Raw genomic sequence first — 72,089 nt, 5'->3', positions numbered from 1 at the left:
ATTTGTGAAACTAACCATGTAGAGGAAATCAAGAAAAATGAGGCATGCTTGGTTGATGAAGAACCCTCTTCTCCAAAAGAATCATCATCAACCCCTTGTGTTCACATGTGCCTCATGGCAAGAGGTAATGACGAGGTATCATCTTCTCTTAGTGACAATGATGATAGTTGTAATGAGGAAGATGATGAAGTCTTGACCCAAAATCTCTATGAGATTGGGAAAACTCTTCGTAGAGCTAAAAATAACACTTATAAAAGGTTCCAAGATGTTCTTGCTTGCTTTCAAAAACGTAATGACTTATTTCTTTACGAGCAAGCAAAAAGTGAATAACTTGAACATGAACTTGCTATGGCTCATCAATGTCTTAGTGACTTGAGGTCTTTAAAAGAAGAGATTGAAGTTACGCATTGTAAACTTAAAGAGGATTTTGAGCCCCTTGACCTTGACTACAAGAAGGTCAAAGGAGAGCTCATCAAACTCTCTAAGTCTCATGAGGAACTTCAAGCTACTCATGCGGAGTCCCTAGCTTCTACATGCTCCTCTCATATTGATAATGATGCTTGTGCTACTAACTCTATCTTGTGTGAAGCATCGATATTAAAAGAAAATGTTGACCTAAGGACTCAACTTGATTTGCTAACTAGCAACTATGGGAAATTGGAAGAAAGTTATGAAAAGCTCTCGGGCACTCATGAGGATCTTATAATCTCTCATGATGGGCTAAAGTTAGCTCATGAGGCTATGTGGACCAAGGTAAAATCGTGTGAGTCTCATGTGGATATTAGCACATCTTCTACTCGAAATGCCTTATTGCCATGTGCTAGTCCTTGCAATTCCTCTCTACATGATATTGGTACATCTTGTGATGAATTGCTCACCATGCCTTGTTGCTCTAACAATGAAGTTTCTACTTCCTCTAGTTCTTTTGTTAATACTAACCTTGTAGAGGAAAATAAAGAGCTCAAGGCCCAAGTCACCAGTTTGAAGAAAGACTTGGAAAAATATTGTGATAATATCTTGAGTGTGCAAAAGGACCCTCAAGACAAAATTGGACTTGATTTCATCTCCAACAAGAAGAAGTCCAAGAACAAGAAGAAGGGACGAGATCAAGTCAAGAATTTGGCCAACATTATTTGCTTCAAGTGCAAGAATGTTGGACACCATGTGAGATCTTGTCCATTGAAGAAGAAGGCTTCAAGTGTGAAGCATCAAGGGAAGTGGCCTCAAGTTCAATATCAAGATAATGAAAGGCCTCTTCCCATGCCTAACCAAGATAATGCTCTCCAAGTTGAAAAGGTAAAGAAGAAGAGAAAGGGGAGCACATGTTGCTATATTTGCCGTAAGAAGGGACACATAGCTTCATCTTGTTCCAACGGTAACATATCTAAGCCTCCTATAGTCAATAATCATTATTTGCTAAAGAAGGATATTGTTGGCAATGTGTTTGCCAAGTTTGTGGGTTCCCAAAGAAGTTTGAAAGTGGACAAGACCATTTGGGTTGCCAAGCCTATTGTTACTAACTTCTTAGGACCCAACTTGGTTGGGGACCATCAAGCACAAACTTGATCAATAGGTGTGTGGAGGGCATTGGAGACTTGGCTACTTCATGAAGAAAAACTATTTTCACCATATGTTATGGTTAATGCCAAGTCAAGTGGATTATCATCATATCTATCAATCCAATGCTCCTCTTTGCGGTAACTTGTACTTGCATTGTTTACATTGAAAGTTACTGTGTCCCTTGCATGTTTAGGTTTTGTACCTAGCATGTGCTTTTAGAGTTGTGCTTCCTAGTATGCTTGATTTGTGTTATCTAGCATGTGTAGGTCACAATGCACTTCATATATTTGTGCGTGTGTGGTTTCAAGCCTTTATTGCTTCATTAGTTGAATCTTCATTGGTGTTTTTGAGATATTAATGGATCATCACATTATGGGGGAGTGCTATGATTTACGCATATCACAAACCTTAAATATGTATATATGTAGGATACCACCTAGTATTGTTAGTGCAATATTATCTAGTTACTATGTGGTATGTAAAGTTCATTTGAAACTCAAATCCTCATCCATTAATTATCCTTAGTTGGGTTTCATTTGCCTCTTATGGATAATACATGGATTATCACATTATGGGGGAGTGATATACTTTGTACATATCACTTCTCGTGTGAACATTAACAATAGAGGTTTGCCAGTTTGCCACTTAGAATTTATATTTGAGATTATCTTATATCTCTGTGGCATGCAATGTTTTGTTTGAGTATGGTATTCTTGTGCGGTTTTGCCCATGGTTATCTTAAAAAAATCGTATTTGGAAAATCATTTGAATAGATCCATTCTAATTGTTGCTTTGCATGATGATCTATCTAATTGGAATGTTAATAATATGCTATCCAAGCATTGTGTTTATTTCTAAACTCTCATGTTATGCTTGTGTTAGTATAGATGATCATGTACTTATTTGGTTTCTACACCAAATGTCAAATTGAAACACCATTTTGTTCGAGTTCATCTTATTAGTTTGTATGGAGTTATGGTAGTTTGTTATCTCATTGTTTATAGTGTCCTATATCTACTTGAGTGAGATATTCCCATGAGTATGTGTGCAATTCATATCTTATATGCTCATTGTTTTTTCCTTGGTTCATATGTTGAACTTTGTGTGCTATCATATGTTGATTTGTCACTTTGAGCCATTTTGGACAACATGAATGACTAGTGATGTTATTGGAAGTATTAACGGTTATGTGTTCATTTGTCCAATTTGTATCTCCCTGGATTTTGGGAGGCTTGTGCATGTGTATTTACTATGTGTAAATTCGCATGCCTTGTTTGCTTTATTTGATCCAATATATATATGGTAAATCCATCAAATTCTTAATAGCTAAGATGTGCATGATATTCAAATTCATATCGATATGCACATATTTAAGTGATGATACCCTATGTTTTGTAGTTATGCTAACTACTTTGGACCCAATAAGTTTGGGGACCATATTGTACTTAAATTGTTTTAGGTACATTTGAGAAGCATTGGGTGCTTGGCTTATTCATGAAAGTGGTGGCACTATGAGGAAATTAGAGCCAAGCTCGAACCATTACCTACTACATCATTCCAATGCTATCACGGTAACAAGTATCTACTTCATGCATACACTTCTTGCATTCAACCTTGTGTAGGTTGCATCATGGCATGAATTTCTTGACTCGTTCTTGTCATACTTGTTTCCTTTCTCAAAGAATCGCAACAATGATCTCTTGTTGCTAGTTGTGATGTCTTTGATGATTGTGTGTTTAGAGTTCATTAATATACGATAAGATTACATTAAGCCATGTGCTATACTTTCAAGCAAAGATCTCATTGTTATATTTTCTGTCTCCCGTTTGGATATCTTATTCTTTCCTTTTGTAACTATTTCATGTGTCCATCCTTCTTTGTGGATGTATATCATCATGATTGTCATCTACCTAGAATCTTATACACGTGAGCCAAGTTACATCCCTAGTTGATATCCCTATTCTTTCATGTCCACCATTTCATTCTCTTTTATATCTTTGGTGGCTCCGTGGAAGCATTTGTTGTATGAGTGTGTGTCTTACCTCTTTGCATCTTAGTGCACTCATGTTTGGTGAAGATTGTTGTCCTCGTGCTTGTCTTGACAAGCCTATTATTTCCTATCTTCATCATGGGTTGTCACAAGCTTTGATTTTTAATTTTCTACTAGTGAGCTTGTGAATCCATTTGCTTGATGTGTGTGTGACCTTCTTAATTTCGTGTGTGTGGGAAGGACATGTCTTGCACCTTGTATCTCATTTACTCAAGACTATGTTGATGCTTAATTCTCATCCTTATACTGGTCTTCTCAAGTGCTTTGATGTGACTCACACATATCATTTTGGTTGTGCCTATTCTTAGGTTGCCTCATTTATATGTTGCTCAACCATATGTTTGTTGCAAATGCTAGGCTTCTTTTCTTATCTATGCTTGCTTGCAATTGTTTTGTGTTCCTATTGATTTTGGGGGAGTGATGATCCTATTTTGTGCACTTGTATCCAAATACAAAAATTCTAAATAGTGCCCAAATCATGGGGAGCTTCTCTATTTTCCTTAGAACACTCCTCTTCCCAAATCGTAGTATTCATTTATCCTTTTGGCTCATTGGATCTTTTGATTGCTTGCTTCACTTTGTGTTATGCAAATGAGATCAATTTGTGCCATGTGCTTTGTGCCATGTGCCTTGCTATTATGACTAGGCTCAAGTTGTATAATAGTGGATTCACTTATGGATATCATGTTCTTATCAATTGCAACCTTTCTTTTTGTGTATACGAGTTTCTTTGTGGATACATATCATGATTATTGTAGGCCACTTAGAAATTTTTATACATGAAAAAGTTCATATCTTCGTATCTGATTGCATTCTATAGATTTTGAGCTCCTTTAATTGTTCATCACTGAACATGTGCATTTGTTTTCACTCACATTTTGTTATATGCACACATCAAGGAGGAACTCATACTATATTGGTCTGCTAGATGTTTTGTCTTCCATTTTGGCATTTGTTGCCAATGGGGGAGAAGTTTAGAGGGTTTAAGATAAATATATTTTCTAGTTCTTGTTGTCACTCATGCATATCTACCCTTGTTATATATTCTTATTGCATGGATGAGTCTTGTATATAGAGAAATCTTCTCCTAGTTTATGTCAACCAATATATGCAATGACATTCAAAGTTCATTCACAAATTCATATATTATGGGGGAGTTTACTCTATATACTATGGGTGTACTATCATCAAATGCTTGTGTAGTGTATTGATGATACTACAACCATCCCAAGTATACAATTTATCTTTGGATAAATTTCATGCTTGTCAAAAAATTCATTATATAAATCCTCTTGTTGAGATTGTCATCAATTACCAAAATGGGGGAGATTGAAAGTACATGTAGTCCCCATGTGTGGTTTTGGTAATTAAATGACAATCCTAATGGACTAATGCTTGCACTGAGATATACATTTGAAGGAAAGATCCATTTGCAATGCATGAAGAATATTGGATGAATTGGTGGATGAAATCCATCAACATCTATATATGCATTGAGATTTGATAATGAATGACAATTCCTATGAAGAAACAATGACATCAAGTTATATAGGAAGGTTTGTTCCATGGGTGATGCAAGAAGGATATTGAATGGATTCGGAATGAATGCCATATACATGTAGTTGTGCATCAAGATTAATCATGGAGCAAAGATTAAGGTTGACCAAGATGAAGATCTAAGATTGAATTCAAAGATGGTCAACACACAAGCGCAAATCATGTGCCACGTGAGATCTTGTGGTATGGTAAGAATTTGTCAATTGCGCTTTGTGTACTAACCCATACTATGTGTTGCCTATGTTTTTGAGAGGAGATTCTCATGGGCTCGCATCGAGAGAGAGATTTCAAGTGTCTATGAGAGGATGACATCAAGTGTTGATGATCATGGTTGACAAGGGCAAGTTCAAGATAACTATCCCGAAGGATTACATGCTTGAAGCTTGTGGATGATCACATGATGGACACATGAAGATAAATACAAAGCAAAGCTTCCCACATTGTGTATGGGGGAGATACTTGAAGACTTCACCAATGTCTTGCCATTCAACTTGATCCAAGAAGAAACTTCAACTTCAAGCTCAAGTGAAAGGCTCGAGTCAAAGGTATTAGTTCCTTCGACGTTAGTGTTGTGGAGTGATGAACACCGAAGGAACACATACACTCAAGAATGGATTCTTGATAGCTATGTAGTGTAGACCTTTTATGATTCTTGAGTTATAGGGATCCCGCACTATTAAGAGGGGATCAAAGGGGTTCGTGATAGATTTGCTCAAGTCAACATCTTCTCTACACAATTCCACTCATATCCTATATACCAAAGAAAATCCAAAGCCAAATAGGTTACCCAAATACATGATAAAACCTTTGCATATTTTGCATCCTCCATTTTGGTTCATCTTGGGTGGTTCTCTATGTGAGGACCTGGTTTTTTTCATAGCTTCAAAACGAGCCCAAGATCATCAAAATCGGAGTCCGGATGTAAAAGTTGTGCCTGTTTCAGTTTCTAGGCTGCAGCAGTTTGGTTTGGCCGGATCATCCGGGTCCTCTCCCATATCATCCGGGTTCCTGCCCGGATCATCCCGGTTATTCGTAAAATTCATCACAGAAGCTTATTTCGCTAGCCGGATCATCCGGCTACCCACCCGGATCATCCGGGAATTGCCCGGATCATCCGGCTATGTCCCCGGACATCCGGGTATCTACTTCACCACATTGTATATTGACCTTCCCGGATCATCCGGGCATTGCCCGGATCATTCGGGTATGCGTCCAGATCATCCGGGCAGGTCAACAACTGCGGGAAACGGCTCTATTTTCTTTGGGGGTATAAATATCCCTCTCCCACTCCGGGGGAGGGTTGAGCACTTCATCCCAAATCGTCCCAAGAACACAAGTGGCTCCCTCTCACTTCTCCTACACCAAATCTTAGATCCCGGAGAGATTAGTGAGTGTTCTTGAGAGTTGTTTCAATCAAAAGATAGATCCTCTCCCTCTCCCTCTTGTGACCAAAGCAATTCGTGATTTGAGCAAGTCTTGAGCATTTCCCCCTTGATCTTGTTACTCTTGGAGGTTGGAGACTCCTAGGCGGTAGGAGTGCTCCGGTGAGGAATCAACTTGTGATTTGTCCCCCGGAAAGTTTGTGAAGGTTTGGAGGCCGCCTCAAGGTCTACCACTAGTGGTTGAGAATCGCCTTCGTGGTGATATCTCAAGGAGAATAGGGTGAGCCTTCGTGCCGTTGGTGTGCCTTCGTGGTAACATCCACCTCTCTAACGGTGACTAGCTTCCCTCCAAGGAAGTGAACATCGGGATACATCCTCGTCTCCGTGTCTTCGGTTAATTCTAACCCTAGCCACTACTTGTGGTTTACTTTGGTCTCTTGACCTTGCATTCACTATATCTTGTTGTCCTCATTATATTGTGTTGGTTACCATATCATAGAGATTATCTAGGCCAACACTTTATAGTTCGCAATTCATACTTGCTACTATTGTTCTATCGTGTGCTTAGTGTGAATTGCTAGCTTGTAACATTCATTTCCATATCTTGTGACATAACTTGTGTAAGCCTGTATTGCTTACTTGTGGTTGTGTGTATTATTCATTTATATATCTTGTGATATACATTGAGTAAGTTTGTGTAACTTACTTGTGCTTACTCATATCCTCGTTGTTCTCATCTTGTTTATCCTAAGTTGTTGGTGCACTTAGTTAGCCTGGTATATTTAGGATTTGTGCTTGAAAAGTATCCTCTTAGTTTATTTCTGCATTAGGATATAGCCAAATCCGTTTATGATTTTAAAACGCCTATTCACCCCCCCCCCTCTAGGCGACATCGTGGTCCTTTCAACCACCGCAACTGCCTCCGCAGTAAGCGGCTTCGCTATCGGTGCGACAGCCACCGAAGTCGAGGCAACCGCATTGTCCTCCGCCGACTTTGTATTCTCAGTAAGCTGGGTCATGTCACGGCGAGGTGGTGGGTCTCGACGCGGAGCACGGGGTCCGTTCTGTCCAAATCTACCCGTACCACCACGCCCGCCTGTGAAGAAACCTCCCCGGCGAGGCACATATTGTTGAGTACCCGCCGGCCCTTGGACGAAACCTCCAGTCGGGGCGTGGAAAGCACGTCCACCGGCATCGCCACGCCCGGCGCCGGCCGATGCTCCTCGACCCTCCCCATCGAACTGGTGCACCGGCGCCCTGAAGCCTCCTTCGCCCGCCACTCCGCGACCATCGCCAGTCCCGGAGTTGCCATAGCCGCCGCGACCATAGTGCGTTCCACCGCCACCTCCGGCGGCCCAACCGTAGCCAGCCCCGCCATCTCTCCCCGCAAAACCTCCACGAGCAGTAGCTCCGCTGCGGTCGCTGCTGCTGTTCGACCCAAGGGCCCCGCCACGCCCTCCATTGACGGCCGAAGCAGACCGGCCCAGTCCCGATCCCAAAGAACCAGCAGCCGCAGCCTGATCCGATCTCCTCCCCGCCATGAGCACCGCGGCAAAGGAGGTTCTATCGATGGGTGGCGCGTCCGCTCGCACCCGCAATGCCCTTCTAATCCCGCAGGAACGAAAGCCAGGCTTTGCCCTCGACGGTCGAACCCTAAACTTGGCCATGCTGGGTTGGGTCGCGTTCAGCAACTCGCACAACCCATCCACCACCACCTGAGCTGCATGCTCAGAAGAAAAAGGCTGGGCCGCATGCCCTGAGCCCACCTGGATCTCCCCCGAAATCGGCCCACAACAGCCCAGGAGCAAATTCAAATGTTCCTGCCTCGCCTCCCGAATCGAGATCTGGCTCACCTCCGTCACTGGTGCCACCGCCGGCCGCCGCCCCTTCTTCCGCCGCCGGTGAACCTGCAGCCAAGCCCCTGGGGTTAGAAAATCACCAAATGTCAACTCTGGCAATCTTACCTTGGGCATCGGACCCTTCCAAGGCCGCTACGAAAGCCGGCGAAGCACTATCCGCTGGATCACCTCCTTGTGATTAGCTGCTGCCAGGCCATCCCTCGCCGGATCGAAAGCTGGCACCAAGGACTCAACAACCTGTTGCAAATCATCTTCGTCGTACCCCTGATTCAATAGATCGCAAATCAACGATAATGGCGTTCCATCCAACTCCAGTGAACTCGGCGGAACCGCCATGGACGGGGTCGACGGCAATGCATCTTCCTCCTCACTGCCTTCCCCCTCGTCTCCCTCACCGGCCAACGCCCAGAACCGGCCTCCCACCCGCCGATCAAGGGACCGGCAGGCCGCCGGCGACATCCCAGGGATCGCCTAGGGAGTCGCCTAGGGTTGCCTAACATATAACTAAACTAAACTAAATAGTGAGCGGTGACCTTATAGGCATAACTTTCTAGACCAATGAAAGCATCGTCGTCGTTGCGCTAGTTGCGGAAGCTGGAATGAAAGCATCATCGCCGTCGCGCTAGTTGCGGAAGCCGCCCAAGCCGCAATGTCGCACTCGCTCCACCTCCACCGCCTTGCGCGCACGGCCGCGACGTGTCTCCGCGCCACGATGGATTGTAGCCTGAGCTCCCTCTGCCACCGGATCCGTCATCGTGGTGGCGCTACAATACCGTTGAGTGGTACAACATCATGCGGTTGCGGGCGAGCTCTTCCGGCGTCATCTTCTTGCCCATCGCGACGGGGCAATGACCAAAAGCAGCGCGACGCGGCTAGGGTTTCAAGAGAGGCGGAGAGTAGAGTGAGAGTGAGAGGTGAGATCCGGCTAAAGAGCAAGTGGGGCCGGGTTGTCAGACCAACGTGGCAGAATGTCCGGAATCCCCTACTCCACCCCTTAATTTGGGGTCGAACACGGCGATTTCGAACGTCGGTACATATCCGACCCAATATATGTGGCCGTGCTCAAGGCCTAAAGGTGTCTGAACTGTTCTGTCCAGACATACAAAGGCGGGGTAGGAATCCACCATTGGAGATGCCCTCACAGCAATGGAACTCGGGCCTAACTTTGAAGCTTTTCTTTCTGAAAAAACAACAATATGTGGTCTTGAGAGAACATCATGCATGGCCCAGCTTTGTTTTACTCTACATGGTAGCGTTGCATGGAATGGAAGGTCTGCCCCGCGTGTCACCGGGCTGTCATCCCCTTGTTCTCCCCTGTACGCATTCCCCATGCTGCTGCGTGGTGAGGTTCAAGTCTCGGTACTGATAATTGATGATGTGTGTGGTAGACCGATAGTTCCATTTCCATTCCATCGCTGTTCGCTGCCCCTCCTCCTCACGGCATCGGATTCGGGTCGGACAATTGCTTCCCTAAAGTCTATGCGTCACGAGCGTGCGTGCCTATAGCCTAGTCGATCTCTCTACGCGCATTTTCGGCGGGCGACGTGCACCAATTTCAGTCCACCACGCCGCTCCTTCCTTCGGGATCGCCGGAAACTCATGCAACAATCTGCACTTACTAGCACTTGTTTCCAGAGCTTCCGGTATTACTCCGCAGTGCAGTGCGGTGCAGGATTCTGAATGCATTCATGATGCGTGCATGTGATGCAGGTTGCCATGCATGCAGCCACGAGATGGAAAACATCCGCTTCATCGACATGGGCAATGTGACTGATTTATTCCCGTGCGTGTACGCACGGGGTGGGTTCTGGAAGCAGGCGAGCACAAGAAGCGCTGGCAGTACGCGTCGTCGCTCGATCTACTACTACTCCCTTCCTTCGAAATTATTTGTCAAAGAAATAAATGTATCTAGATGTATTTTAGTTTTAGATACATCCATTTTCGCAACAAATAATTTTAAACGGAGGAAATAGTAAACTAGCATCAGTAAGGCCTCGTTTGGTTCCGAGGGACCCTCCCGGGATCCCCGTCATTTCCCTGGGTGGGAATACCACGAGAAAATATCGGCCCGGTTTTATGGGAGGCCCATTTGGTGCTAAGCTGGGGAGGCATTTTCTTCCTGCGTACGAAACCATCGCCTCGACAGGTCAGGAGAATTCTCCCCGTCCTTCTCACGAAGAGTCTTAGAACTCCGCCTTGCGACCTCCTCTGCTAAAATGCGATGGCGCCTACCTCCTGGCTCCTGCGCTGATCTCCTCAGCCTTCCCAAGCACACACCAAAGGGCCGCATGAATTTCCCACAGGTATTTTGTTTTGCCAAGATTATTCCACCCAGGGCGTCTTTTTTCTGGAGATTTCTCCCTCCGTGTCCAAACAAGGCCTAACTGTTGCCCATTCCCTTCCATATCTACGTACTCGACCTGTGGATCTGCTGCGTTGCGTCCTGGACTGGCCTGGACTGCCCATGGAAGGAATCGTCATGTGACCCTTGGAGCGTTATGCCATGCAAAGTGTACTACTCCTACTAATCAAAAGTCATTCTGGCCTTTTCTCGCCGCTGGGAGGAGCTCGTGATGCAGGGCCATTTTGCGTGTAAGCGCATGCAGGGTATGAGAAAATGCTGCCAGGCTGTCCTTTTTTTTCCTCCTCGTGAAATGTACTCCCGCCGTCTGGAATTACTTGTCGGAGGAGAAATGGATGTATCTAAACGTATTTTAGTTCTAGATACGTTTATTTTTATTCATTTCCGCGACAGACGGATGGACTACTAACGTTGTATGACTTTTATCAAAAGTGACTTTCAAGTGTGGATTATTTCAGACTCATTGACAGTGCTGACGACAATGGGATATCATGCCTAAACGGGCACACGATGCTTTGTTTTTTTTCTCTCTTATAAAATGTGTTAGGATGTTTTATGCTGAATGTTTTGAGAAAAACGAAGTAAGGCGTGCATATGGTTCGGGCAAATGATCACCTTGGTGGGCGAGGGAGGGACAGGGAGATCTGCCATAGGAGGATGGAACCTTTGGCGAGAGGGGGAGGGAAGTCGTTTGGCCATTGAGGATGCGAAAGTCCTCTCATCTCGAGCTCATGCGAGCTTGGGTGAACAGTAAAAATCCACAAGAATATGATTTTGTTTAAATAATTTTACAACAAACATTGATGTGTTTTAACATGCATGTAAATTTTTGCGATGAAATCACATTTGTGTAGGTGTGAGAAAAAACAAAATCAATGCTTCAAAATGCTACTAATATTTGTCTTTTTGGAGCATCAATTTTTCTTTGCTCAGACATCCACGAATGAGGTTTCACTGTAAAAATTACACGCATGTGAAACACATATCAATGTGTATTTTTTTTACAAAAAAATACATATTTAAAAATATTTTTCTATTTTTTCTTGTTTTACTGTTCACCTAAGCTCACATGAACTTGAGGTAAGGAACTCCATGTCCTTGAAGAAGATGATGATCCAATTCCTCCACATAATCCAGCAGCGTGAATGTGGAGGTGGTTCTAGGGTGGAGAGAATAGAGACTAGCGTGCCGCACGGATATATAGGGCATGCACATGTGGATGAAGGACGAGAAGAACATCCCTATTAAGTTTACTAAGATTTCTGATGGTCCAAAAAAACTTTCTGAACAAAATCGTTGTTTGTTTGGGTCGGCGCGTTGGAGTTGCTCTTAATATCGATGTTTGTTTTTTGGCACGCAAGAGGAAAACCCAATAGCCCACTACAACGGCAATATAACGGCAATATAGAATGAGCCGAAGTTTGTTGTTTTGGAAGATCTCGGCAAAGTGGGTGTGCCGTGTGTGCGTGCGTACGAACACCATGCATGTCCAGATTGTTGTTGGGGTTAGCAAACCTTTTTCCAGACGTTTTGTACGTCGCAAAAGGAGCAGCCCAATAATTCCATGCGTGGTTTGTTCGAGCCCCCTTTTGGATGCGGCCAAGATCGGGGCCAACATGTCGATCCAGCTTGTGACGAGGCGCCTTTTAGTTTCTTTCGCCTCGTAGGCCAGCTGGCACGTAGGATAAGATCACACCACAAGCAAAGTGGGTTTGTACAAGTGTCCTTGGGTGTGTGGGTGTGATTCATGTCGTTCATTCCACGCTGGTTATTTAACAACCGCAAAACACCTAGAGCAACCCGAGTCATATATTGCACTAGTAAAAGGAAGGTGAAGATTGTTTTCATCGAATTGTTCATGTTAATAATACTAAACCTTAGTTCAAAACTGCGACATTTATTTTGGATTGGATGGAGTACAAATTTTCCTTTTTCATCAGCTACAAGTAGGTACGTCTAAAACACTCACTTGTCAAAATTACAGAAGAATCCATCTGCTGAAAGAATATGGTTTGCACAAGAAAAACTCCTCTCCTCCCGTCGGCACCGCCGCAGGTCCGTCCCATCTCCGATGGCCTGGTGCGAAGGATCTCGGCCCCCCACCGGCGGGAGGGACACCATTCTCGTTCTTGTTAGAGTCATCGTCTTCGTTGGGGCTGTGTGGCGGCGGCGATGTCCCTTAGTAAGAATAATGTCTCCCACGTTCTATCCCCGTCCCGGCGTCTAGCATCGTCGGAGGGCGTGTGGAGGTTTGTCTCCGTCGGATCTTGCGGGATTCGATCGGTACTGGTCTTCGGTGGATCTATTTGGATCCGGTCTCCGTTCGTCTTCGTTTAGGTGTTTACATGCTTGATCCTTCTGATCTATGACTTTCTTCATCGGCGATAGTTACTACTCTGGTGCGCTGGTCCTTTGGAGTCTTAGCACGACGACTTGCCGACTGTCTACTACAACAAGGTTTGCCCAGCTCCGGTGAGGGAGGGGCGATGATAGCGGCATGCTTTCGGCTCACTCCAGTGCTTGTAGTCGTCACTAGGTGGTCCACGGACATGGTTGTAATTTTTATTATCTTTATTATTCTTTGTACTGCCATGATTGAAGATGAATAGATTGAAAGTTTTCCGGCGAACCAACATGTGGTTGGATGGTTAGAGAGACTGTGGTATCCCCAGCCCATCAGGATCCCAGCCCATCAGGGTTCAAATCCTGATGCTCGCATTTATTCCTGGAATTATTTCAGGATTTCCGGCGATGCGCATTCAGTGGGAGGAGACGTTCTCGTCGACGACGAGGTGACTACGGTGACTCCGTAAACTTCAAGATGATATGCAGACACAGTCTTTCGGAGGTGCTCCTAGGGATAGGGTGTGTGTGTGTGCGTTCATAGGGATGAGTGTGTGCGTGTGTATATGAGCGCTTGCGTCTGTACTGTGTTCAAAAAAAAGATTGGAAGTTTTCCGAAAAAAGAATATGGTTTTCTTTCACCCGAAAAAGAAGATGATAATAAATAAATATAAATGAATAAAAGAACAATACTGTTCCAAGAATGCATGCATGCACGGGTCTTCTCCCGTTCACCGCGGATCCGATGATTGCAGCGGCACATCGTGCACCCACACGCCGTGCATGTGTGCCGTGAGAATAGAATGTACGGTCATTAATTCAACCACTAGTGTATAACCTTACAAATTACAGCATCGATTCCTACTACTAGACAAGATTCTGACAAGGCAAGGAGTCGGTCACTCTTACAGCTCTGTGGTAAAGATCTGTCTTGAGCTGTAGAGAAATGTCTCACCTCTCGTGACTTGTCCGAGGATAAGGAGTGTATGCTTTGACACGAATCGTACTGTAGTACTCCCTTCGTTCCGATTTACTCATCGTGGTTTTCAGAACGTAGGGAGTACTAGACAACAAGTATAGCACAGTACATAATTATGTAGAGTCATCGCCCACCAGATCAGTGTGTGCACTTCAGTAAGAACATTTTTCAGGCCCACGAAGAGAAATTGTGCCGTTAAATCTGCCATGGAAGAATAGTCTCGCAGTAAAAAAAGTAACAAGTGCTCATATACATGTTCATACATGGATTAACGGCCGCATGTGATCATTGAAGACTGCAAAATCCAAGGCAACCAGGCGAAATGTGGAATACTGGATCTAGTCGACTTCCGGCCGTCCTAGAGACCATGTGACAACCAAGGGGCACGGCAGAGTTGACGTGCAAGTGTAACTGGTATGTGTTGTCGCTTTGTCGTGCCACATCTGCCCTACATGCTGTTAGCTACGCCGTGTTTTGCGTCGATCTCGTCTGTTTCGCCACGACCGTTCAAAATGATGCTCAAAAGCGAGGACATGAGTAGCATGTATGGTTTTGCTCGTGATCGGTTTTAACTAACTAATGAGATCTCCCTTTCGATGCCCCTCATCAGGTGTACATATTTTGATAAGTATGGACCATCACTGCTAATTAGCGGAAGCGCCTTGTGAGTTGTGACAATCACACTCCAAGCTGTATGGCAGAGCTCTGCCCACTCAAGTATGAGTTGGATTCACTCCTTCCGAGTTGAGCTTTCAGAACATTCAGAAGGCACCTGGGAAGTAGGTCAGCGTGATTCATATACTTAGGACGTGTTTGGTTGCCTGCAAGAGGCACAGCCTTACTCGTGCGGGACGTAAACAGGCCGATTGATTGTCTGCTTTTACTGTTCGGCCTGCGTGACAGAACCTTAAAGCAGCTCCGAGCCAGACCCGCTGGAAACTGCAGTTTCTCTCGAACCAGGCGAGCGGAAGCGCAACGAGCGGCCCCTGCACGAGGAGAAACATAAGGGATGCGAGGTGATTACGTGGTGTCTTCTTCAACCTCGAGTAACCTCCTCTCTAATCTGCTCTCTCCCTTGTCCCTCTAATGTACACAACGGTGCTTCGATTCTAAGCTCTACACGAAAAAGATGCACAACGATGCTACAGTTCCATTCAGGCGATCGGTTTGTAGTTTCGTTGACCGTACATGCTCAATTTCTTGTTCCCGTTTGTAGCTGTTTTGGACGAATTTTATCAGATTCGTCGCGCACGATCCATTGTTTGAACTTTCCTTTGACCAGCAACCTAATCTCGCAGTTCTACACAACATTCGTGTTGCAAGTTTTCTGTTTCGACGATAGTAGACGAGAAGATCTACATATTTCTCATGGTTGTACATATGGATATGTGTGTTGTGATTTAAAACAGTGCTTAATTATTCCTCTAGCCGACATGGTTTCTCTCGATCTCCTCTCTCGCGTCTTGTTGTGGTAGCATCATCATCACTGTTGTTCATCTCTCCATGATCATACTGTAGTTAAGCCGCCATGACGCGCACACTGACGGGGTTCTTCTCCTCTGTTCTCTGCCACCAACAGGGTCGATCATCTTGGTCTCCTCCCGGCCTCCTCTTTCTCATCCTACTACACTGCAGTCATTTCCGGTGTCGATCATCTCAGCTCCTCTCTCTCGTCCTACTACACTGACGATGCCATGGCGTGAGCACTGCATTTCTCCTCCTCTATCCACTGTCTTTGCGCGAGCACTCCAACTAGTTCGCCGATAGGGTCGCTCGCCCATGACTTCGTGCTCGTCATGTCAGACACGGCGCCACGGTCACTGTCCACCGCAGTTGCCATGGTCCGGCGTGCACTGCATTTCTTCTCCCCCTTCCTCTGCTAGCTCTTAACCCTGTGTGCTAAGTGCAAGTGCTAGCTCTTAATCATACCCCATGCGGGTAACCAAAAAGCATGTAGTTGTATGCGTCAAGACAATGCAGGCAACCAAACAATGTGCCAAAGTTGATCCCCTAATGCAGGAAGTCCATATGCAGGCAACCAAACAAATTGCAGATGTCGCATATGAGGTTGTTTTCCCAGAGCCAGACTGGATTGAGATGTGTATGCAATGCAGCTACTGTTCACTACTGCAACCAAACACACCCTTAGCGGTTTCCCATTTAGTAGATGGTTTTCATGTTATTAGTTGTGTGCATTCGCTACAGATGCAGATTACAGGAGCTTTGATTGGACTCAATCAGGGAAGACTTGTATGAGATCTCACATTTAGGTGAGATCGTGAGATCAACCCAAATAATAATAATAATCAGACATTTCAAAAAATTCTGAAATTATTTGACAACATCCATGTGGGGTATGTCCATAGCTTGGGGAAAAACCTGCTCAAAACTCGATGTAAATTTGGGGTATGTTCACATGCCCTCTCTTCCATTGTTACTTTCATCTTTAGGGTTTTGGTGGCCCTGCTTGGATACGTGAATATAATTCTTGGTTGCATGACCTTGACAACGAATGGACCACGGTATCCCATTCTTCTCCACGTCGCATTATCTCCGGGGCCAATACCATCTCGATCGGCCGCCGTCTTACTCCGACCACTACCACAACAAACCACCCTACGTCATCCTCGGATCAGGAGTTGATTCCTCGCCATTCAGCTACCACCCTTCAAATTTCAAACTCGCTCTCCATCACCATGGCCCAACCCGCCTCTACCTCTGCTCAGCTCAACAACCAGCCAGCCACCACCGAGCCCTCTAGCCCACCTAGCCCATGTCGTCCACCCTCTTCAACCCAACCAAACACCATATTGGCCCCGCCCAGCCCTGCCCCAACCCACGGCCCGGTCACCTCTCCATTTTGTGGCAAATGCTTATCTTATGGTCATCCGCGTTTATCTTGCCCCAATCAATTCCGCTGCCGCAACTGTTTTTGTTACGGTCACATATCTCGTTTTTGCCTCTATCTCCGGAACAAACTCCAAGTGTATCGGGTCAAATCTCAACCACCTACCAAGTCGCCACCCGAAACCAATAGCCCGGCCGATGACTCGTCTCCCCCAAACCCCTCCACCACCCCATTGCACATCACCTCGCCCTGCCAAACCCTCTGCTCGCCCTCATTGCCCTGCTCTGCCCCCTCCTCTTTCTCGCTGGCACCGCCCAACTCCTCCTCCGCCATGGCCACGTACCCATGCGACCCGCTGCCGCTCCTCCTGAAGGAAATATGCCCTAGAGGCAATAATAAAGTTATTATTTATTTCCTTATTTCATGATAAATGTTTATTATTCATGCTAGAATTGTATTAACCGGAAACATAATACATGTGTGAATACATAGACAATCATAGTGTCACTAGTATGGCTCTACTTGACTAGCTCGTTAATCAAAGATGGTTAAGTTTCCTAACCATAGACATGAGTTGTCATTTGATAAACGGGATCACATCATTAGGAGAATGATGTGATTGACTTGACCCATTCCGTTAGCTTAGCACTTGATCATTTAGTATGTTGCTATTGCTTTCTTCATGACTTATACATGTTCCTATAACTATGAGATTATGCAACTCCCGTTTACCGGAGGAACACTTTGTATGCTACCAAACGTCACAACGTAACTGGGTGATTATAAAGGAGCTCTACAGGTGTCTCCAAAGGTACATGTTGAGTTGGCATATTTCGAGATTAGGTTTTGTCACTCCGATTGTCGGAGAGGTATCTCTGGGCCCTCTCGGTAATGCACATCACTATAAGCCTTGCAAGCAATGTAACTAATGAGTTAGTTATGGAATGATGCATTACATAACGAGTAAAGAGACTTGCCGGTAACGAGATTGAACTAGGTATTGAGATACCGACGATCGAATCTCGGGCAAGTAACATACCGATGACAAAGGGAACAATGTATGTTGTTATGCGGTTTGACCGATAAAAATCTTCGTAGAATATGTAGGAGCCAATATGAGCATCCAGGTTCCACTATTGGTTATTGACCGGAAACGTGTCTCGGTCATGTCTACTTAGTTCTCGAACTCGTAGGGTCCGCATGCTTAAGGTTTCGATGACAGTTATATTATGAGTTTATGAGTTTTGATGTACCGAACGTTGTTCGGAGTCCCGGATGTGATTACGGACATGACGAGGAGTCTCGAAATGGCCGAGACATGAAGATTGATATATTGGAAGCCTATATTTGGATGTCGGAAGTGTTCCGGCTGAAATTGGGATTTTACCAGAGTACCGTGGGGTTCCCCCCGGGGGCTTAATGGGCCTACATGGGCCTTAGTGGAAATAGAGGGCAGAAAGGGGAGTGTGCCCCCCCCAAGGCCCAAACCGAATTGGTTTAGGGCAAGGGGGGCCGACCCTCCCCCCCTTTCCTTCTCCTCCTCTCCCTTTCCTCCCCCCCCCCTCCCTCCTCCTAGTCCAACAAGGAAGGAGGGAGTCCTACTCCCGGTGAGAGTAGGACTCCCCATGGCACGCCCCCTCCTAGGCCGGCCGCCCCCTCCCCCTTGGCTCCTTTATATACGGGGGCAGGGGGCACCTCTAGACACAACAATTAATCTCTTGATCTCTTAGCCGTGTGTGGTGCCCCCCCTCCACCATAGTCCTCCTCGATAATATTGTAGTGGTGCTTAGGTGAAGCCCTGCGACGGTAGAACATCAAGATCGTCACCATGCCGTCGTGCTGATAGAACTCTCCCTCGACACTCGGCTGGATTGGAGTTCGAGGGACGTCATCGAGCTGAACGTGTGCTAGAACTCGGAGGTGCCGTAGTTTCGGTGCTTGATCAGTCGGGCCGTGAAGATGTACAACTACATCAACCGCGTTGTTCTAACGCTTCCGCTTTCGGTCTACGAGGGTACGTGGACACACTCTCCCCTTCGTTGCTATGCATCACCATGATCTTGCGTGTGCGTAGGAATTTTTTTGAAATTACTACGTTCCCCAACACCTCCCGCCTGGCACCACCGTCATGGAGGCTGACGGGAATCGACGTCGACGCACTTACCACTACCTTGGTGCTAAGCCTCTGGTTCAATCGGGCGACTGGGCCATTATCTCCCTTGCTCCATCGTCGGACCCTGCCCAGTTTGAGACGGATGACGTGCTCATCCGACACTACTTGACCATGAGCGCGGTTTTCCGCATTGCAGAGATCTCCCGCTGCGGCATGGGTGCTGCATTCGCCCGCTTCGCCCACGCGTGCGACATCGACACTGCCATCGCCAACATCCCTATTTCTCCGGCGACTCCGTCCTTCGTGCCATTCGCCATGACAAGGTATTAATCACTGAGACTGCACCTTTACCCATGATGCCTGGATTATGATGGTCAACTTCCCCCTTGAGGCGTGACGTCCTGATAAAGTTAGAGAGTCAGTTGATGGATTTGGTAAATTTATTGTTTGGAACAGAGACCTGTCAAACCGTGCTCGTATTCTGATCAAAGTGTGTGTACCTGATCTCCTTGAGATTCCTGTGAGCCATGTTATCTGCGAGAGCCTTGATGACTTTGGTCATGGTCATTCCTGGACTTGTGCCGTCTATATCCTACATGTTGGTCTCCTTGGGGCCATGGGAGGCGATGAGGACCCCATCCCCCCTAATGGTGTTATGCACTCTATGCCACATGCTCCCTTTGGTGGTATATGGCATGATGCAGACTTTCTGGACAAAACCATCATGCTACCCCTACTGCTCACCATGCTCCTGAAGAGGAAGATGCTCCTATGGTGCATAAACCACCACTCAGCCCTGAACACCATGAATCACCCTTGCAGCCTGTTATTGAGGCCACTGATTGCTTTGTTGCTCTTCAAGACATGGTGTCAAAAATCATGGCCACTGCTCCTGCCTGTTGGAAATATGCCCTAGAGGCAATAATAAAAGTATTATTATTGTATTTCCTTGTTCATGATAATTGTCTTTTATTCATGCTATAACTGTATTATCCGGAAATCGTAATACACGTGTGAATACATAGACCACAATATGTCCCTAGTGAGCCTCTAGTTGACTAGCTCGTTGTGATCAACAGATAGTCATGGTTTCCTGGCTATGGACATTGGATGTCGTTGATAACGGGATCACATCATTAGGAGAATGATGTGATGGACAAGACCCAATCCTAAGCCTAGCACAAAGATCATGTAGTTCATTTGCTAGAGCTTTGCCAATGTCAAGTATCTCTTCCTTCGACCATGAGAGTGTGTAACTCCTGGATACCGTAGGAGTGCTTTGGGTGTATCAAACGTCACAACGTAACTGGGTGACTATAAAGGTGCACTACAGGTATCTCCGAAAGTATCTATTGTTTTATGCGGATCGAGACTGGGATTTGTCACTCCGTGTAAACGGAGAGGTATCTCTGGGCCCACTCGGTAGGACATCATCATATGCGCAATGTGACCAAGGAGTTGATCACGGGATGATGTGTTACGGAATGAGTAAAGTGACTTGCCGGTAACGAGATTGAACAAGGTACTGGATACCGACGATCGAATCTCGGGCAAGTAACATACCAATAGACAAAGGGAATTGAATACGGGATTGATTAAGTCCTTGACATCGTGGTTCATCCGATGAGATCATCGTGGAACATGTGGGATCCATCATGGGTATCCAGATCCCGCTGTTGGTTATTGACCAGAGAACGTCTCGGTCATGTCTACATGTCTCCCGAACCCGTAGGGTCTACACACTTAAGGTTCGATGACGCTAGGGTTATAAAGGAAGTTTGTATGTGGTTACTGAATGTTGTTCGGAGTCCCGTATGAGATCCCGGACGTCACGAGGAGTTCCGGAATGGTCCGGAGGTAAAGATTTATATATGGGAAGTCCTATTTTGGCCACCGGAAAATGTTCGGGATTTTTCGGTATTGTACCGGGAAGGTTCTAGAAGGTTCCGGAGTGGGGCCCACCTGCATGGGGGGACCCACATGGACGTGGGTAGTGGGGGCAAGGCCCCACACCCCTGGTCAAGGCGCACCAAGATCCCCCCTTAGAAGGAATAAGATCATATCCCGAAGGGATAAGATCAAGATCCCTAAAAAGGGGGGATAACAATCGGTGGGGAAGGAAATAATGAGATTTCTTTCTCCCACCTTGGCCAACGCCCCAATGGACTTGGAGGGCAAGAAACCAGCCCCTCCACCCCTATATATAGTGGGGAGGCGCATGGGAGCTATACACGAAGTTCTGGCACAGCCCTACCTCTCTCCCTACTCCTCCTCTCCCTTGGTGCTTGGCGAAGCCCTGCTGGATTGCCACGCTCCTCCACCACCACCACGCCGTTGTGCTGCTGTTGGATGGAGTCTTCCTCAACCTCTCCCTCTCTCCTTGCTGGATCAAGGCGTGGGAGACGTCACCGGGCTGTACGTGTGTTGAACGCGGAGGTGCCGTCCGTTCGGCACTAGGATCATCGGTGATTTGAATCACGACGAGTACGACTCCATCAACCCCGTTCACTTGAACGCTTCCGCTTAGCGATCTACAAGGGTATGTAGATGCACTCTCTTCCTTCCCTCGTTGCTAGTTTCTCCATAGATAGATCTTGGTGACACGTAGAAAAATTTTGAATTTCTGCTACGTTCCCCAACAGTGACATCATGAGCTAGGTCTATTGCGTAGATTCTTTGCACGAGTAGAACACAAAGTAGTTGTGGGCGTTGATGTTGTTCAATATGCTTACCGTTACTAGTCCAATCTTGTTTCGACGGTATTGTGGGATGAAGCGGCCCGGACCGACCTTACACGTACTCTTACGTGAGACAGGTTCCACCGATTGACATGCACTTGGTGCATAAGGTGGCTAGCGGGTGCCAGTCTCTCCCACTTTAGTCGGAACGGATTCGATGAAAAGGGTCCTTATGAAGGGTAAATAGCAATTGGCATATCACGTTGTGGTCTTGCATAGGTAAGAAACGTTCTTGCTAGAAACCCATAGCAGCCACGTAAAACATGCAACAACAATTAGAGGACGTCTAACTTGTTTTTGCAGGGTATGCTATGTGATGTGATATGGCCAAGAAGAATGTGATGAATGATATGTGATGTATGAGATCGATCATGTTCTTGTAATAGGATTCACGACTTGCATGTCGATGAGTATGACAACCGGCAGGAGCCATAGGAGTTGTCTTTATTTATTGTATGACCTGCGTGTCATTGAAGAACGCCATGTAAACTACTTTACTTTATTGCTAAACGCGTTAGTCATAGAAGTAGAAGTAGTCGTTGGCGTGACAACTTCATGAAGACACGATGATGGAGATCATGATGATGGAGATCATGGTGTCGTGCCGGTGACGATGATGATCATGGAGCCCCGAAGATGAAGATCAAAAGGAGCAAAATGATATTGGCCATATCATGTCACTATTTGATTGCATGTGATGTTTATCATGTTTATGCATCTTGTTTGCTTAGGACGACGGTAGTAAATAAGATGATCCCTTACAAAATTTCAAGAAGTGTTCTCCCCTAACTGTCCACCGTTGCTACAGTTCGTCGCTTCTAAGCACCACGTGATGATCGGGTGTGATGGATTCTTACGTTCACATACAACGGGTGTAAGACAGTTTTACACAGCGAAAACACTTAGGGTTAACTTGACGAGCCTAGCATGTGCAGACATGGCCTCGGAACACGGAGACCGAAAGGTCGAGCATGAGTCGTATGGTAGATACGATCAACATGAAGATGTTCACCGATGATGACTAGTCCGTCTCACGTGATGATCGGACACGGCCTAGTTGACTCGGATCATGTGATCACTTAGATGACCAGAGGGATGTCTATCTAAGTGGGAGTTCATAAGATGAACTTAATTATCCTGAACATAGTCAAAAGACCTTTTGCAAATTATGTCGTAAGCTCGCGCTTTAGTTCCACTGTTTAGATATGTTCCTAGAGAAAATATAGTTGAAAGTTGATAGTAGCAATTATGCGATCAGTAGAAAGCTTATGTCCTTAATGCACCGCTCAGTGTGCTGAACCCCAACGTCGTTTGTCGATGTTGCGAACATCGAACATACACGTTTTGATAACTACGTGATAGTTCAATTAAATGGTTTAAGTAGAGGCACCAAAGACGTTTTCGAAACGTCGCGGAACATATGAGATGTTTCGAGGGCTGAAATTGGGATTTCAGGCTCGTGCCCACGTCAAGAGGTATAAGACCTCCGACGATTTTCTTAGCCTGCAAACTAAGGGAGAAAAGCTCAATCGTTGAGCTTGTGCTCAGATTGTCTGAGCACAACAATCACTTGAATCGAGTGGGAGTTGATCCTCCGGATGAGATAGTGATGTTTCCCCAAAGTCATTGCCACCAAGCTGCTAGAGCTTCGTGATTAACTATAACATATCAGGGATAGATATGATGATCCTTGAAATATTCATGATGTTTGACACCGCGAAAGTAGAAATCAAGAAGGAGCATCAATTGTTGATGGTTGGTGAAACCACTAGTTTCAAGAAGGGCAAGGGAACAAAGGGATACTTCATGAAACGGCAATTCAGCTGCTGCTCTAGTGAAGAAACCCAAGGTTGAACCCAAACCCGAGACTAAGTGCTTCTGTAATAAGGGGAACAACCACTGGAGCAGCATTACCCTAGATACTTGGTAGATGAGAAGGCTGGCAAGGTCGATAGAAGTATATTGGATATACATTATGTTAATGTGTACTTTACTAGTACTCCTAGTAGCACCAGGGTATTGGATACCGGTTCGGTTGCTAAGTGTTAGTAACTCGAAATAAAAGCTATAGAATAAACGGAGACTAGCTAAAGGTGAGCTGACGATATATGTTGGAAGTGTTTCCAAGGTTGATATGATCAAGCATCGCACGCTCCCTCTACCACCGAGATTGGTGTTTGCGTTGAGCATAGACATGATTGGATTATGTCTATCGCAATACGGTTATTCATTTAAGGAGAATAATGGTTACTCTATTTTTGAATAATACCTTCAATGGTCTTGCACCTAAAGGAATGGTTTATTGAATCTCGGTCGTAGTGATACACATTTTCATGCCAAAAGATATAAGATAGTAATGATAGTACCACTTACTTGTGGCACTGCCATGTAAGTCATAATGGTATAAAACGCATGAAGAAGCTCCATGTTGATGGATCTTTGGACTCACTTGTTTTTGAAAAGTTTGAGACATGCGAACCATGTCTATTGGTGTATATGCATGAAGAAACTCCATGCAAATGGATCGTTCAGACTCACTTGATTTTGAATCACTTGAGATATGCAAATCATACCACATGGGCAAGATGACTGAAAAGCCTCATTTTCAGTAAGATGGAACAAGATAGCAACTTGTTGGAAGTAACACATTTTGATGTGTGCAGTCGAATGAGTGCTGAGGCATGCAGTGAATATCATTATGTTCTTACTTCACAGATGATTCGAGTAAATGTTGAGTATATTTACTTGATGAAACACAAGTCTGAATTATTGAATGGTTCAAGTAATTTCAGAGTGAAGTAGCAGATCATTGTGACAAGAGGATAAAATGTCTATGGTATGATCATAGAGATGAATATCTGAGTTACGAGTTTTGGCACACAATTAAGACATTGTGGAAATTGTTTCGCAATTAATACCGCCTGGAACACCATAATGTGATGGTGTGTCCGAACATCATAGTTGCACCCTGTTGGATATGGTGCGTACCATGATGTCTCTTATCGAATTACCACTATCGTTCATGGGTTAGGCACTAGAGACAACCACATTCACTTTAAATAGGGCACCACGTAATTCCGATGAGATGACACCGTATGAATTATGGTTTAGAGAAACCTAAGTTGTCGTTTCTTAAAAGTTTGGGGCTGCGACGCTTATATGAAAAAGTTTCAGGTTGATAAGCTCGAACCCAAAGCGGATAAAATGCATCTTCATAGGAAACCCAAAACAGTTGGGTATACCTCCTAATTCAGATCCGAAAGCAATATGGATTGTTTCTAGAATCGGGTCCTTTCTCGAGGAAAAGTTTCTCTCGAAAGAATTGAGTGGGAGGATGGTGGAGACTTGATGAGGTTATTGAACCGTCTCTTCAACTAGTGTGTGACAGGGCACAGGGAGTTGTTCCTGTGGCACCTACACCAATTGAAGTGGAAGCTTATGATATTGATCATGAAACTTCGGATCAAGTCACTCCCAAACCTCGTACGATGACAAGGATGCGTACTACTTCAGAGTGGTACGTAATCCTGTCTTGAAGGTCATGTTGCTAGACAACAATGAACCTACGAGCTATGGAGAAGCGATGGTGGGCCCGGATTCCGATAAATGGCTTGAGGCCATAAAATCCGAGAGAGGATCCATGTATGAAAACAAAGTGTAGACTTTGGCAGAACGGCTCGATGGTCGTAAGGCTAATGAGTACAGATGGATTTCAAAAGGAAGACGGACAATGATGGTAAATGTCACCATTAAGAAAGCTCGACTTGTCGTTAAGATGTTTTCCGACAAGTTCAAGGAGTTGACTACGATGAGATTTTCTCACTCGTAGCGATGCTAAGAGTCTGTTGGAATTATATTAGCGATTACTGCATTATTTATGAAATCTTGCAGATAGGATGTCAAAACATTGTTTCCTCGATGATTTTAATGAGGAAAGGTTGTATGTGATACAACCGGAAGGTTTTGTCAATCCTGAAAGATGCTAATAAGTATGCAAAGCTCCAGCAATCCTTCTAAGGACTGGAGTGAGCATCTCGGAGTTGGAATGTATGCTTTGATGATGATCAAAAATTTTGGGTTTGTACAAAGTTTATGAGAAACTTGTATTTCCAAAGAAGTGAGTGGGAGCACTATAGAATTTCTGATGAGTATATGTTGTTGACATATTGTTGATCAAAAATGACGTAGAATTTCTGGAAAGCATATAGGGTTATTTTGAAAGTGTTTTTCAATGGAAAGCCTGGATTAAGCTACTTGAACATTGAGCATCAAGATCTATAAGGATAGATCAAAATGCTTAATAATACTTTCAAATGAGCACATACCTTGACATGATCTTGAAGGTGTTCAAGATGGACCAGTCAAAGAAGGAGTTCTTGCCTGAGTTGTAAGGTACGAAGTTAAGACTTAAAGCTCGACCTCGGCAGAATAGAGAGAAAGGACGAAGGTCGTCCCCTATGCTTAAGACATAGGCTCTACAGTATGCCATGCTGAGTACCGCACCTGAAGTGTGCCTTGCCATGAGTCAGTCAAGGGGTACAAGAGTGATCCATGAATGGATCACAGACAGCGGTCAAAGTTATCCTTGGTAACTAGTGTACTAAGGAATTTTCTCGATTATGGAGGTGGTAAAAGAGTTCGTCGAAAAGGTTACGTCGATGCAAGCTTAACACCTATCCGGATAGCTCTAAGAAGAGATACCGGATACGTATTATGGGGCAACAATTTAGAATAGCTCCAAGTAGAACAGTTATTTGGAATAGCTCCAAATAGAGCGTGGTAGCTACATCTAGGAGATGACATAGAGATTTGTAAAGCACACACGGATCTGAAAGGTTCGGACCCGTTGACTAAAACCTCTCTCACAAGCAACATGATCAAACCTAAAACTCTTGGGTATTAGTCACATGGCGATGTGACCTGTGAGTGTTAATCACATGGCGATGTGAACATTATTGATTCTAGTGCAAGTGGGAGACTGTTGGAAATATGCCCTAGAGGCAACAATAAAAGTGTTATTATTATATTTCCTTGTTCATGATAATTGTCTTTTATTCATGCTATAACTGTATTATCCGGAAATCGTAATACACGTGTGAATACATAGACCACAATATGTCCCTAGTGAGCCTCTAGTTGACTAGCTCGTTGTAATCAACAGATAGTCATGGTTTCCTGGCTATGGACATTGGATGTCGTTGATAACGGGATCACATCATTAGGAGAATGATGTGATGGACAAGACCCAATCCTAAGCCTAGCACAAAGATCGTGTAGTTCGTTTGCTAGAGCTTTGCCAATGTCAAGTATCTCTTCCTTTGACCATGAGAGCGTGTAACTCCTGGATACCATAGGAGTGCTTTGGGTGTATCAAACGTCACAACGTAACTGGGTGACTATAAAGGTGCACTACAGGTATCTCCGAAAGTATCTATTGTTTTATGCGGATCGAGACTGGGATTTGTCACTCCGTGTAAACGGAGAGGTATCTCTGGGCCCACTCGGTAGGACATCATCATATGCGCAATGTGACCAAGGAGTTGATCACGGGATGATGTGTTACGGAACGAGTAAAGTGACTTGCCGGTAACGAGATTGAACAAGGTATTGGATACCGACGATCGAATCTCGGGCAAGTAACATACCGATAGACAAAGGGAATTGAATACAGGATTGATTAAGTCCTTGACATCGTGGTTCATCCGATGAGATCATCATGGAACATGTGGGAGCCATCATGGGTATCCAGATCCCGCTGTTGGTTATTGACCGGAGAACGTCTCGGTCATGTCTACATGTCTCCCGAACCCGTAGGGTCTACACACTTAAGGTTCGATGACGCTAGGGTTATAAAGGAAGTTTGTATGTGGTTACCGAATGTTGTTCGGAGTCCCGGATGAGATCCCGGACGTCACGAGGAGTTCCAGAATGGTCCGGAGGTAAAGATTTATATATGGGAAGTCCTATTTTGGCCACCGGAAAATGTTCGGGATTTTTCGGTATTGTACCGGGAAGGTTCTAGAAGGTTCCGGAGTGGGGCCCACCTGCATGGGGGGACCCACATGGACGTGGGTAGTGGGGGCAAGGCCCCACACCCCTGGTCAAGGCGCACCAAGATCCCCCCTTAGAAGGAATAAGATCATATCCCGAAGGGATAAGATCAAGATCCCTAAAAAGGGGGGATAACAATCGGTGGGGAAGGAAATAATGAGATTTCTTTCCTCCCACCTTGGCCAACGCCCCAATGGACTTGGAGGGCAAGAAACCAGCCCCTCCACCCCTATATATAGTGGGGAGGCGCATGGGAGCTATACACGAAGTTCTGGCACAACCCTACCTCTCTCTCTACTCCTCCTCTCCCATGGTGCTTGGCGAAGCCCTGCTGGATTGCCATGCTCCTCCACCACCACCACGCCGTTGTGCTGCTGTTGGATGGAGTCTTCCTCAACCTCTCCCTCTCTCCTTGCTGGATCAAGGCATGGGAGACGTCACCGGGCTGTACGTGTGTTGAACGCGGAGGTGCCGTCCGTTCGGCACTAGGATCATCGGTGATTTGAATCACGACGAGTACGACTCCATCAACCCCGTTCACTTGAACGCTTCCGCTTAGCGATCTACAAGGGTATGTAGATGCACTCTCTTCCTTCCCTCGTTGCTAGTTTCTCCATAGATAGATCTTGGTGACACGTAGGAAAAATTTGAATTTCTGCTACGTTCCCCAACACTGCCATCATGGACCAACTTGCAGATGCCACAGTTATTAGCACTAGATGCTAGCTTATCAATGTTGAGGAGGAACATGGCGCTGTTAAGAAGTGCTTGTTCACTGTTACCACTGAATATCTCCCTGCACCTCCTGCATCCTCTGTTGTTATTTCTGATATATATCTGAAGATGTGCAACCTGCAATTCAAGAGCCTCTGGAACTTCCCACAGTCCAGAACCCACAAGAGATTGATCATGTTGATGCTCCAAGCTCTGCTAGGATGGTATCTCCTGTTGTCAACAAATGCAAGAAGGTCAATGCTCCACTGGATGTCCATGATCTTTGTCGTAGCCGTCGTATAGCTGGACTCAGTGTTGGCTTCAAGGACCAGACAGCTGCTAATAAAGCCAAAAGCATGCCAAACTGCAAGAAGAACTTATCTACTGATTTTGAATATGAACTCCGTGACCCACAAGCTGCTCCTCCTCCAGAGCTTCCACTTGCAACCACCAGGCCGTTGCCACTAGGAAGTGTCAGATTCCTCCTGAGGAGGTCTCTAGAAAGTTCCTGAGCTCTGCTGATGATCGTGCATAAGTTAGTTTATGTTGGTAGCTGGTCTTGTAGTGCCAAGACCTTTTATGGCCTTAGGCCTTTAGTCATCCACGACAGTTCATTTTGCTTATGTCACTATGTTGCACTTTTATATCTGGTTTGTAAGGAGCTATGCTCCATAATAAGGCACTATGGTTTGAAGACTTCTATTTGTTTTATATCTCTCTTTATATGGTGTCTGAATAGTTATGATATGATGGATATCTTGCCCTGCTATTTGTTGAAATGGAAGTATGATTGTGGAAGATGTTTGCTATACCAGTACCATGAACTGCCAGCGCATACCGAGATGATTAACTCATTCTCTGATCATGACAATCAATATAAACAGTTTTATTATGAATAAAAATGGAATGTTCTTAATTGAAATGTAAGAGGAATAAACTCCCAAACTAGATGGGATGATTTGCTTACAAGAATTGATGAAAGCATTTGTGGCATTGTCTGCATTCAGGAGACAAAAAGAGACAATTTTGATCTGCCATACCTCAGATTTTTTTCCCGAGGAGATACAACCATTTTGCATACAATCCATCTATTGGCCTATCTGGTGGCATCATTACAATTTGGAATGGCAGTCTTTTTTCTGGGACAGTGATTGATCAATCAACTTTTCAAATTATAGTCAAGTTAGTCTGCAATCTATCTGGTCATGTTTTCCATATTACTAATGTTTATGGACCATGTAACAATGAGAACAAAGCTGTTTTTCCCACTGGTTGGATATATTGATGCCTCCAATATGGATCATTGGATGTTGGTGGGGGATTTTAATCTGATCAGAAGCCCACTAGACAGGAACAGACCTGGTGGTGATTCCAATAACATGTTGATGTTCAATAGTTTGATTCAGCAATTGGACCTAGTTGAAATTCCACTTAAAGGTAGAAATTTTACCTGGACCAATATGCAAGAATTACCACTTAAAAAAGATTGATTGGATTTTTACATCGGCAAAGTGGACTATATCCTTCCCCAATACCCTGGCTCATCCACTTTCCAGAGTTACATCTGATCATGTACCCATCCACATAAAAATTGGTAGTGACATCCCCAGAGCTTCCATATTTAGATTTGAGAATTATTGGTTTGAATTTGATGGATTTTATGAAACTGTGATGCAATGTTGGAACAGAAATCATCAGCTAAGCAACTCTGCTAAGGATATCTCAGCTAGATTTAAATGCCTCGGGTTAGGTCTAAAGAAATGGAGCAAAAATCTATCCAGGTTGAACTCCACCATTGCTGCTTGTAATTATGTGCTCGCCATGCTGGATGGTATTGAGGAACAAAGGCAATTATCTATATTGGAAGCTAATTTCAGGAAAATTCTGAGGAAACACACCAGCAAACTATTAGAAGCAAAAATAATATATTGGAAGACTAGATTCAAAATGAGAAGGGTTAGATTGGATGATGAGAACACTAATTTTTTTCATGCTATGGCAACTCAGAGTTTCAGAAAAAACTACATTACCTCCATTCTCAGTGAGGATGGCACTGCTTATCAAAATCATGAACATAAGGTTGCAATTATCTGGCAATCATATAAGGACGGACTTGGCAAATCTATCAATCCTACTATGCTTTTCAATCTTGATGAACTAATTCAATCCCATGATTTGTCTGAACTTGATGCTCCTTTTAAAGTGGATGAAGTTGAGATGGTAGCTAAAGGCTTCCCTGTTAACAAGGCACCATGCCCTGATGATTTTAATGGAATGTTCCTGAGAAAATGTTTGGATGTTATTAAACAAGACTTCTATACTATGCTTTGGGACCTTTTTAGGGGAATTGTGACATTCAGAGTATCAATACTACTTTCATCACCCTCATTCCAAAAGTAGACAATCCTGAAACTGTGATGATTTCAGACCAATATCTCTGGTCAGCTTGCCATTGAAGTTCTTTACCAAATTATTGGCAAACAGGGCCCAAAACATCATAACATCTGTTATCATCAAAACCAACATGGATTTATCAAAGGTAGAAACATTCAAGACTGCATGGGATATGCATTTGAATATCTCCATCTTTGTCATCAATCAAAAAAACCCATTATCATTCTCAAACTTGACTTTGAAAAAGCTTTTGACAAGATTGAGTATAAGGCCATTATTGCTATGCTTAAAGCTAAAGGTTTTGGGCCCAGATGGATTAACTGGGTATCAAATATTCTAAATTCTGCCTCTAGTATTGTGCTACTTAATGGAGTTGCAGGCAAAAAAAATTATGTGCAAAAGGGGCGTCAACAAGGAGATCCATACTCACCATTGCTGTTTGTTCGAGCTGTTGACCTCCTTCGGTCTGTTATCAATGCTGCATGGGAAAATGGGGAATTATCACTTCCTATAAATTATGCATCTGGACAAGACTACCCAATTATTCAGTATGATGATGTCACGACCGGTTTTTCAATAAAATACTTATTGAGAAAATCGGTCTTTTGATCCCAGTATAGGAAAAGTCATCCTCACTGGTAGACAAATACTTGATAAACAGAGGACCAGTAGCATTAAATATATTACAGGGTTGAGCTGAGGCTGCTCAACAATTTATTACAAACTTGCCAATATCTTACATAAGGGCGGCTATAACACAGGGGTGTGGTGACATGCTACTAGCTCGAGATAAAAAGTGGTGGTGGATAACTTGACTCCTAACTGGCAGCTCATCGAGCATCGAGGTGAGGCTCGATGAATTTATTCTGGGGTGGCGGAAGCGGATATGATACAGTGACCAAAGCAGGATCACACGGGACTGACTGGGACTCCTCTAGGCGTCGGACTCGCTATTGAACTCTTCATCCATGAGATCGCCTTCATCAACATCTGGCCAAATCAACAAGCCAGGTGAGTACTTTGAAAGTACTCGCAAGACAGTTCGGACAAAAGATATAATAAATGTATGCATGAATGCGTCATGAACAAAAATAATGATGCTCATTCCAAAAATAATATTTTTGCATGACTTGAAAGTAAAACAAATAACTGAAAACTGATCGGGTGTCTGGAGCGACGCCTCGAAAGGTAAACAAATAAAACTCATGCCGCAGTCGGGCGTCTAAGCGACACCACATAAAGGGCTTATAAAAGAAATGCCACAGTCGAACGTCTGAGCGACATCACAAAAAGGGCTTATAAGAGAAATGCCACATTCGGACGTCTGAGCGACATCACAGAAAGGGCTTATAAGAGAAATGCCACATTCGGACATCTGAGCGACATCGCAGAAAGGGCTTATAAAAGAAATGCCACAGTCGGACGTCTGAGCAACGTCACAGAAAGGGCCTGTAAAAGAAATGCCACAGTCGGACATCTGAGCGACATCACAGAAAGGGCTTATAAAAAAATGCCACAGTCGGACGTCTGAGTGACATCACAGAAAGGGCTTATAACAAGTGTAAATAACAAGTATGCCACAGTCGGATGTCTGAGCGACATCACAGAAAGGGCTTTATAACAAATGTAAATAACAAGTATGCCACAGTCGGATGTCTGAGCGACATCACAGAAAGGGCTTGTATAAGAAGTAACCAACAGGTTAGTCCATCCACAAGAATAAACTTTTAACCGGATTTACACACATGTAGTCCACCGGAGTTTTGTCACTGAGGCTGATATCTGACAAGATAAGATGAATACAGTACTTGGACAAGTACAAGATGATTTAAAGAATTTGTGACTCTGCAGAGTTTGTACTAACTGACCACAGCCAACGAATTTCCGTAGTCACGAAGGACTAGTTCCGTTTACGATATTTCGGTAGAAACACATTTAACCGGTACACACCCATTCCACCTCACGATGCCAGGAATCACCCTAGGCAATGTCCAAGAAAAACATTGAGACGGGGAGGTTACAACCTCGAATAGCCTGGGATCAAATTTCTATACGCGCGCTCTAAGGGGTGCCCCCCTCTCGATCCCAACCGGAAACACCCATGCCCCCTAACCGGATGACGGGCTTTAATCAAGGGCCATGGAACCCTCATCCCGGCCTCTCTATTTGGTGTGTACCAGGAAAACAGTTTGCAACTTACTAAGCCATATTCGTTGCGGAAAACATGTGGCAGTACAGGAAAGGAGAAGGATGGGAATGTGATTTGATTCACGATGACACTGAAGTCAAATAGACTGGCATAAGACTAGTGTGTCACAACACTGCCATCTTACCCATCCTCATGCCATCACATGGCCATGCAAATATGTATCCAAGAACATATGAATTTCTGAAACTCACTTTCCACTTCTCTTGCATGAAAATAATATTCAAAGAAGTGCTCATAAACATGCCATGAAACTCCTAAATGCAAACATGCAACAAACACTCATCATATCAAGAGTTCAAACATGCTTGCCTGGTTCGGAGTAGTCGGAGTCTAACTGGGTGAAGTTTGCGGCTCCATCACCTCCTCCGGTATCTACGGTATAAGAAGAATACGCATGTAACGTAAATACCGCGAGGTGCACAAAAAGTAATCCAAATAATTTTCAAATAAATCTAATAAAAAACTAGACAAAATTTTAAAGAGAACAGAAAAAGAATCAAACAAAAATACTTTTCTGTTTAAAAGATATAAGGGTTTTGATTCAGGGACCTTTCTGTAATGAAACAGAAAACTCTCAGGGGATTCTGCAGAAAAGTCCAGAAAACGGTTCGTTTAAAAGAAAAGAAATGAGAGACCGACAGGCGAGCTCCACCCGTCAGGTTTGAATATTCAAACGAGGGAGACGGGGCGCGACGGCGCCCGAGAGTTGCGGTGGTCGCCGACGGCGATCCACGGCGAGGCAGGGGGATCGGGTGGTACCTCCGTGTTCAGTATGTCCTTCTGCGTTTGTGGGTGGTGGTGGTGGTCGCCGGTGAGCACTGTGTCGACGGCGGCCCTTGCTCCGGCGGACGGTGGTTCGGGTGGTCGTGGGCCTCGTCGGAGAGAGCTGCTGGGGTCAAATTGGAGTGGGGGTTAGTCTCCTAGTGGTGCCATGAGACTACGGGCAAGTGCGGGGCGGTGGAGGAGTTCTCAGTGAAGAGAACGTTGCCGGAGCCCGAGGCGGACGGAGGTGGCCGGAGTGGAGGAAGAAGGGCCCCTCGAGGCTCTTCCAGTGGCTAGGCGGGGTCTGGTGAGGTGGTGGAGTTGTGCGGGGGCGAGAGCGAGCTCGGAGGCGCTATTTATAGCCGGCCCGAGGCGGTTGCCGTGAACGGATAAGTCCGGCGAGCGATTACAGCGACGCTGTGGCTGGACGGTTGGATTAGAGGCTTGAGCATCATCTAGACGAAGCAATGGTGCCATTCCAGTGTCTAACTTAGCATGGCAGGGGTGGTTACGGCCTGTCCCCGACGGAACGGTCGTACGGCACGTCGGCGGCAGAGAGCGCGCTCTGCGCGTGCCAGGCCACGGCGACGGTGCTGCATGCGTGCTGGCAAGGAGATGGCCACGCGGAGCTCTCAGGAGGTTTGGGCGGTGCCGAACGGCGTTATGCCGCAGGGTGCCCCCTTGTCGGCCGCTACGGGGGTTCTGCCGCCACGGAACACGCCGGCGCAGGCGGGCCAGGGCGCCACCGACGCCAGGAACGAGCCAAGCGCGCGTGTGGTGCTCCGGATAGGGAGGAGGAGCCGTGTGCAACGCGACAGATGCACAGTCGACATGTGACTGAATCCCTGACGAAGAAACGACACTGAACTCTGAATTTTTCTGAAGATGTACAGTAACAGTGCAGGCCAGGTGTTCGACAGAATGATTTTGGCATGTAGGGATTTTTCCTTGAGCTGGTTTTTGGTGGAGTGGTCTCTTATTGCAACTAGGGGTTTCCTGAATTTTGGTGGAATTTTTGGGGAAGTGGAGATATGAATTTCACCAAATTTGACAAATCTAGTCCAAACTTGCAGAGGGTGAATTTTGAAAATTTTGAAAAGAAGAAGAGTGGATCTTGATGGTTCTAGGTTGTGGGTGCTAAGGACTATCCAGAGGAGTTGAGTTGAGATTAAAGTTCAAAGGCATTAAGGTACTTGCTTTGCAAATTACCTAGGCTCAAAATAAAGGACAAAATTGTTTTGGGAAAAGAAATAAATGAGATAAAATCCAAAAATGGATTTTATTAGTTGGGACAGAATGTTTGGGTTGTTCCAAAGTGGAAGGAGGGGTTTTGGGGGAGTTTTACCATAAGAGGCATGGTAAAACAAGAATGGATCAAAACCAAATAAAAGCCCAAAACCAAAAAGGTTTTCTTTTTAGAAGAAACTAAATCCAAGATTAGAGGGCAAACTCAGAAGAGAGGTTTTTAAGAAGGGTTTAAATGACCTTCTTTAAACCGAGCAAGGCTCTTGCTGAGAACAAAAACCACAAAAAAAAATTTGGAGTGTCACAGCACCTACCCCCTTAGGAAAAATCTCGTCCCCGAGATTTCAGCTGATCCTTAAACAGGTGTGGGTGCTCTGTCCGAAGAAAATCCTCTCTCTCCCAAGTTGCTTCATTCTCGGTGTGATTGCTCCACTAAACTCTGAAAAACTTGATGGTTTTCTGTCGGGTCCTCCTCTCAGACTCTTCTAATATTTTTATTGGGTGCTCCCGGTAGGTGAGGTCTGGTTGCACGTCAATATTTTCATGCGATACTTGCTTCTCTGGGTTGCTCACATACTTTCTCAACTGCGAGATGTGGAACACATTGTGGATATCGGATAAATCTCCGGGTAGGTCTAGCTGGTAGGCTACCGTGCCTCTTCGGGCCACTATACGGAATGGTCCGATGAATCTTGGTGCTAGCTTTCCCTTAACCCTGAATCGTTGCAGACCCCTCATAGGAGAAACTCTTAGGTATACAAATTCTCCGGGTTCAAAACTGATTTCCCGATGCTTTCGATCGTAATAACTCTTTTGCTGACTTTGAGCTGTCTTGAGTCGATCTCTAATCGTCTTAACTTTATCCTCAGCCTCTTTGAGCATATCTGGGCTGAAGCTGTGGCTGCCTCTGGTTTCTGACCAGTTAAGTGGGGTACGACATCTTCTCCCATACAGAGCTTCAAAGGGTGCCATTTGCAAGCTGGCTTGATAACTGTTGTTGTATGCGAACTCTGCATATGGCAAGCTTTCCTCCCAACTGGTTCCGTAGGTGCGAACACAGGCTCTCAGCATATCTTCTAGGATTTGGTTTACGCGTTCAGTCTGCCCATCAGTCTGGGGATGGTATGCGGTACTGAATGCTAGTTGGGTTCCTAGTGCCTGTTGTAGGTGATCCCAAAATCTAGACACGAACTGTGTGCCTCTGTCAGATATGATAGTCTTTGGGACTCCATGCAGGCAAACGATACGGGCAAGATAAAGTCTGGCCAGCCTCTGAGTGGTGTGAGTTGTCTTCACCGGAATAAAATGTGCCACTTTGGTTAATCTGTCGGTTATGACCCATATGGCATCGTTTCCGTGTCGTGACCGTGGCAGTCCAACAATGAAATCCATTCCAATCTCGTCCCACTTCCACTCGGGTATCTTGTTTGGTTGTAATAGCCCGGCTGGTTTCTGGTGTTCGGCCTTTATGTGTTGACAAGAGTCACAACATGCAATGAACGTGGCTATGTCTCTCTTCATACCGTGCCACCAAATTTTTTCCTGAAGGCCTTTGTACATTTTTGTCCCTCCAGGATGGATTGAATACTGAGCGGTGTGGCTTTTAGCCAGAATTTGCTGTTTGAGGTCCTTGATATTTGGTACGTAGATCCTTTCTCCGTACCACAATATTCCTTGCTCATCTACGTTGAATTCTGAGGCCTTGCCCAAACTCACTTTCCTTTTTATGCCATCAATGCTGGGGTGTCCGTGCTGAGCCTCCTTAATCGTTTCCATCAGGGTAGGCTGTATTTCCAGATTTGACACACTGCCTTCGGTAACCATTATTAAATTGAGTCTGGCAAATTCCTGTTGAAATTCTGGCCTCAACTTTGGTATACTGTCGTCGTCCGTGCTGGGATTCCGACTAAGGGCATCTGCCACAACATTTGCCTTTCCGGGATGATAGTGGATTCCAACATCATAATCCTTCACCAACTCCAACCAGCGTCGTTGCCGTAAATTAAGTTCCGGCTGTGTGAAAATATACTTAAGACTCTTATGGTCTGTGTATATTTCACAACGATTTCCGAGTAGAAAGTGTCTCCATTCCTTGAGTGCATGGATGACCGCTGCCAATTCTAAGTCATGAGTGGGATAATTCTCCTCATGCTTGCGGAGTTGTCTGGAGACATACGCAACTACCTTGCCTTCTTGCATCAACATGCATCCGAGGCCTTTCCGGGATGCGTCACAATATACCTCAAAATTCTTGTGTATGTCTGGCACAGTTAATACTGGTGCCGTTGTTAACTTCCTTTTTAGCTCTTGGAAGCTTTTCTCACATGCTTCCGTCCATTCAAACTTCTTGTCTTTCTTGAGTAACTGCGTCATTGGCTTTGCTATGGTGGAGAATCCTTTAATAAATCTCCGGTAATAGCCTACCATTCCCAAGAAACTTTGTACGTCCGTTACGCTAGCTGGTGGTTTCCAGCCAAGTACGGCCTTGACCTTTTCCGGGTCTACTGCAATACCTTCTTGGGTTAGCATGTGGCCCAGAAAACTCACCTGTCTTAGCCAAAATTCACATTTGCTGATTTTGGCGTACAGTTGATGTTTCCTTAGTTCTCCTAGTACAATCCTGAGGTGCTTGGCGTGCTCTTCTGGTGTTTTGGAGTATATCAGAATATCATCGATGAATACCACAACAAACTTGTCCATATACTTCATAAATACTTTGTTCATGAGGTGAACAAAATATGTGGGGGCGTTTGTTAGCCCAAATGGCATTACTATGAACTCATACAGTCCATATCTGGAAGTGAAGGCTATCTTGGGAATATCTTCTGTTCGCACTTTCAATTGGTGGTATCCCGATCTCAAGTCAATTTTTGAGAAGACTTTGACCTGAGCGAGCTGATCAAATAAATCATTTATTTGGGGCATTGGGTATTTGTTCTTGATTGTGACCATGTGAAGAGCTTGATAATCAATACACAATCTCAGTGTTCCATCCTTTTTCTTGGCAAATAAAATTGGAGAACCCCAAGGTGAGGAACTGGCTCGTATGTATCCTTTCTCCAATAATTCTTTTATTTGCTTCTTCAATTCTACCAATTCGGATGGTGCCATTCTGTATGGTTTCTTGTAAATGGGAGCGGTTACGGGTGCTAGCTCAATGCTGAATTCTATCTCTCGGTCCGGTGGCATGCCTGGTAGTTCTTCTGGAAATACGTCTGGAAATTCACATACTACTGGAACCTTGTTCAGCTCAGAAATGTCCACCTTGTTTAATCTCGGTTGCCGAGGTATTTGTCTCTCTTTGGCTGAAACTTGTATTGTCTTCCCGTGATGGTGTGTGAGAATCACGGTCCGGTTGAAGCAGTCAATAAACCTTTGTTGGTGGTTAACCAATCCATCCCTAGGATGAGATCCAATCCTTTGCTTTCCAATACAATAAGGTTGGCGTAAAACTTCAATCCTTCAAATTCAATAACCACACCTTGACAGTAACTCTGGGTCACTTGCTTAATCCCAGGGGACTTGATGATCATTGATTTTTCCAAGGGAAGCATCAAAAAATTATTTTGCAAAGCAAAACTCTTCGAAATGAATGAGTGAGAAGTTCCAGAATCAAACAAAACCATGGCAGGTATTGTGTTGACAAGGTACGTACCGAGTATGATATCTGGGGCGTTCTATTCTTCCTCTTTGGTCACATGGTTCAGGTGACCCTTTCGGTGGTTGTTATTGGGGTTGAAATTGTTTCGCTTGTGCGCTGAATTATTGCCACCATTGTTAGGCTTTGGGGTTGAGTTCCTTGGCTTGGGGCACTGCTTGGCATAGTGCCCTTCTTCTCCACAAGCGTAACAAGTAACGCCTGGGCGATAGGTGAACTCCTTGTCTCTTGCATGGAAATTCTTGATTGGGCGTGAATTATTCGTCGGGGTTTTGTGTGTTCCACCCTTCTGAAATTCCGTCTTGCTTCTGTGGTTGCGAGCAAAAGTAGTGTGGTCCCTTTTGCGTTTGCGGAAATCTTCCAGGCTACGTCGCTCATTTTCCAGAGTAATGGCCTTATCCACCAGTGTTTTAAAATCTGGGAAGGTATGCACAACCAGCTGGCATTTAAGGGCGGGTGCCAGGCCTTCCAAGAATTTTTCCATCTTCTTGCTCTCGGTCATGCGCTCTTCGTTGGCGTAGTGAGACAGCAGAGTAAATTGACTGTTGTATTCTGACACTGTCATGGTCCTTTGCTTGAGGTCATCAAATTCTCTCTTCTTGATTTTCATAACACTCTTAGGAATGTGTGCCCCACGAAAACCTTCCTTGAAATCCTCCCAGGTTATTTCATTTTCGTTGGGGTGCATGTGCAAGAAGTTTTCCCACCATGATGCAGCTGCTCCAGTGAGATAATGTGGTGCATACAATACTTTTTCACGGTCTGAACACTGTGCAATAATTAATTTTCTTTCCATGTCCCGAAGCCAGTCGTCGGCCTCAAGAGGCTTGTTAGTATGAGAAAATGTTGGAGGACGCGTCTTCTGTAACTCAGATAACTTGGATTGCTGCTGATACTGACCACGGTGATTTCCCATATTGATGAGTTGGTTCATCATTTCCTGGTGTTGTTGCTGACTCTGTTCATACAGACGACACACTTGGGTAAAAGATGTTTCACTGTCTTGTTGACTTGTCTGTCCCTGAGTGAGATTGTGGTTTGGCGGTGTGCCATAATTTTCCTCTGGCTGATTTGGCATGGAGCGCGTCCAAGGACGAGACATCTTTCACTCTGGGGATATATTTTGTGAAACTCGTAAGACAAGAAAGAGAGTCGCAAAAGTCAATAAAATCACACACAAAGAAAGTTTTAAAATCCCAAATACACGAATTGCGCGCGGAGAAAGACTATTACATATCTTACACGCAAGCATAATTATACATTACATCACTCAGGATATGCGTACATAATCCTGACATGTTATTAAGACTAGTGCACTTCTCCAGATCCTACATGATGCGCAACCAGGCTACTTCTCACAACCTATGTACATATAAACATATCACACAAGTCTTTGCATCGCATGGCGGCTAAGCGTACTCAGTCGGGGATGGTGAGGATCTCCCTTGGCCTGCCGAGGGTGAGACGCAGTGACGCTGGGGACTCAACCTCCTCCTCGCTAATAGGTTCCAGACGAGAAACGCTGCGCTGAGCTGATGGAGCAGGTGCCATAGGCGGAGTAACACGAATATGAGTGGGCGGAATAGGTGGAGTAGCACGTATGGGAGTGGGTGCAATAAGTGGTGCAGAGCGAACAGGAGTGGGTGCAATAGCTTGGTTGAATTCCTCAGTGGTAGGCAGACGATGAGCAGTGGCGAGAATGGTAGGTGAATGAGAAGCTGAGGACGAGACAAAAGTCAGCGGTGGAGCGGTGTGCAGGAGTTCCCTCCTGTTGGCAGCACATCCGTGAACTGAGTCGATGCGGGCAGCTACGAGGTCGTCCACCATGCTGTCGAAGGCTGCCTCCAGGGCTCGGAGGTACTCGACAAGCATCTCAAAGGCCTCGTCTCGCTCTCCTCTGGGGCAAGAGAATGAGTAGTGACAGGTGTATGGTACATGGCATGGAAGGTAGCGGTAGCGACGGGTCTTCATTGCAGGAAGAACATCCCGAAGACAAGCTATCGCCTCGCGGGCAGCCATCTGCATAGCATGCCTCTCTGTAGGCATGGCTCTCCCCAAGAATCGGAAGCGGCGTATCTCAGCACGCCCTCCCCTGAATTGCACCGCGGCCTGGTGCATAGTCAGATTGTCGTTGATCTTGTGTGGACAAAATGTGAAGACTGGGCGCACGGATGGCCCCATCGCGACCTGAACGATGAAGGAGAGGAGTTTGACGAACCCCTCAGGCACGTTGGCGAACATCTGCGACTCACATTTGTCGCCAGCCATCTACAAAAGTAGGCAAAAATTCTGAACAATCAGATCATAAATTTTATGCTGACTGTCAGAAAAATGACTACATTTGTAAAAACATGAATAAACTCTATCATGCTAATAACCGATTAGCGATTGCACCTAGTGGCTTCCTACAGTCAGCCTGGCTCTGGTACCAAGTCTGTCACGACCGGTTTTTCAATAAAATACTTATTGAGAAAATCGGTCCTTTAATCCCAGTATAGGAAAAGTCATCCTCACTGGTAGACAAATACTTGATAAACAGAGGACCAGTAGCATTAAATATATTACAGGGTTGAGCTGAGGCTGCTCAACAATTTATTACAAACTCGCCAATATCTTACATAAGGGCGGTTATAACACAGGGGTGTGGTGACATGCTACTAGCTCGAGATAAAAAGTGGTGGTGGATAACTTGACTCCTAACTGGCAGCTCATCGAGCGTCGAGGTGAGGCTCGATGAATTTATTCTGGGGTGGCGGAAGCGGATATGATACAGTGACCAAAGCAGGATCACACGGGACTGACTGGGACTCCTCTAGGCGTCGGACTCGCTATTGAACTCTTCATCCATGAGATCGCCTTCATCAACATCTGGCCAAATCAACAAGCCAGGTGAGTACTTTGAAAGTACTCGCAAGACAGTTCGGACAAAAGATATAATAAATGTATGCATGAATGCGTCATGAACAAAAATAATGATGCTCATTCCAAAAATAATATTTTTGCATGACATTAAAGTAAAACAAATAACTGAAAACCGATCGGGTGTCTGGAGCGACGCCTCGAAAGGTAAACAAATAAAACTCATGCCGCAGTCGGGCGTCTAAGCGACACCACATAAAGGGCTTATAAAAGAAATTCCACAGTCAGACGTCTGAGCGACATCACAGAAAGGGCTTATAAGAGAAATGCCACATTCGGACGTCTGAGCGACATCACAGAAAGGGCTTATAAGAGAAATGCCACATTCGGACGTCTGAGCGACATCGCAGAAAGGGCTTATAAAAGAAATGCCACAGTCGGACGTCTGAGCAACGTCACAGAAAGGGCCTGTAAAAGAAATGCCACAGTCGGACATCTGAGCGACATCATAGAAAGGGCTTATAAAAAAAATGCCACGGTCGGACGTCTGAGCGACATCACAGAAAGGGCTTATAACAAGTGTAAATAACAAGTATGCCACAGTCGGATGTCTGAGCGACATCACAGAAAGGGCTTTATAACAAATGTAAATAACAAGTATGCCACAGTCGGATGTTTGAGCGACATCACAGAAAGGGCTTATATCAGAACTAACCAACAGGTTAGTCCATCCACAAGAATAAACTTTTAACCGGATTTACACACATGTAGTCCACCGGAGTTTTGTCACTGAGGCTGATATCTGACAAGATAAGATGAATATAGTACTTGGACAAGTACAAGATGATTTAAAGAATTTGTGACTCTGCAGAGTTTGTACTAACTGACCACAGCCAACGAATTTCCGTAGTCACGAAGGACTAGTTCCATTTACGGTATTTCGGTAGAAACACATTTAACCGGTACACACCCATTCCACCTCACGATGCCAAGAATCACCCTAGGCAACATCCAAGAAAAACTTTGAGACGGGGAGGTTACAACCTCGAATAGCATGGGATCAAATTTCTATACGCGCGCTCTAAGGGGTGCCCCCCTCTCGGTCCCAATCAGAAACACCCATGCCTCCTGACCGGATGACGGGCTTTAGTCTAGGGCCATGGAACCCTCATCCCGGCCTCTCTATTTGGTGTGTACCAGGAAAACAGTTTGCAACTTACTAAGCCATATTCCTTGCGGAAAACATGTGGCAGTACAGGAAAGGAGAAGAATGGGAATGTGATTTGATTCACGATGACACTGAAGTCAAATAGACTGGCATAAGACTGGCGTGTCACAACACTGCCATCCTACCCATCCTCATGCCATCACATGGCCATGCAAATATGTATCCAACAACATATGAATTTCTGAAACTCACTTTCCACTTCTCTTGCATGAAAATAATATTCAAAGAAGTGCTCATAAAATGCCATGAAACTCCTAAATGCAAACATGCAACAAACACTCATCATATCAAGAGTTCAAACATGCTTGCCTGGTTTGGAGTAGTCGGAGTCTAACTGGGTGAAGTTTGCGGCTCCGTCACCTCCTCCGGTATCTACGGTATAAGAAGAATACGCACGTAACGTAAATATCACGAGGTGCACAAAAAGTAATCCAAATAATTTTCAAATAAATCTGATAAAAAACTAGACAAAATTTTAAAGAGAACAAAAAAAGAATCAAACAAAAATACTTTTTTGTTTAAAAGATATAAGGGTTTTGATTCAGGGACCTTTCTGTAATGAAACAGAAAACTCTCAGGGGGTTCTGCAGAAAAGTCCAGAAAACGGTTCATTTAAAAGAAAAGAAATGAGAGACTGACAGGCGGGCTCCACCCGTCAGGTTTGAATATTCAAACGAGGGAGACAGAGCGCGACGGCGCCCGAGAGTTGCGGTGGTCGCCGACGGCGATCCACGGCGAGGCAGGGGGATCGGGTGGTACCTCCGTGTTCAGTACGTCCTTCCGCGTCTGTGGGTGGTGGTGGTGGTCGCCGGCGAGCACTGTGTCGACGGCGGCCCTTGCTCCGGCGGACGGCGGTTCGGGTGGTCGTGGGCCTCGTCAGAGAGAGCTGCTGGGGTCAAATTGGAGTGGGGGTTAGTCTCCTAGTGGTGCCATGAGACTACGGGCAAGTGCAGGGCGGTGGAGAAGTTCTCACCGAAGAGAACGTTGCCGGAGCCTGAGGCGGATGGAGGTGGCCGGAGTGGAGGAAGAAGGGCCCCTCGAGGCTCTTCCAGTGGCTAGGCGGGGTCTGGTGAGGTGGTGGAGTTGTGCGGGGGCGAGAGCGAGCTCGGAGGCGCTATTTATAGCCGGCCCAAGGCGGTTGCCGTGAACGGATAAGTCCGGCGAGCGATTACGGTGGCGCTGTGGCTGGACGGTTGGATTAGAGGCTTGAGCATCATCTAGACGAAGCACTGGTGCCATTCCAGTGTCTAACTTAGCATGGCAGGGGTGGTTACGGCCTGTCCCTGACGGAACGGTCGTACGGCACGTCGGCGGCAGAGAGCGCGCTCTGCGCGTGACAGGCCACGGCGACGGTGCTGCATGCATGCACTAGCAAGGAGATGGCCACGCGGAGCTCTCAGGAGGTTTGGGCGGTGCCGAACGACGTTATGCCACAGGGTGCCCCCTTGTCGGCCGCTACGGGGGTTCTGCCGCCGCGGAACACGCCGGCGCAGGCGGGCCAGGGCGCCACCAACGCCAGGAACGAGCCAAGCGCGCGTGTGGTGCTCCGGACAGGGAGGAGGAGCCGTGTGCAACGCGACAGATGCACAGTCAACATGTGACTGAATCCCTGACGAAGAAACGACACTGAACTCTGAATTTTTCTGAAGATGTACAGTAACAGTGTAGGCCAGGTGTTCGACAGAATGATTTTGGCATGTAGGGATTTTTCCTTGAGCTGGTTTTTGGTGGAGTGGTCTCTCATTGCAACTAGGGGTTGCCTGAATTTTGGTGGAATTTTTGGGGAAGTGGAGATATGAATTTCACCAAATTTGACAAATCTGGTCCAAACTTGCAGAGGGTGAATTTTGAAAATTTTGAAAAGAAGAAGAGTGGATCTTGATGGTTCTAGGTTGTGGGTGCTAAGGACTATCCAGAGGAGTTGAGTTGAGATCAAAGTTCAAAGGCATTAAGGTACTTGCTTTGCAAATTACCTAGGCTCAAAATAAAGGACATAATTGTTTTGGGAAAAGAAATAAATGAGATAAAATCCAAAAATGGATTTTATTAGTTGGGACAGAATGTTTGGGTTGTTCCAAAGTGGAAGGAGGGGTTTTGGGGGGGTTTTACCATAAGAGGCATGGTAAAACAAGAATGGATCAAAACCAAATAAAAGCCCAAAACCAAAAAGGTTTTCTTTTTAGAAGAAACTAAATCCAAGAAAAGATTTTTAGTGGGCAAACTCAAAAGAGAGGTTTTTAAGAAGGGTTTAAATGACCTTCTTTAAACCGAGCAAGGCTCTTGCTGAGAACAAAAACCACAAAAAAAAATTTGGAGTGTCACAGATGATGACACTCTAATGATTATGTCGACTGATCAAATTGTTCATCTCAAATACCTTTTAAATTTATTCAGTCCATCAACTGGCCTTTTTGTCAACTACAGCAAATCCTCCATGATTCCTATTAATATTGATCTGCAGACTATTTCTGATTTAGCAAACACATTTGGATGCAAGGTTGAAAGTTTGCCTTTCACATATCTTGGGCTCCCCCTTGGCACCACAAAGCCGAATGTCCAAGATCTCATTCCTGTTATTTCAAAAATTGACAAGAGGCTATCTGGGGTTGCTAGATTTATGAACCATTCTAGCAGGCTAACTTATGTCAATTCTGTAGTTGCTTACATGCCTATATTTGCTATGTGCTCTCTAAAGGTACACTACACCATTCTGGATCATGTGGATAAATCTAGTAGGAATTTCCTATGGTATGGCAAGGATATTAACAAAAAGGGGAAGTGCCTTGCCAGCTGGGATATGATCTGCAAACCTAAGGACCAAGGAGGACTAGGTGTTCTCAACCTCAGAACACAGAATAAAGCTCTTCTTATTAAACACCTATACAAGTTCTTTAACAAGGCTGATATTCGCTGGGTTAGATTGATCTGGGAAGCCTACTACCAATCCAATGAGATTCCACTCCCTGGTAGCAATAAAGGATCATTTTGGTGGAAAGACTGCCTCATGTTTTTAGAGCTATTCAAGTCTATGACATCCTGTCTAGTCAATTCAGGCAATACTGTCATGCTATGGAATGATAATTGAGATGGAAATATTATGAGACTGAAGTTTCCTGAACTGCACTCCTTCACTCTTCAGGAGCATATATCTATTATGGCAGCTAAAAATATGGATAACATATATAATCTCTTCCAGCTCCCATTATCAATTGTTTCCCATCAGCAACTTAACAGCCTGTTAGACCAACTTAATGACCTCAATCAAAATATTGACAATGACAACTGGATTTTCAATGGGGCAGCAACACTCACATGACTAAGAAGATATATAATTTCCTTATGGGACACTCTGATACTGCTGATCCTATAAAGTGGATCTGGAAAACATGCTTCCTTCCCAGGCATAAGTTCTTCTGCTGGTTAATGCTTAATGATAGAATAAACACATGCGACCTTCTTACCAGGAAAAGCTTTCATCTTGAATCCACATCCTATTTTTTATGCAATGATGAAGGGATGGAAGACAGAACTCATTTATTATTCTCATGCACTTTCAGCCAATTTTTTTGGTGGAATATTGGTATTGAGTGGAACACTGACATGAGCATACATGATATGATTATTGATGCCAAGCTGAGATATAAACTGCCATTCTTCATGGAAATAATGACTATGGGATGCTGGAGTATATGGAATCAGAGAAATGGATTGATCTTTGAGGATATCCCATGCTCTATAATTTCATGCAGATTTGATTTCATTAAAACTTTTTCAAGTTGGCTATGTTGAGAGCCAAGCCCAGCTTCAAGTATGGCATGTCATCCTGGATAGACAACATCTGAATAATTTTTGTAATTTCCATTTATTTCTATAGACTCTACAACTCTGGTTGCTCCCCCAACAACCATTGTAACTTATTTTTATTCTCCATATAATGAAAAATGACACACAGTAGGGCTTTTGCCTTACTGTTTTATGGTAAAAAAATGTAAATAGTAGCAGCTTTGGGTGAATAGTACTTTGACACTATTCACATCTATTTTGTCTTCTTTGTTTCTATTAATGTAAGTTGAATTAGGAACTGAAACTTTTTGAGGTTGTACATAAAACATTGATGTGTGTCTATAAATTCTTTTAAACTGTCTGAACTTGTATTTTTTATAGAAAAAATCTATCTCATAGATCTCATCTAATATGAGATCTCACACAGGTCTCTTGAGAGGAACAAAAGTCTTTCACTTAGAAAGTTGGTCTGCGGGCCTGTACCGGTCTGCGGCGCGGTCCAGACGCGTTTTCATTGGTAAACCGGAGAAAAAAATGGAGGAGTTTTGCGTGAGTCCGGACACCAGTCATGTAGGACTTCGACACCCTCGGCCCACTCAAAACCCTTCCGGACACCGCGTCTCCATCTTTCCCATTTTTGCTCCTTCCTTCTTTCTCTCTTACCTTCGCCGCCGCTCCACCACCTCGGCTGCCACGCCACACCCCTGCCGGAACTCTACGTCTCCGTCACCTCCAGCGTTCCAGCCGGGCTCCACCCCGCTTCTCCTTCGTCATCGTTCAACCCATGTCCTTTGACCGCCCCGCCAGGTACCATCCGCTACGGCTACACTCACCATGCCCCGCTGTTGTTCGATGAATTGTCGGAGCTAATCAGTTTCCCCCTTTTTTTAGAAATGGATTCCGATTTGGAGTACATATACGAGCACTATGTTGAGTCGTCCGACGAGGAGGAGTACTTGGATGAGACGACGACGATGCATCGCGGTCCTCGAAGACGCGGAGCGTGCGAAGGAGTATGTTCTCAATTTCAAGGGCTCGATCAAGGGTCATCGAGTGCTCAACCGTATTCATGTACGAGGGAGGACAAATGTATACGGTTATGGTTAGATGGCGGCCTCCCGCATCCGCGTTCGTGGACGGATGCGGGAGAAAAATTGCAGATCGCATTTCGAGATTTCCTAAAAGTTTATCTTGCTTCCCTAAAAAAAGTCTCAACTTGCTACACATGTTTTAATCAGTTGAGGTGGAGTACCCGTGACACCAGTCCAGCAGAGTACTCTATTTATCCTCTGAATCGTGGGGCGGGGACGTAGGTGTAGGCCGCACCTCTGTGACCCAGAAGAAGAAGGATCGATCTACCCAACCGAAGTCACTGTTTACTCCTTCCCGCTCTGAGATCCATTTAAGAAATGCTTCCGTTCATTTAACCGCAAAAACCAAATCTCTTCCCCCTGTAAAGTAGTAATCCACTACGCTTATCTCCACATGACATCAAGGAAGGAAGGACCGGGACCAGCTACCTCCTCGCATACCTACCCAGCATTGTCCGTGCGCGCCAAGTGCATCGTCTCCCTCTCTTTCACTCTCGCGCATGCAAGCGCTTATCTACCCGAGAACGACTCCTACCGGAGGAGGAGGAGCCGGAGTTACAGAGAGATCGGCGCCGGCACTGCGACGCCGACGATGACAGCGACGGCAGTGGCGGCATTCCCGCCGCATGCCTCCATCTGCTCCCTCATCTCCTTCCTCAGCCACCACCTCGCCGCGCTCCTCGCCGACCCGGCCGAGCTCCTCGCCACGCGGCGCCGGTGCGTCGCGCTGCTCGCCGGGCCTTCCCACCGCCCTGCCTCGTCGGCCGACGGCGACGGTGACGACGACGACGACGTCCTCGCCGCGCTCCAGGGCGCCATCGACTCGCTCCCGTCTGCCGCCGCCGCGGACGCGCCCGGAGACGCGGGGCTCCTCCATGACGTCGAGGCGGCGCTGCAGGCGCCCGCGCTGCTGCCGGAGGACGGGCGGACGGCGGGGCGGGACAACCGGGTCGTCGCCGCGTGCGCCTACTTCTACCTGGCCCTGGTCCGGGCGGCGCAGGGGGACGCGTGGCAGATGGCCGCGCACTTCCTGCAGGCCGTGCTCGTCTCCCCCGCCGCGCTGGCCGGCGGCGGGCTCGCGCCCCGCGCGCTCTGGGACGGGCTGTTCGACGAGGCCGTCCTGGCGCGCGCCGGCGGCGCCGGCGCCAGCGAGGAGGACGCGGCGCGCCGGGCCGCCAGGCGGTACAAGGACTGGCTGATGTACTACAGGGTCGTGGCCGCCGCGCCCGACGGCGGCGCCTCGGCGGACGGTGGCGGGTGAGTGAGCCGTTGCGAGCGTGGGAACCCACCCATGTTTTACCGCGAGACAGTTATGACGGTACTCACATGGAAGCCGCACGTTCACCGTGCGTACGCACATACTACTACATACGCTGGATTAACTGTTACGCGCACACACGTACGTATACAGTATACATCGTACTGTACACACACCACGCTGACGAGAGGGTCTGGAAAGTGAGCAGGGTGGCTTTTCATGATAGGGTCGTGATGTTGTGTGGCAGGGACGTCCCCCTTTTTCATGGAAAAAGATTTTGAAGCTGCAGTTTTGTCCAATGTCTCTCTCACTTTTTCTCTTCTCTTTTCTTGCTAATAATTTCCTCTCCAATTGAAGATTCTTTTTCAAATATAAAGGTGAACCTGCTTCGATTATTTTGTTATGTCAGTATTTTGTTGAGAGTGGCCGAAGATGAAACATCACATTCATAACTCTACGAAGTTCTAATCTTGGGTCGTGGATATAATTCTCTTCCAGTGCCCTGCCTTACCTCGAATATCGTTTCGAATGAGTACTTGATCTTCGATTCAAACGAATTTTACAGAAGTTTTGGGGGATTTGAATCGTAAGTTTTTGTTTTATCCTAAGGCTCATTTTGGTTTGGATTTGAATCCTTAGGAATTTGTCCTAAGGATACGATATGAACTCTGTTTCAGAGGAAAGTTTCCACCAACCCAAATCTCTTGCTACAGTTCTATTTTCTTGTGGTGTAATATCCCAGTGATCTAAACGCTCTTATATTTCTCTACGGAGGGAGTATTAGAGATCATTGGCGGCAACATCTGTAGTTTTCCAATTTGATAGGATTTCAATTGTACGTTTTTCATGTTCCCCTGGAATCCTACAAATCAAAGAGGCCTTGAATTGTTTTGTGCGGAACTCAAACAGAACCAACTTGTGGTTTCTGAAAGAGATGTTTGGGAGTTGCCTTCCACATTCCCTTTGCCCAATTTTTTCTCTCCTTGTTGATTCTGTAGAGCACAATGTGCAGGTGGTCATGGGCACTTTCTCTAGCATGTCTCTGATGTGGCAAAAAGAAAAAAAGGAGGGAGAGATCAGCCCAGGACTAATCCTTTTTTGCAAAAGGGATTCCGAAAAGGAACTTGACTGACACCTTTTTAACCGGCATGCCATCTCCAAATTCCTGACGAGTTTCTGAAGCAAAGCAAAGCAAAGCAAAGATTCTCCACTAGCAGCTTGAGACAAGCATGCACACTAAACCATCCTGACCCACACCAACACCAGCCGCATGCCTACAAAATTTAACACCATCTAGAGACATCATCTTTGAGTGCGTGGTGCTACATCACACTGCTATATATACTTCAGAGACAGACCAGTAGATGGTGTCATGGTTGCACAGCACCTTCTGCTTCTCTATACTCCTATAGTAGTAACATACATACATACCTCCATGGACAGGTGCTTTCAGCTGGGGAAATCTGCAGGCTCTGTGATTCCAAGATGGAGAAATGTCTCTGAGGCAAGTGATGTACTTTAGCACACATGTCTCTGTATAATGCAGGGCATGTATATGCAGATGAGTTGAGGAGTTACCTGTGTTTTAGAGCTGAAGTGGACTTGACATTTCTGCAGGAGACAACGGCCCAATGGATCGGAAATGAGGAGAAGAGCACGGCCTCCGTCTCCAACTTCGGCGGTCATGGTGGCTTCGCCGAGCTGAAGTACTTTCTCAGCTGTGCCGATCAGGAGTTTCAGGAAGATGCCAAGGGGAGCTCTGACAGCAGGTGCCTCCATGAGATGCTGGAGGAGGCCCAGTCCGACTCGCCGGTTTCATTCTACTCCCATCTCGATTCTAGCGAAGCAAGCGACAGCGAGGTAAGACATGCAAATCCTACCACCAATTGCAAATTATAATGGCGAAGACAGTTCTGTGTTCACTTTTTTTTTAGAACAAGTACTGGGGTTTCATATCATTATCAAAAGAACAGCTATCCCTTATTTGAATGTTGTCCAACATTTTTGTTTGTGAGAAAATATAAAAGCCTAAGGAGACCAATATGTTAAGACATCAACAGTACTAAAAATAGCACAACTGTTATCCAGTAAAATTTAGTGAAATACTTTCCTGCAACTGTAATCGGAACTTCCCTAAAAAAATGTAAGCGGAACTTTGTAGCATTAGTATGTGGGGTAATAGAATTTGTACCTTAACTGCAAAATTTTAGATATGCTGGCGCAGCCCTTAGAGTTTAATGGCATTTAATTAATCCGAAGCAGGCAGCTCTACATGACAAAGGGAGGTCAGCAAAGATTATGCCTATTGATGCAGATTTCTTGTCAAGTAAACTCCATGAAAGGTACTACTGCATTCGACTTCATCTGTTATACTGCCGAGTATTGCCATCCTAACGCATTCTTTTGTTGGGTAGATCATGCCACACGAAGAGTTTAACATGGTGCACTTCTCCTGAGAATGCAATGATATATGCTCCTGAATCTCCACTTTACGTTGTCGATGACACTGAGATGCAACCAAACAACTTGCAATTAAGCAGATCACAAGGCTCACCGAACAATCTGTCAACTTCAGTCTTCGATCTGCACAATGCAGACTCATACGCTGTGTCCAACTATTTTAACAAGGATGACATTTCTCCACAATGCACACCCAGACATGATCTCAGGTGCTTCAGCAACTTCTCAACCAAATTCATCAAGAGAAGTGCTCTATCCGACCTAGTGTCTCGAGGAAGCATGAGTAGGAAATTCAAACCTTTCTCAAACAGTGATGACTGGAGCGATGCCAGCTCGCGCAGCGGGAACAACAGTCAGGTTGATTTTCTTGAAAGATTCGAGAAGGCGGTATCAAAATTATTGGTTTCTGACGGGCTAGAAAGCTGCCTAGATGCCAGCTCAGAAGTCACAACTATATGGCAGCTGCTGAGCCATACATCTGAAGTGAGACACAAACCGTCAGTAAGGCAAGACATCCTTGAACAACTGTTTGATAGCATTTCAACAGACAAGAAGGATAAAGTGATCAGAGCATCAGTCTATGTTCTAGTGCTTATGATATCTGAAGATAGGAATGTAATGAGAGACATCAAGAAGAAAGACTACTATTTATCCAATTTAGCCACTGTGTTGAAGAGAGATGTGCATGAAGCAGTCATTCTGATATATTTATTGGATCCTTCACCTTCTGAGATAAAAAACTTGGAGCTGTTACCTTCACTTTTACACGTGGCCTGTAACACTGCCACCCAAAAATGGCCTACACTGCTTCCACTGACGCCGACATCCGCATCAATAGCTCTCATTGAGATCTTGGTGACAGCATTTGACTATGTAACGAATAATGTTCACTTGGCCACAATCAGCTCTCCTCCTATTCTCTCTAAGCTTGTTGATGTTGCAAAGAACAACAACTTGGAAGAAGGCATGGCCCTGGCAGCTATTCTCGTCAGGTGTGTGCGACTTAGCGGAAACTGTAAGAAGTTTCTGTCACAGGCTACTCCAGTGGAACCTTTCCTTCACCTTCTCAGAAGGAAAGAGCAGCGTGTCAAGTACGCTGCGCTTGAATATTTCCATGAGATTCTTCAGATTCCTCGGTATGATCCACACCCTGATAAGGCTCAATTGTTAAACCTTTGCCATAATAACTTGTCCAATTGTGTCAACCTTCAGGTCCTCTGCAATTTCTTTGCTACAAAAAATATGGCAGCTAGGAGGCATCGCTATTATGCATACATTGGTGGCCTGCCTCCATCAAACTGAACCTGAGCAACGGGTTCTAGCGGCCAATCTTCTCCTTCAATTGGATATGCTGGTATTCCTACTATCCCAGATACTCCTGATCTGAACAATCATTTTTCTTCTGGTCCATAGAAACAACAGATGATATGCTGCATACTAGCTAGAATGAACTTTAAGGGTCACAATGCATTGGCACCCACCATTTTTAACTGTGCCGTCTCCCAGCTTATGTTGGCATTTGTCTTCTCTTTTTTCTGTAAATCAAATGAGGCAGAGCTCCTGCCCTTGATTCCCAAAAGAAGTAAATACGTATTTAAACAGCCACAGCACTGCAGTGACCTTACATTATCGGAAATGACAGTTTATTTTCCTGTTTTTGCAGGAAAACCCAGACGGAAGGAGTGTCTTCAAAGACGAAGCAGTGGAGGTCCTACTGGAATCTCTATCATCTCAAGAAAATTTCACTGCGCAAGCACTAGCAGCGTCTTTTCTGTCAAATCTTGGAGGGACTTATTCCTGGTCAGGAGAATCCTACACTGCTGCATGGCTATCAAAGAAAGCAGGCCTCACCTCAAAATCTCATAGAAATATGATCAGAAGCATCGACTGGCAGGATGCTTGCCTTCAGGTCAAGTATAAAAATATTCATTATTTGCTAAACTAGTTCTAATTGACGAGTAAAATACGATGCAGGATACAGAAATAAGCTCATGGAGCAACAAATTTGCACGAGCAATTATAGGAATAGGAGTGCCATTTATCAGTGCGCTAGCCAAAGGATTGCAAAGCAAGGTGAAGGGAACCTCACACGACTGCCTAGTATGCGCCGCATGGCTTGCAAGTGAGCTGGCTTCCCTTGGTGAAAATGATATAAGATATTACGCCTGTGAGATATTGTTGCTTGACATAGTGCACCACCTTCATCCGGGATGTGAGCTGGATGAAAGGGTTCTGGCATGCATGTGTGTATATAACTACACCTCTGGAAAAGGTAAGGAGGATTTCTTTTTCTTATACCTATTTATAGACTTCAAGTAGAATTGGTATTGACTAAGTAGTACATTGCGTATTATGTTGGTTTCAAATGTAGAGATCAACCAGCGTAAGTTTGTAACATAATAATGGCCAAAGTAATATTTTTTTTTGACGCGTCAACGGCGGGCATGGCCAAAGTAATATGTTCCAAAGAAGTGATCTGTTTCCCTAACTTCAGGGAAGCAAAAGTTGATGAGCTTGTCAGAGGGTTCACGAGAATCCCTTAGGAGGCTTTCATCATTCACATGGATGGCTGAGGAGCTACTTCAAGTTACCGACTACTACCTCCCTAGGAAACCAGTGAGTACTGTTAAAATTGAAGTCATGTTTATTTTTTTCCCATTTCCTTCCTTTCTGAATCAGATCTGTCAGGAAAAACTTGATGATTCATGTTCGGCTTTAACATATAATGAATGTGATTTATACTATGTTAAATAACAGAGGGTATCAAGATTAAGTTGGAAATCTACTTATATTTATAATTTTATTAGTGTGGCCCTATCGTCCCTTCTAATCTGAAGAATGATGTGCTATAGGCTTTTCTGGAGGCTATAGTTCGAATGTAATAAGAATTATTCGATTCTAGTTCTGCTTTCAAAGCTTTACTTTTACATGAAATCTAATTATCTGAAGTTGTCAGTGCAGCGTGTATCATGTGTACATACACAAATCCTAGAGATTGGCCAACCTGGCAATGGAGCAGCGACTGCTATAACATTCTTTAGAGGGCAGCTCTTTGTTGGTTACTTCAATGGCACCATCAGGGTAATGATATATTCCATATCTCAGTAGACTTTCCAACTCATAAGTCAACAGTAGCACACAGATTTGCCTTAAACAGAAGCAACACACATATGTTAGCATGGCAATAGTTAATTCTTAATTAGGAATAGTATATAGTTTTTCTCCTTAAAATCATCTATTAAAACGAGAGCAACAGTGTAATAGTTTGCTAACTAAATTCCTAATACTTGGGTGTTCCTATACAGGCATGGGATATAAGAGGCCAGAGAGCCGTAATCATCAGAGAGGTTAAAGAGCACAAGAAAGCAGTCACGTGTTTTGCTCTATCAGAAACTGGACAAAATCTCTTGAGCGGATCAGCTGACAAATCTATTCGGGTAGGAACTGCAATCAACCATAAAGGAAAAGTAATCACAAATTATTAACTAATATTTTCTTTTGTTCGGGTAAAATAATGGTCCTTTGCAGGTATGGAAAATGGCACAGCGCAAGCTTGAGTGTGTTGAGGTATTTCAAATAAAAGAGGCTGTGCAGAAGTTTGATATTTACGGTGACAAACTTATTGTACTTACACATAAAAACGTTCTGAAGGTGCACATTTGCTTCCTATGCTCCAGGAATTATCTCACCGAATGAGATGTACAGCAATAACTATGTTTTTACTTTATATTCCTTTTACTTCCACAGTTCTCTTGTTCAGCAAGAAGCACCCAAACATTTTACAAGAGCAAGCATGTAAAATCCCTAGCTCTTTCTCAGGGAAAAGCTTACCTCGGCTGCGGAGACTTGAGTATACAGGTTAGTTTTGTCAGTCGATGATGGTAATAGCATCCAAAAACATGGTATCTGAAACACAAAACATGTTATCAGGAATTAGATGTATCAGTAGAGTCGAAGATTGAGATAAGAGCGCCTACAAGAAGCTGGAGAATCAGTAAGCAACCAATTAGCTCCATAGTAGTATATAAAGATTGGATGTACTGTGCTGGTTCTCAAGTGGAAGGATCTGCCATGAAGGTAATGTTCAGTTGACCTCTCAAAACCATCAGCCATCACATGAAGAATAACATGCTAAACATGGTACTACTTTGAAAACAGGATTGGAAAAAGCGATGCAAGCCTACGATGACAATGTCAATGCCAAAGGGAACAAATCTAGAGGCAATGGCAGTGGTGGAGGACTTCATCTACTTGACCTGCAATAAAAGCCCAAGTGTCATTCAGGTAATATGTTTATTTATTAGTATTTTTATCTGAAGAGAGATATTTACTATTATTATTATCATCACTATTTTGGTTACACTAATCTATATATCAATATGTGTCATGCCATACTAGTACACCTCTTTCACTCCGATGTCTTAATTACAAAATTACAGAACCTGCCAACCTGATTATGCTTCTGCCTATTGATACCGACAGATATGGTTGAGAGAGAAGCAGCAGAAAGTTGGAAGGCTGCCTGCAGGGAGTAAGATAACGAGCATCTTCACCGCAAACGACATCATTTTCTGTGGAACTGAAACCGGATTAATCAAGGTCAGTACTCAGTAGCATACCATGAATCTTATGAGGTGTCATTCATGTTCTTCTAGCATTTACACCAAGAATAAATTGCTATTGCAGGCATGGATCCCCTTGTGAAGGGCGCAAAAGAGAAGAGAAGAGCACAGAACATGGATCAACTTTTGTAAATGCAGAGCGTGTACAGAACACACATGGAAAATAAGGAAATGACACCCCTTTGTTGTACAAGGCACCCCTCCTGAGGACACGGCATCGCAGTGACTAGTACGGTCGTACCTTCATAATGTAAATAGTGATCTTGTGAGTATATTTCTTCTTTGAGAGGATAATGTACATGTTCACGGTTTAAAAAAAACGATTGTCTGTCAGTGTGTGTTAATACTTGACACTGTCTCACTGGTAGCAACTTTCATAAATTCGCATTGGCATAGTGAAACTGAAATCGAGCATTTAGGCAGAAAGCCAAAGAATTGTAGAATCAAAGCTCAATATGGCCAGGCCGCCAGCATTCCAGCCACCATGTAAAAACGGCGCATGGTGAACAACAAAAGCAACGCAATTTGCGGCAGATCGACGAACGATGCTAATAAGGATCAAGCAAAATACAGGTGCGCCTGATGCAGCATCTGAAGCAAATTGACATAGCCGCCACTGCTACTGTGCCGATGGCATGTCCGCTGGGGCATTCCGACGAACACCCTGCAGACGTGCTCCTGGAGAAACTCTTCTTGGCTTCTTGCCATCCTCCCTCCACTACGCGTCCACGCCTGACCTTCCGGACATGTATGCGCGACGCCAGACCAACCAGGAATCAGAGGTCCGGGTTGACAGGAGGGAACCTTCGAGAGGGTGCTAGAAGCTCCGTAGAAAATATGCACCATTTGAATGGAGCCAGCACACGCCGCGCCAAGAGCCAATTCTACCCCGCTGGTGGGCTGCGCCGGTTTTTTTGGGGTTCTTTTCCCGGTTTTCGTTCCATTTTTATTTTTGTGGGTTTTTATATTTTATTTTATGTTTCTTTATATGTTTATTCTCTTGTACTCCTTCCGTCCCAAAATTTTTGTCTTAAATTTGTCTATATGGATGTATCAAGTCAAATTTGTCTAGATACGGATGTATCTAATACTAAAACATGTTTTGATACATCCGTATCTAAACAAATCTAAGACAAGAATTTTGGGACGGAGGGAGTAAAAAGTATATGCATGTATTTAATTCAACAATGAGATATATCTTCACAACATTATTTCTACTTTTTATGGAAAACACACACACGGCACACGCGCGCACACACACATGTATGAATGTATGTGTGTGTGTGTGTCTAAAAAAATTAATAATAATAATACTTAAGCAATGTCTAATATTTAAGCAAGATAAATTCAATTTAAATTAAATGAATAAGCAGTGTTGAATATTTAAGCAGTCTTGGCATGTATGTACGCATATATTGACACAAGGATTCCTAAGGAAGAGCTACCTATCTGAAGGCATGAAGAAGTGCATCGCTGGCAAGCGAAAAAGAAAAGAAGAGCCAACCAATTATTTACAGAGAGACAAGGCCCACGTGAACAAATTTAAGACAAGAATTTTGGGACACGATCTCTCGCTCTTATCCATAGCCTAGAGGGACACGCATGCATCCCTACTACATATAAAATAAGAGGTGTATTCTTCCGGAAGCCATCGAGAGAGCTCCCTCTCGCCTATAAAAGGAGATGTTTGCTGCGAGGAAGAGGGACACAACACCAGACGGAGAAGAGCCACCAGCCACCGATAGAGCAAAGAGCTGCGACCCAGCTAGCAAGCTCGTTGCTCAGTAGTAGTAGTAGTAGTTTTCCTCCTGCAATAAGAGCCACCATATCCAGAGCATTGTAAGGCTCAAGAAGGTAGTTAGAAGGTAATTTTCTTTAGTTTGTGTAATTCCTTCGGGGCCTCCCAAAAGGGAAAACCATATGTAAATTATGTTGTTGAAATGATGTAGTTTCTTGGTTTCACTCAGTGCTTTTATTTATGAATTTATGGGACGAGTTCTTATGCTAGGGATCCTATAGGAGAAACATTTACGTGTGTAGTTCTCTGTGTAGCCCAGAGTGGCGTTTGAATGAGAATCTTGGGGCCGTAGAGAAGTGTTCCCTTCGGGTGGAACTGCCTGGGAAGACGATAGAAATTTACCCCATAAATTTGCAATTAAAACTGCTAAGTGAACGTAACTAGCTACATCTGATACAACATAATGATAAATATGGTGAGTGCTGAGTAGGATTTTACACCACTGCGTACATTTTGTCGGACGGTTTGTTGGCCTCGCCAGCCCATAATAGATCATGTATCAAATATATAATCAAGTTAGAACGTGAAGATAATCATATTGAATTAAATATTGCTGTGAATAGTGGAATACTATTCCAAATAGTGTATTCAATAGTGGAGCACTATTGTGAATAGTGCCCTACCTAGTGAATAGTAAATACTATTTAAGATAAAAAGCATACCTGTCTACCACTTTCACCTAATCCCAAATTAACCTAATCAAAATCCAATCACATATCAAGCTAAATAAAGTTGTATAGTTATATTATTTTTTATTCCCTATATATATATATATATATGGGCTATTCTGTTACGCATAACAGAATATTATTCTATTATCCTTTTTGAACTGATGGTTTCAGGTGGTTGTACTGATGTTTTTGAAGCGGTTAAACTGATGCTTTCAGTTGTGTTTAGAAGATCGTTTTCTTTAGTTCAAAAACTTTTTGTAATTTCTTTGTCGGAACGGGGCGTGTAATATATCGATGGAAAGCTCTTGACAACCATATTTCAAGTATATTGAACGTTTTTGCAAAATCATTATGGTTTAAGAGCAGTTTTGAAAAAACCATTTTTTTCAAAACCGAAAACATGAATCGTATTTTGGACTCAATTTTCAAACGGTTTGTCGGAATTGAGCAAATAAGATGGCGTTGGAAAGCTGGTGAAAATCTGCATCTTCCATATATGTATTGTTTTTTCTAATTCTATATGATTTAAAGTAATTTGAAAAACGGTGAAATTCTGGGCGAAACGTATTTTCGCGATTTTTTGCAAACAGTTTGTCGGATTGACGCAAATGATACGGTGTTGGAAAGCTATAAAAAATGCGCAACTTTTTCATATAGAAATGTTTTTCTAATTCCTTACGGTTTAAAAACGAATTCGAATACGGTCAAATTTGATTTTGAACGTGATTTTTTTAAAAAGTTTGTCGAAATATGGAAAATAATATACCGTTGGATAGCTATCGAAAATTCGGAACTTAGTCATGTTGAACGTTTTCTCTACTTCAGAACTGTTTAAGAGTAATTTTGAATACGGCATGACAAATCTTGCTGTTTTCTCGTCTGAAAAACAGAGTAGTCGTACTGATATATGTGTATGTTTGTACTGAGCTATGGTTTTTAGAGTAATTTCGAATAGTTCTAAAAAATGGTACTTGTACTGATGCTTGCATGGGTTTGTACTAAGCGTGTTTTCACTAATTAGACTTTGCTATGTTTTTTGGGTAATATTTTTCTCGTAAATTTTCAACAATTTACTGTATCGTCGCCTCTGTACTTGTATGGTTTGTATCATCGAACTGAATGATATTTTTATTTAAAAAGAAAATGTGTTTTTTTTGAACTCAACATTTTTTTGACAACGATGTTCTGAACTTCTCTCATTTTACGACTTGTACCGAGGTACTTACTAAGCAGGATTTTCATGGGGTTTCTTTTTTTGCTTGAATTTTTACAATTTGAATTTCTGCCATTTTTTTTATTCCGAACGGACCACCGCTTTTAACTCGTATTGAGGTACTTACTACGCCCGAACTGGGGTGGCTGTTGCGTGTCTCGGCGAGGAAGAAGACGAAGCTCGGGGGCGAGACTGGATTCGGCCGGCGGCTGGTCCGGTCGATAGGATGTTGCGCAAGGCGGGGGGAGGGGGGTGACAGGCGCAGGGCGGCGGGGCTCGGAGTGGCGGCGCACGGCGGAGGGGCTCGTGGTGGCGGCGCGGAGCGGGGATGACGGTGCGCGGCGGCGGAGGGACGCTGGGACGGCGCGCGGCACTGCCATCCCAGCGGAGGGAGGATGGAAACGGTTTTTTTCTTTCTTGTTTTTAATTCAAACTAATCATTGTTTCTAGTTCGAACTGATCGATTATTTTAAATTCAAAATGTTCATATTTTTTAATTTAGTCATTTTAATTCAAACTGATCGTTGTTTTAATTTGATCTGATCACTCTTCTTAATGCAAACTGATTTTTAATTCAAACTTACCATTATTTTTAAGGTTTGCAAATTATAAGGTGGACTTCTCTAGGCCTTTTGGCTAGTGAACTTTCTTCTATAATCTTAAGAACTGATACAATAGATACGTTTGAATTGTTGCTTACAGAAAATGGGCCACTCTTGCTTTACAAAGTGTTACGAAGAGTACTACAAAGATGACTATAAGATTTGTGAATTTAAGGTTTAAGTTGTACTGATCGACATGGACAGATTTGCTACGTACAGCTTATGGAATTATACAATATACAATATTTCAGCTTTTTATGCCATAACTACAGATTTGCTACGTACAGCTTATGAAAAAGTCTAGCGGCGCCACATCTTTTTCTGTTGACTTCTTGCTATGTTTGAACGTTTTATTTTGATGGAAGGGCGTGTCACCCGGAACATCTTCTCGCTGCCTTCTCTTCCTGCAAAATAATTTTAGCACTACTTGCTGACCTAACACAACACAACATCAGCAGCAATCGCCCTAAGTAGTCCACCCTCCACATCTTCCCCTTCTACTTTTGAAACAAGAAAAAACGATGCACATATGACACTCTCAGGACCTCCTCCTCTTCTTGTCCTTGGAATTGTCGCCTACGTTCTTGAGCTGCAATGGAACACAACACCATCAGCCATCACAATGGATCACATCATAGAAAAACGAATCCAATTTTAGCAACCATAGTGGGTGGAGGATGAGTAGACGAGCAAGGTGGCTAGGGTGTTTACCATGATGATCAGGACGGCGGCGAAGTCGGTGAAGAGGGTGAGCGCGTGCTTGATGTAGTCCATGACGCCGCGGTGCGCCCTCTCGATGGTCTCAAGTGGGGCATACACCATGTTGAACTTGTTGAGTTCTGATTTTTGAACCTTCCCAGTAGTAATACATGTATTGAGCGGTACAAGAATGTTGAGCAGCTGACCTACAGAAACAAAAACACTCCTGGAGTGCACATGCAAAATCATTTACAAAAAATAGTGGCAGCAAGAAGCAATAAGCAACCACACATACACATGTTTTTAAGAGTGAAACAACGGAGAGGGAAAGGCGTATGCAGCATGAAGTTCATCTGTTTTATGTTGAGCACATCCACGGTGCATCCTATTTCATGTTATCCAAGTGAAAGTACGGTGCTCATTCTAAAGCATAACCACGAGCACTTGCTTCTGTTATATGAACATGGAAACACAAAGGAAATCAGACTCACCATCGGAAGTAGATGAACTGAAAAGCATACAAAAGATGAACTTGTGCATCTTGTTTTTGCTGCCACCTATAAAAATGGAAACAAATGTGAGAGATGGGGTTTTCTCAAGGAGAACTGACCAGGGCGTAGTGTTTGAACTTTTAAATGTTTGTGCTACCAAAAATAGAGAATCGGAGGATGCCTCGACCAGATCGATGACTTCCTCGGCTCTGCGGGGCGCCTCTCATACACCACGAGGGCAACACATACACACATGAACTGACCAGAATACACAACACGGACGGCTAGATACACAAACTACTAAGAATACATGTCTTCTCAAATATGAACTAATAAGGATACACAACACGGTCGACTAGCTACAAAATTCTTGAAGAACTCCCCTAACACAAGTTTTAGGTTCTTTTTTATGGTTTTTCATGTTCACGTTGTTTTCTGAACTCCCTGTCTTCTCGACTATGAACTCCCTATTTTTAGCAAATAATGAACAATTGTTTTTTAAACACACCAAAAGTCGAATGGATCAGTACATGCTAAACAATGTCAGTTTTCAGAGCGAGGTTGCCGATTGGAGGTGCGGTACTAGGAGTACTGCCGGTTAGGGCAGATGGAAATTATGGAACAAGTATTATCTGCCAGGAAAATAGAGCGTCTCCTTTTACTTTTGTTCCACTAATAACTCTCCTTTTCTTTTATATTTTTTCCTCAAACTTCCACCGGTGAACCCTGGACTTATCTGCTTTTATAATTTGAACTTTTTCAGAATTATTTGAGTAATGAAAAGCAGAGCAGTATGATTGAAAGGTCTAAATAACTGGATACAGTTCCACTACTTGCCTCAGGCACAGAGGGGTAATGTCCAGTGAGCTACCAAGCAACTGCATTTCAAGGAAAGTATCAACCAAAAGCCAATTATCATGCACACAGTTTTTCTAGGTTTTCTATTCTGAACTTGATCTAAACATTAACGGTAGTACTTCCCAAGGTGCCACATCTTTTACTCACTATGATGATGTATTTGTACTGCTCCAAAAACATTCTTGGGAGCACAAAATAAGCATATTAAAATGGTGCTCACAGGAATAGTGGCAAACACCTAAAGAGCAAGAAAAGCTAATCAATCAGCATAACAACACTTTTATGCATTATAATAGCAAAAGTAGAGAAGGAGAGATATTGCTGTGAGAGAGTGCCATTGACGCAGCGGATAAGCTGGAGAAGCGCTACAGGAGTCCTTTGTTTGCGCAGGCTTGCTCCACAACCTAAACTTCTAGGCTGACATTAGTCCTCCAGCTTTCTTTACACAACCTAACTTCTGTTTTTTTAATAAGCAAACTAATGGAAAACTTGATGGTGCACTTATGTATTTCATCCAAGGTGAACTGATACACTTGCAAAGTTATCTTATTGTGTTCCTGTTTAACATTGAAACGGATACGTGTTCACAAAATGAATCAACTAAATTTTCCACTCAAGTCTATACTTCATCAGTACTAGTAGGACTGAACCATAAGTGCAGAATTGTAGCAATGTTAAGAAATAGTTTCAAGAGCTGCTCACCCCGAATATGAGGTGTTGGCGCTTGTGGACGCTATCGATGCCGACGACGGGATCCAGCCATCCACGGGAGCCCCGCTCATGGACGCTCATGATGGGCTCCGGGCGATCCCCGCTCGCAGACGAGTAGAAGGCGCCGGGAGGAGCCCTGCTCGTGGACGTGGTAGTTTTTGGCCCGCAAGGCGAAGGCAGGAGGTGGTGGCCTTTCTACTCCGGTGAAGGGTCCTAACGGCGCTTGGAAGCAGAGGCGAGGGGGGAGCGTGCAGCACACCGGATGGGCAGGGGCGGCGGCGCGGCGGCGGAAGGGTGCGGCGCACCGGGAGGTAGGGGCGGCGGCGCCTCTGGGGGCAGGGGCGGCGGCGCCTCCGGGGGCAGGGGCGGCAGGGAGCCTTGTGTGGAGGCAATGAACGGCCTGGGCCATGAAGGTTCAAGAAGTGGTGTTGAGAGGCTGTGTGGGACTATATTTGTAGTGTCCACCGTCCCTGCACACACACAACAGCCACTAATTAGCATGCACAAGTTCATGTAAAAAGAACAACAAGTTCATGTACAGTAACATTACATGTTCACAACGAAACCTAAAAAGATGTGTACTTTGAAATACTTCATTTTACTTCCCAAATACCTCATTTGTTTTTGGAATATGAACTTCTATATTTATTTCTGTAGAACTTATTATGTTTTTCCTCCAAACTACAAGAACATGATTAGTTTACTTACCCACAAAATATTTTATTCAAATACTTTCGAAATACTTACAAAATATTTTATTCAAATACTTTATGTTTTCTTATAAGCGAACTGATGGAAATCTTGACGGTGCACTTTGGTATTTTATTCAAGGTGAACTGATGTACTTGCAAATTTAACTCATTGTGTTCCTTTTTTCATACTGAACTGATGTAGCCTCTATACAATGTAAATGGACATTGTTGTGATTACCTACATGGCTGAACTAGTTAATATATTTGCTTCCATCTTGTATATCCCAATCCCAGGCTGCATGACTACCATGGACTCATAACAAACCGCTTATGCATTTTAAACAAACACCTTCAAGGCATGACAATGGGCAAAAAAAATCAATTGTAGAGTGGCATGCTAGTGAGTCAACCATAGTGAAAGTGCTAGTTATCGACTAGAGGGGGGGTGAATAGGCGATTTTTACGGAATTCTTCAAAACGTGGAAGTTTCAAAGAAAAACAATAGAAATGGCCTAATTGATATGCAGCGGAAGATAAACTACACTAAGCAAGCCATAGTCAAGTATGTGATAATGTGAAAGTACAAAGACTAATAGCAGCTAGGTAGTAAGGATCAGGATGGAAGATAGTATGAAGCCAACAAACGATAGTAGTCAAGCAATGAAGTCAAACAGGTATGACAATTAAGCAATGACTTCACGAAGACAAACACTAAGTAAAGGGGGGAGAGGATAGAACCAGTCACTTGTTGAAGACACATGATTTGTTGGACCAGTTCTAGTTGCTGTGACAACTGTACTTCTGGTTAGGGAGGCTGAGATTCAACTCAGAAGACCGTGTCTTCACCTTATTCCCCCTGAGCTAAGGACACCTAGTCCTTGCCCAATCACTCTGGTAAGTCTTCAAGGTAGACTTCCGAACCTTCACAGACTTCGTTCACCGGCGATCCACAATGACTCTTGGATGCTCAGAACGCGACGCCTAACCGGCTGGAGGATTCATAGTCCTCAAGTGTAATAAGTCTTCAGGTCACACAGACAGAAAGACTTCAGTGATGCCTAACACTCTTTGGCTCTGGGTGTTTGGGCTTTGTCCTCGCAAGGATTTCTCTCTCTCAAAGGCTTCGAGGTGGGTTACTCTTAAACGACAAAAGCCATAAACTAACTCTGAGCAGCCACCAATTTATGGTGTAGGGGGTGGGATATTTATAGCCACGAGGCAACCCGACCTGATATGTCCGAAATGACCCTGGGTCACTAAGGAACTGACACGTGTTCCAACAGTTAGATTTCAAACACACACGACAACTTTACTTGGGCTACAAGCAAAGCTGACTCATCCAGCTCTGGATAAGATTTGCTCTCATTGTCTTCGCTTGAAGACATAGGATTTTGGTTGAGCATCACTTCAGTCATTCTGACTTAGTTCACTTGGACCCCACTTAACAGTACGGTGGTTCCTATGACTCAACAAAGAAGAAAAGGAAATAACGAAACGACACAGTCTTCGCGCTCCATAGTCTTCACTCAATGTCTTCTCATGTCATAGTCTTCAATGTGAATATCTTCACATACCACCATTGTCTTCAATGTCTTCATACATTTTTAGGGGTCATCTCCGATAGGTAAACCGAATCAATGAGGGACACTACCTGTGTTATCCTGCAATTCTCACAAACGCATTAGTCCCTCAACCAACTTTGTCGTCAATACTCCAAAACCAACAAGGGGTGGCACTAGATGCACTTACAATCTCCCCCTTTTTGGTGATTGATGACAAACTGGTTGAAGTTTTCAATGGGAATAAAGTATGTGAAATTGTAAAGGATAGGGTATTGTCTTCATAAATGGCAAAGGCTCCCCCTGAAGATGTGCATATAAGTAATTTGCTTTTGGAATGCAAATGCACATGGCAGGTTGTACTTGTGGAGATCCTCTTCACCTTATGAAGATAATTCATCATGCATGAAATGATGTAACAAAAGGAATGACATGCATAATGAAAAATGGACGTCTGCAGAATGATCTAAGTGCGGAAGTTATCATCGCACATGCGGAATTTATCATCGCATCACAGAAAAGCAAATAAGTAGCAGACGACCATCGATTTTAAGTGTTACAACTCAAAGAACCAAATGTATCAAAAGCGAGAGTTGTAAACACGAGGCAAAATATAAAGCAACCGCCCATATGAACCCGCTTGAAGACTATCAACTCATACACTTCTCCCCCTTTTGTCAGTAATGACCAAAAAGGTTTGAAGACATAGAGCATCTACTCATTCTCATGAGTAGGAGAAGCATCAGGGTTGTCGTTGTTGTTTGGCGGTGCAGACGTACTTGGTGCAGTGTCGATGCGTGTAGAAGTAGGAGGCGGTGAAGTAGCATCGTCTTCATCATCGATCACTCTGGCATTCACAGTTGCCGCGGAGGAAGAATAGTCAGAGTCTTCAAGAGATGGGGTTCGACGTAGGACAGCATTCCGTGGAGGAGTGGAGTCAAACTTGAATCTTTCAGTGAAGCCATCGTCTTGAAGATCTTCTTCAGCACTTAGCAGCATCAAACTCTTCCATGATTGCCGACAGGTCTCGTGAGTGACAAAGGCATTCTTGGTGGCAAGATTTCGAATGCGATTGACGTCCACCAAGAGGCTTTGCATCTGTCGCTTGAGCCAAAAGTGATGCTTATCTTGTTTCTGATGCAGTGCCACAAGTAGTTCTCGGTCATTTAGAACGCGAGAGCGCTTCTTGGGTCTTTGGGCAATTGTGCTCTCAGTAGCTTCAGTTTGCGCACGATGAGGCAGACGAGTATTCCCAGCCATTGGATAGATACGAGTTACTGCTTGGACTCCTTCCATGGGCTGAGTGAAGCTTTGGTGTTCAACATTTTGAAGACAGAGAGGCTTCTTGGCAGGCTCAGGGTATATGGCTTCAACTGACATATCAACCTCTGGTAGAAAGATCAGATGATTGCGAGCAGAGGGCTGATAGTTGATAGCAGAGTGTAGCTTGATGAGGCGCATGACCCATGGAGCATAGAACTTCAGGCCAAAAAGGTCAGATCCAGACGCAGCAAGTTGCTGGATGAAGAATTCTTGTGTATTGAAGCTGATGCCATTGAGGATGTAAAAGACAAATGTCTTCATGGCTCCTTCAAGTTTTGCAGCTGATGAATGCCCTTTGATAGGCAATAGAGTCCACCTGATGATGTGATATATGGTGCGAGGCAGATACTCAAGGTCATCAACAAAGAACTCTGTTGGGTATTCAGCGTCATGTGGCAAAGGCTTCATCATGCTCAACATCTGGCTCATGTTGGGTTCTGGCTTATGGAAGATGCTTTCCAGTGCATTGCGGTGGAGTTGACAATTAGGTTCGTACAGCTCTCCGGGAGTGGATAAGCCTGTAAGCTCAATGATGTCATGAGCTTTGGCTTCATGATGAACATTTCCAGTCATCCACTCGAGAACCCATGTCTTTATATCCCTGTTGTAGCCACGAATGTGGAGGGTAGCATAGAATTGAAGCAAAAGTTCCTCATTCTAATGTTCTTTGTCTGTCACAAAGCTGAGCAGACCTGCATCACGAAAGCAGTCAAGTGCTTCTTCTAAGCATGGCAGTCCAACAATGGCTTCAGTGTCGAGGCGCATATGAGGGAAAATGCGCCCTTGATCATACAGAATGCAGGAGTAATAGCTTCGCTGCTGATAGCTCCAGAAATGATCAGATGATATTCTTGGCTTTGTGTAGGGGTTCTTTGCGCTGTCAAAGAAGGTGTTGTGGCTTTTGAAGCCATTTGCATTGAAGGACCCTATAGAGTTGGCAGTTCCTGGGAACCTTGGCAGTCTTGGCTTTGGTTTCTGGACCCGAGGCCTATGCTCAACATGGTAATCAAACTAAGGAACAGAAGCAGTAGGCGGAGGGACCAAAACGGGCCATCGGACAGTGGTTAGCTGACCATGATTGTATGCTTTCTCAATAGTATAGGGCCTTGGTGGCGGAACAAGAGCAGTGGCAACAACTAAGGCTTCAGGCCGCACAACAGACACTTCAGGAGCAGTTGCATCATTGGCTTCGGGCACATTGGTCGGTGCAAGCTCCACATTAGCTTCAGCCATGACAACGTCATTGGCTTCATTGGTGTTGGTGGTGGCAGCCTCAAGATTTTCAACCTCCACTTGATGAGCTGGAGGGTCGGGCACTGGCACGTTCACATCAGGAATAGCTTCTTCAGTATTGGGGGAAGTGGGGACACGCACGTCTTCTTGATTTTCATCGGCTGATGTAGACGGATTGTCTTCAGCAGCTTGGGCTTCAGACACGGAGACATTCACAGTCGGAGTGGCTTCTGGAAACACTTGACGTGCAACAGATGAGTGGTGCACTTCTCCTTCTGGTATGCTCGAAAGAGGGACCTGAGGCCTTTGTCCTTTGCGAAGCCTGCGAAAAGTTGGCGACGCCTTTGGAGATGGAGTTAGCTGGGCCTCAAGGTCTTCTTGTTCTTATTGAACAGGCGGTGTAACTTGTGGTTGTGGTTGGGGAGTAATTGGGGAGCCTTGTTGCTGTGGGTGATCAGCCCATGATGCATCCTGAGCAATTGGCGTTAGAGGACGACCAATGCTGATGAGTTCACTGTTCGTGAGAACAGGCGATGATACCAAGTTGTATTCGATCTGAGGAAGAACGTCATCATCTTCAACATTGTCATGGTGACCAATGTCTTCAGCAGCGGTGGGTTCAACTGCTGGAATGTCTTCAGCTTCATAAGCCTCTGTGGGAAGCAGACTCATGAACTATCAGCTGTTGTTCTTGGTGTTCAGATGCAGGACGCACCATTGAGATGGGTTCAACAACCAAGGGCTCTGTGGGAGCAGCCCGATTCTTCTTGGTTTTGCGCTTCTTCTTTGAGGGAGCAGCATTAGAGGGTTCTGTAGTTTTCCTTTTTCTGGATTCAGCCTCTGCAGCCCTCGTCTTCTTTAGTTCTGAAGCAGTTGACATGACCTTTGGCTTCGAGCCAGTCATGCTGCTTGGGAAGACTATGCGAGGTTCTTCCTGCCTTGAAGGTGCAGATTGAGCAGTTGATAACTTCTTCTTCTTTGCAGCCATTCTTGGGTCAATGCCAGGACGTCCAAGAGACTTGCGCTTCTCAGCCTCATTGTAGGCTAGCACACACTTGTCAGCCAGACTCTTCATACGCTCACGAGAGCCTTGAGCTTCTTCACGCTTCTTATGAAAGGCTTCTTTGAGCTCGTGCAGCATGATCTTGAAGTTTTTGACATCTTGCACACTGAGCTTGGCCACATGCTTCTTGAACTGAGCCTTCTCATAGTCGATTTTGTGCTTCAGTTCAACGATGCGCTGAGCAAGAGCTAGCTCATAAGCAATGGCGCCATTGAAGGCGACGCTGAGGCCAATGAGAAGTTGCAGATCATCAAAGCTGAGATTTGGGGTGTCAAACCACTCATCAATGAAGTTATGGATGATTGCCACATCAAAGAGAGGCAAATTATTGAAGATCTCTGCTTCTTCCTTGCTCTTGATTAGTTGCTCAAGGGCATCATATGCAAGATCTTCATCGCTGGACAGGTCAATGTGCTCTTCTCACAGAATGGCAGCAGGAGTCAAGATTTGATCACTGTGCTTGACGATTTTCTTTTTCTTCTCCATCTTCTTGGAGATATGTGATAGATCCTCAGACTACACACTATCTTCAGGAGGTGCAGTGGCCAGTGGCTTCACACGTGAAGCTTTTGGAGGAGCAGCTGATCCTGAAGCCTTAAGCTTCTTTGGCTTTTGCGGCTTTGGAGGAGGAGTTGGGGCTTCATCAGTGTCAGCATCATTATCAGAATGATCCACTTTGGCACCTTGGACCAAGATGTAAGTGATGAGGCCATCAAGGTTGGAGAATGGGCCGATGACATTGGGTTCTGCATCACGTGAACCGTCAGCACGGGGAGCAGAGGGACCAGGATTGAAGTCTAATCCCAATGACTTCTTGTTTTCTTTGGCTGATGCCTTTGCGTGCTGAAAGTTACGCTTGAAGAGATTGTCGTCACGACACCAGAGCAATGATGTTGAGTTGGCATTTTCAGGCTGAGGTCCATGGACCATACAGGGATAGAAACCCTATGCAATAGCTTCAGCTCTGTTCTTGGGTTGAAGGCCTCGATAGAGAATATCACCCCAAGGACTTTTGATAGCATTCTTCTCAGCATATTCATGTGTCACGAACTTGTATTTGAACCATTGTTCAGCCCAATATCGTCGAATCCATTGGATCCATGTCTTGCGCTGATGATAATTCTCTTCAGGATCTGTCTTATAAAGTTTTGCGAGGTCATCAGGCAAATCTTTTGATGTTCCCCCTCGATGCTGTCTGCCACCCTTCCTTACTGACTTCTCTGTAGCCATGAACTTCAAACTGAATGGTTTCAATATGTTCAGAGGCTTCAAGGGCTTTCGCTTGCTGGACAAACAGGAATTGGCTTCAGGAGAATCAATGTGATGTTGTAAGAATTCTGCAAACGAATGCAGACTATGAGAACCAAGGGATTCTCCCACGGACATGTACCTGTGACAGCATTAGAGATGCGAGGGAAGGGGAAGAGGTCATATGCATTCTCAGAAGATTTTGAAGATAAATCAGTTTGAAGATATTGACCTCATGATGCGAAGACATTCACTTATATGTTGAGAGTTGGTTCCAGATTTGTACGAATCCGTGAATAAGTACAAGTGAGGAATCTAACTTGATATGAAGCTTAAGTGAATATACTAGGCATTATGAGGTGCAGACAGACTAGATCTAACATTGTATAGGTAGAAACCACTTTTGGTAAATAGGATGAATCTTTGAGGATCAAAAGGATGGTAAAAATAGAGTTATATTTACCACACGAAGAACTGCTAGATGGGATGAATAGGAGACCGAGCATTTCAATCCATCGTGCCCTAATTTGGCGACGGAGGACACTTACGGCGGCGGCGGAGAGGACGCTGTCCGCGGCCGGCGTGAGGACAGTGTCGGAGAAGTTGCGGCAGCTAAGCGCTTCGTCGCCGGCGTCGTCGAGAGCTAGCGGTGGTGCTAGGGTTTTGACGAGGTGGAGAGGTGGAAGAAGGTTTTCTTTACAGCAAGGGGCATGTATTTATAAGGAAGTGTGCGGCACAGTGCAATTATGCAGGTGCCCCTGGCGGTTCACATCTGAGGGGCACGTGGCAAGCATGCAACATACTCAGAGTTGTCCCACGTTCCCACGCCCGCCAGGCATGTCGGATGGTTGTTCCGGCTTCTCTGGATTTCAACCAATAAAGATAAATCATTTAAAACAGACTTAATGTTTGTCTTTGTGTCTTCTGCTGACTAGGACGCAGAGAAGACATTTGACAGTTTCAATAGAATGCATATGATTTGGACAGATAGAGTTTGAGATAGAAAGCACAGAGAGATTAGGGTCCGATCACATTCACTTAGTTCAAAAGATTCAAATAGGGAGACATAGCTATAAGTGAATGCTGTAGAGGACAGGACACTAGTATATTTATATGTATCAAAAAGCAATCAAATCATCATAGTGAAGAGAATCATGAAGATAAGTTGAAGTTGAAGACAAACAAAATGCGAAGACATTGCAAAAATAATGCCATGAGTGAAACACTTCAAACCAAGAAATTTGGTGGTGGCGTTACCCACCGTATAGGAAGTATTAGACCCAGACACGGCGCACAATTATCGTGGCGCTCCGAAGTCAAATTCCACGTTAATGTATTCACACTCAGAATGTAAGTCTTCATTAATTGAAGATATACTTTGCTTCGTGTGTTGCACATCTAAGTCATCAACATGCATAAGTGTTAGGATGTGTGCCTGATCACAGGACATTTGAGGATTCCAAGATATTTAGCTCACACTGTAACTTGCAAAACCTTTTCTCATCCAAGGGCTTTGTGAAGATATCTGCCAGTTGCTCTTCAGTGTTGACGTGAATGATGTCAATATCTTTCTTCATGACATGATCTCTGAGAAAGTGATGACGAATTTCAATGTGCTTTGTCTTCGAGTGCTGGACTGGATTGTTGGAAATCTTGATGGTGCTTTCGTTGTCGCAGAAGAGAGGTACTTGTTTCAGATTGATGCCATAGTCCTTGAGAGTTTGCTTCATCCATAGAAGCTGAGCGCAGCAAGATCCAGCAGCAATGTATTTAGATTCAGCAGTTGAGAGTGACACACAGTTC

The 72,089-nt window shown here is 44.6% G+C and overlaps 1 protein-coding gene across 1 annotated transcript; it reads left to right on the top strand.

Annotated features, from left to right (window-relative positions):
* The first annotated feature begins 48,156 nt into the window (after positions 1-48,156).
* On the top strand, positions 48,157-56,476 carry LOC119340593 (putative E3 ubiquitin-protein ligase LIN-1). Its single transcript, XM_037612523.1, has 17 exons — positions 48,157-49,042; positions 50,487-50,547; positions 50,661-50,903; positions 51,306-51,385; positions 51,458-52,639; positions 52,716-52,857; positions 53,167-53,412; positions 53,478-53,775; positions 53,998-54,119; positions 54,465-54,584; positions 54,809-54,940; positions 55,032-55,154; positions 55,251-55,361; positions 55,434-55,580; positions 55,662-55,787; positions 55,986-56,102; positions 56,190-56,476. Exons 1-17 carry the CDS (start codon positions 48,180-48,182, stop codon positions 56,205-56,207), a joined length of 4,131 nt encoding a protein of 1,376 aa, XP_037468420.1. The 5' UTR covers positions 48,157-48,179; the 3' UTR covers positions 56,208-56,476.
* Positions 56,477-72,089: the final 15,613 nt, after the last annotated feature.

Source organism: Triticum dicoccoides, chromosome 1B (assembly GCF_002162155.2).
Source record: "Triticum dicoccoides isolate Atlit2015 ecotype Zavitan chromosome 1B, WEW_v2.0, whole genome shotgun sequence".
NCBI lineage: Eukaryota > Viridiplantae > Streptophyta > Magnoliopsida > Poales > Poaceae > Triticum > Triticum dicoccoides.
Note: the sequence above shows the minus strand (reverse complement) of the source record. Positions and strands in the feature narration are given on the sequence as shown.

What these genes read in the sequence shown, in the direction of transcription:
- LOC119340593 (XM_037612523.1), top strand. Translation starts at nt 48,180, where the DNA reads ATGACATCAAGGAAGGAAGGACCGGGACCAGCTACCTCCTCGCATACC. An exon ending in GCGAAGCAAGCGACAGCGAG is followed by an intron (nt 50,904 to 51,305) that starts GTAAGACATGCA and finishes AATCCGAAGCAG; the next exon opens with GCAGCTCTACATGACAAAGG. An exon ending in GAGATTCTTCAGATTCCTCG is followed by an intron (nt 52,640 to 52,715) that starts GTATGATCCACA and finishes GTCAACCTTCAG; the next exon opens with GTCCTCTGCAATTTCTTTGC.